Here is a 72,089-nt window from a genome sequence, read left to right on the forward strand (position 1 = left end):
AACGACGACAGCAATGACGATGACGATGACGACGACGGCGGCGATGAAAAGCCAACGGTCAGCAGCAAGAAGCGTCCTCGCCAAGACGATGTCGCGGGGCCATCCAACAAGAACAACAAGAAGAAAGACTAAATTAAGCAGACTGTATATATCTCTGTTTATCCTGTCAATCTCATTGCAGACGGTTAGTAATATGTATTCAACAGAGATCTTCTACATTATCGCCAACAGGTTGGTTTGTTGAACTGTGTGCCTTGACGAGCACACAATTCACAAAAAAAGACCGTATGGGCTGTCTATAATGATCGCACACAATTCTGATTACCGACCTGTTTGCCGGGTATCACACACATCTTATTACGCCGAATCGTTTGTGTTCACCTCACTCATCGCAAACGGTTCCTTGGAGTGAACTGTATGTCGTATATCGCACACACCTTGATCTGGCTGCCCATTTCTGTTGTTCTGTCTCATCACAAACAGTTCGTACAGATCAATCGTATGCCCCTCATCACACACGCAACTAAAATCTGAACCGTGTTTTATGTATCATTCATCGCAAACGTTTTGCATCTTTTTTGACAGTTTTTTTACATCACCATTTGCGATTAATGCATCACATACAGTTTCTTCAAAGGGTCTCTGATCGTAGTGTCGCGTTAGCAGCATCCTGCGGTAGTGCCACATCATCTTTCAGATCGGGGCAAGAATAACGGTGTCGTTTCCGGCTTGTTCCCTCCATGGAGAAGATGATCGAACAATGGCAGAAGGAAGGGTGAAGGCAAATGGAGGGAGGAAGAGCGTGCGACAGCAGTTCCAAATCGAGAGGGAAAGGCGGAGAAGCGGTGGATGGTTGCCACGATACAAGAAGAGGCTAGTGGAGAGCGAACGGTTGCCACAGAGGTCACACACTAACGACAAGGCCGAGTGAACCGCATGTCGTATATCGCACACACCTTGATCTGGCTGACCATTTCTTTTGTGTTGCCTAATCACAAACAGTTCATCCGAGTGAACCGTATGTTGTACATCGCACACACCTTCATCTGGCTGGCCGTTTCTTTTGTGAGCCTAATCACAAAGAGTTCATCCGAGTGAACCGTATGTTGTACATTGCACACACCATCATCTGGCTGCCCATTTATTTTGTGTTTCCTAATCACAAATAGTTCATCTGAGTGAACCGTATGTTGTGCATCGCACACACCTTCATCTGGCTGCCCGTTTCTTTTGTGTTGCCTAATCACAAACAGTTCATCCGAGTGAACCGTATGCTGTGTATCGCACACACCTTCATCTGGCTGCCTGTTTCTTCTGTTCCTCCTCATCGCAAACAGTTAATTGAACTGAACCGTATGCCCTGCATCGCACACGCAACTAAAATCCGAACCGTGTTTGATGCATCCGTCATCGCAAACGTTTTGCACCATTTTGACGGTTTTTTACACCACCGTTTGCGATTATTGCATCGCACATAGTTTCGTCGAAGGGTCTCTGATCGTAGTGTTGCGTTAGCAGCATCCTGCAGTAGTGGAGTGTTATAGCTATAAGTAGAAGTGAGATGTGAAGGCTTCCCAAAGCCCTACAAATAGAAGCCCTCACCTCTAGTTTCTAACCATACTATGTACCCCACTACCTATAGTAGAACTTTGTGTTCTTATCTAAGATCTTGGACTAGATCTTGTGCTCTAGGAGTCTTGGATTAAACTCATAGTACCACATCGGCCTATTTACTTTTCTAAAATGATATCTAGTGTAACATGTTGAAGTAGTTCATTCAACACTTTGTGTTGTACACTTCGTGGAGCAAGGTGGAGTTGCTCCTCCACAGCCTTGTGTTGCTTTAGGTGGTACCAGAGCCTTGTTGATCCACACTTGCTCTTGATTTTCTCTTTGAGAGTGGAGCTACAATAAGAAATGGATCAATTGGAGAAGTGGACGGATGTTGTAGAAAAAAAAAATCAAAGTGTTGCGTGAAGATCTTAGCCGTAGATTAGATCAGCTGGCTGAGATGATAAGAAAATGTGTTCCCCCTACTGCCAATGAATAAAATTCACCGAATGATGAATAAGATGTTCAACAGAGAAGAAGGAGAGGTGATCTTGGAGCTAGACTACCATAACAGCGTGCAGTTCAACGTACTTCAAGAAGGACAATTTATGTTGGAGCTTCTAAAGGTGAAGAATATGCTGATGCCCTTGAGGGACCTGATCTATATTCATATCGGAGAGTACTGCAATCCTATGTTGGAGATATGCCCTAGAGGCAATCATGTATGATGATATTTCCTATGTGTTTATGAATAAAGATAGTCCTTGGACATTACCAATGATGTGTATCAGCAAGTACGTGACTTGTTTGTGGGACTATGCATTGTATGATGAATTCCCTAAAACGTCACTAGTGAAAGGTATGTGTGGATGCGCAGCTAACTAGACTAGCATATGACACGATGGATGGCTCGGTCTCACTGGCCATGTTGCATTGGATGCAAGTCAAATAATATGGACTGGAAAGATCTGGTCGGATTCGACATAGTCGGATCCGAGTCCAAATATGGTCTGAGTCGGACAGACCCGACTATGAGACGCAACGATAGGTCATCTCTGAGTCTCTAGTACAACATATGTTCTATGTCCTAAGACCTGAGTTGGCGCATGTACTCAGGATAGTGATAGACCTGCTCTAGGACGGCCAAACGTTACTCTCTAACTGGGTAGTTATAAAGGTAGGTTTCGGGCTTGTCCAGACCCATGTTGCGAGAAATGATCGAGCAAGATGGGATTTGCCCCTCCGATCTGGAGAGATATACTCTAGGGCCCTCATGTGATTCGACCAAGATAAGCATGGCCATGTGACAAGGATTATGAGATAATCCTATTATTGGTTGGCATCACTGGAACGAGAAAGTGGTCGGGCTAGCACAAGGATGACAAACTCATCTTGAGCCCGACAACATATATTGTGTGGCAAAGGGAACATAAGTGTGACATGTTGTACAGGTTCGCCAACCGGCTTCATTGTCTACTTGGGGGTCAGCACGCCTTGCTAGAGGCCGCTACCAACCGAGCAGGTCAGAGGTGATCCGACCTACGACCAAGCCGGTTTGAGGCTAAGGGGTCGCACACTTAAGGGAAGGAGCATGTGAGGATGGATCCGACTCCACGAGTCAGATGTGATCATACTCGGACTCGGATCCAGCCAAACTGACTTTGGGCTTTAGGGTCCATGCGAGGCCCAAGTGTTGAGCCCGCGATGGATGCCTATATATAGTGGAGGTGCGACACACTTATTCGGTTGATTACTTCGGCGCCATCACTAGGGCTTTGCATGTGTTACAACTAGCCACCTCCACTCGTTGTTGGTTGTGTGATCGGACCTAGCAGTCCGCTGCATGATGTTCCTCCTGCACGCGTGGATGCTGTGAGAGGCAGCGCCCTTGCACCACTCCGGCAAACCTATTCGTGGGATCTGGTCGTCTACGTGGGAGATCGACAGGGAGGAGACGACTCCGGAGACGCGCTGCCCCAACTCTTCTTCCGCTACACGGCATTGGGCATCTAGTGGTAACGATGCATGATCCATCCCTCGTAGCATGTTCCTAGATGTTCTGCGGGTAGGAATTTTAATTTGCGGTCAACTCACCCTACCGTAGAACCCAACGCCCTACATATGCGCGGGGTACATACAAGGTGAGAGTTGAGGTCCCAACTTTTAACAGAAATGTTCATAGTGAAGGGTTGCCTTAATTGGTTTTATGAAGTGGAGACTTTCTTTGAGGTCATGGAGATTCCGGAAGATCATAGAGTTCCTTTGGTCACCTACAAGCTGAAAGGAGGAGTCATTGCATGGTGGCATCGCCTTCAAGAAGAACGCGTGCTGAGAGGAGAATCTCATGTGATAACCTGGCAGCAAATGAAGACTATTTTGAAAGGGAGATTTTTGCCCGTTGACTATGACCACATGCTATTTGTCCAATTTTAAAATTGTGCTCAAGGAAATAGGACTCTTTCCGATTACACAGAGGAGTATCTAAGGCTACATATCCTCATACTGAAGGGTCGTCTAGCAGACATACTAATAGAGTGGAAGAAAAGGCTGCTCCACTAAAGGAAAAACGACACATCCTGAAGAAAACTAGAGGCACGGGTAAGGCAAATGAAGGCCCGGAATGCTATAAATGTGGTTAAGGGGGACACATATCTAGTGGTTGCCCACTTAGGAAATTTGTTAACACGACTGTCCATGATGATGAAGTCGACAAGGAAGAATATGAATTTGAAGATGTAGAGGGATAAGAGGTTTGTCAAGAAGAAGGTGAAGAGGTGGTATGTGTGATTCAACATCTCCAATGTTCTATAGCACAGCTTGATGATGCACAATGAAAGCAAATATTCAGGAGCAAATGCACTGTGAATTGCAAGGTATGCAAATTACTGATTGATAGTTGTGGTTGCGAGAATATTATTTCTCGGGATGTGGTGAACCGTTTAAATCTTGAAAATCATGATCATCCAAATCCCTACACTATTAGGTGGATCAAGAAAGGATTTAATAAGAGGGTCACCAAACAATGCAACATGCCACTTTCTTTGAGCCAACGTTATCGCTCAAATATGTCGTGTGATGTCGTTGACATGAGTGCCAACCATATTCTTCTTGGGAGACCTTGGCAATTTGATGTGGAGATTGCACATAAAGGGCAGGAAAATTCTTAATCTTTCATTTGGAACAAGAGGAAGATCATTATTCTACCAAACAAAACTAATGGTAATACCTCTAAGGAGGAGGGGGAAGTATATTAACTATCTCCCGCACCTCTAATGAGTTTATGGAAGACTTGAAGGAGGCAGATTTGTGTGATGTACTTATCATAAAGGGAGAAGAACACCAGGCTGTCGAAATTTCATCAAAGGTACATGGCTTATTAGCAGAATTTTAGAGCATTCTTGGATAGCCACAAGGCCTTCCACCGATGAGAGGAATTAAACATAGAACTGACTTAATTTCGGGAGCAAGTCTTCCTAATCTTCCACGCTACCAAAATAGCCCAAAATAGCATGATATATTGAAGAAGAAAGTGGGCGAATTGCTGGAAAAAGGACACATTCAAGAAAGCATTAGCCCATGGGTTGTACCAACCTTGCTCAAGCCAAACAAAGATGGATCTTGGTGCATGTGTGTGTACAGTAGGGCCTTCAACGAGATCACTAGAAGGTATAGATTCCCTATCTCCCACTTGGATGACATGTCGAATCAGCTTAGTGGAGAAAGAGTGTTCATAAAGCTAGATTTAAGAAGCGGATGTCATCAATTCGCATTAAAGCACTGATGAATGGAAAATAGATTTCCAAGACAAAGGAAGGGTTGTTTGAATGGCTAGTTATGCCATTTGGACTCTCAAATGCACCAAGTACCTTCATATACTTGATTGATGAATGAAGTCCTTAGGCCCTTCTTATCCCACTTTGTTGTGGTTTATTATGATGACATCTTGATCTATGCAAGAATGAGGATGAACACTTTGATCACATTTGGAAGGTTCTAGGCTTACTACAGGAAAATGAGCTCTACATCAACTTAAATAAATGTGTTTTCCTACAAACGCAACTTCTTTCTTTGGATTTGTCATGGTATGTGAGGGCATTTGTGTTGATGATTCCAAGGTTAAAACAATTCAAGATTGGCCAACTCCGAAGACCATTTATGAGGTATGAAATTTTCATGGACTTGCAACCTTTTATAGGCAATTTGTGAAGAATTTCAACACTATTATGGCACCAATTATCGTGTTTGCAGAAAGGAAAGTTCTAATGGACAACAGCGGCTGAAGTTAGTTTCAACAAGATCAAGCAAAACCTCTCACAAGCTCTTGTCTTGGTGTTACCTGATTTCAACAAGACTTTTGAGTTGGAGCCTGATGCAGATGGAGTAGGAATTGGAGTTGTTCTATCTCAAGAAAGGAAGCACATTGCTTTCTTTAGTGAGAAGTTAAGCAAAACAAGGCAGAAGTGGAGTACATATCAGCAAGAATTGTAGGAAGTTTTCGAGCTTTAATAACTTGGGGAGTCCTTTTCCTACTAGGCAGAAGTGGTCAACAGATTCTCTAAAATGTCTCATTCCATTCCATGTATAAAGATAATGGATGATCATCATGTGGCAAACTTATTCTTTCGAGAAGTAGTCAGACTTCATGGAGTTTTAAGGTCCACCATCTCAGACCATGATAGGAAGTTTATTACTACATTTTGGCTCACTTTGTGGAAGCAAATCACCATTGAATTAAAAAAAATCAGGCACCGCCCATCCACAAACAAATGGACAAACAGAACTGGTGAACAAAGGGAAACCGATATATTGCATTTGTGGAGAAAGAAAGGGACAATGAAATTTGGCTTTATCTCTTACAAAGTTCTCCTACATTAACTTCAAGCATTTATCCACATGAAGGAGTCCTTTTCCATTGTCTGCACTAAAGTTACAGCACATGTGGTGACCTGGTGAAGCTACCATCAATGGGAAACTCAAAATCAGCAAGATATTTGAAGAAATTTGTGGTGCTCTAGAAGCACTAAACCGGAAATATAAACAACTTGTTGACTGCAAAAGGAGTCTGAAATCATTCCATGTTGGTGATAAGGCGATGGTCTACCCAGAAAAAAAGAGGTTGTCTTTACGTGTTAAAGGGAAGCTTAGGCAGCGAAGGCATGTGCCCTTCTCTAGTATGAGGAAAGTAAATGATAATGTTTATGTGATAGACCTTCTAAGCAACATGGGTATATCCACACATTATCAATGTTGCGGACTTGACTCTCTACTGCCCAAAAGAAGCCCTCTATGAAGATAACTCGAGGTCGAGTTTCAAACAATTAGGGGAGAATGATGAGGAAAAGAAAAATAAAATCATATGTCAAATCTATTTAGCTACTTCTAGATACTTCTACTCTAGTCTAGTTTTTTTCCTTAATCTTAAGTAATGTTTTCTAGAGTATTTTAGCTATAAGCAGAAGTGAATTGTAAAGACTTTTCAAAGCCTTATAAATAGTGGTCCTCACCCCTAGTTTATAACCAAACGATGTACCAACTACCTATAAGGTCTTGTACAATGGAAGGTGCTTAGGGGAGGTGCTTAGAGAAATAAACCAGGCTTTTCTAAAGCACCGGTGCTTATTTGTATAGGATAGACGCTTAACTAAGCGTTTCTCCTATAGAAATAGGCACCGGTGCTTCAGAAAAACCCGATTTATTTTTCGAAGCATCTCCCATTGTACAAGGCCTAATAGACCTTAGTGTGTTTGCGTAAGATCTTAAGCTCTATAATTTTGGATTGAACTCCTACCACATCGGCCTATTTCTGCCTCGAGCAATACCTAGCACGACAAGTAGTTCCTTCAACACTTTGCCATACACTTCGTAACAGCAAGGTGTAGTTGCTCCTCCACAACCTTATGCTACTTCGAGAAAGAATTCTGACAAGCAATTCCAAGGCAGCCAAACATATTGGTGATGAAATTCGTAAATGAATTCCACAAGTTCTTACCCAAATGATGGATGCCAAACGAGTTGTGAAGGAAATTGGAGAATGGAGAAAAAAAGGGAGTCATCATCCAATTCGCTCCGATGACCTAGGCATGGTTCAGGGGTAAAAGCAACTTCGTGATTCATGATAATAAAAAAAAAAGCAGCTTCACCATTTTCTTGACACAGGCCATTCAAGGTATCTTTTGGGAGCTTCCCAACACAAGTTACCTATGGTAATTTTATTTCGGTGGTAGCACTTGCATCTTTCTACATACACTAACCTACAGCATATTGAGCATAATGTTGTACAGCTATGACTACTATACAAAGCTGGCGCATTTTATCCATATGGAACGAAATAGACCAAAACAACCCAGTGCTTTAACATGCAGGCTCATCTTTAACTATACAAACTTTTCATATATAAACTTATAGCCAGTAAATATCATCATTAAATGTTGTATTGCTCTATCATTGCATCAGCAGAAGATTATTCACAGTGGCATTCACATTATTCGTTCTCATCAGGTCCTGCAACAAGGTTGAAAAGGAAAAAACATTAGTGCATACTAGCGTCTAGAGAAATTACAACAAGAGGCTAGCAAAAACAGAAACGTACTTCAATAATTAGCTCGTCAGGCATATGGGGTAAAACTTCCCGTACTCTATCTACCATGGTATTAACCCGCGACATGCTTCCATTAATTGTTCCTGCCGTGCCTCGGAACCGCAAGCTAGCAGAAGCCACATCAGGCCTCGAGGAAGATGATGGAACAATTGAAGGGCCTGCCATTGACTCAGGCCACAGATTCCAGGTGGCATCTGCATGCCCATAATTATCAGTCACAGAAGCGAACTGCCTCATCATCATCTGAACTCCACTAAGCCCCACGGATCTCACTGCACTAGAGGAACTGGGGTCATCCACCCCAGGGCTCGACCACGGTGGTGCCCAGCGAGAATCAAGACCCGCACCTCTGCGACAACAAACACAAACACATTAAGGAATCAAATATCAACAACTCTGTAGTCACATAAATTGAATGGAAAACTGCACTTCTGCCATCATTGATGAACCATGTCTTCTGGGTGTTGAGTTAACATGTTAATAAAACAGCTAAGAGTTCTACACCTGAGCATTTTATTTACTTCCTCTGATCCAAAATAAATGTCATGGTTTTAGTTTTGCGTGACACTTATTTTGGATCGGAGGGAGTACAAAACTTATGTTAACTTACTGCTGGTGTTCTAATTTTCGAAGTACTCCCTCCGTCCCAAAATAAGTGACTCAAGTTTATACTAACTTTGTACTAAAGCTAGTATAAAGTTGAGTCACTTATTTTGGGACGGAGGGAGTACATCTATATTCAACTGCACATATGCTAAATCAGAAGTCTTTAAGCAACCAGATTCCAGCAGAACTTCCAATAACCAGTGTCAACTGGCCAGTTACTAAGAAACTGAGATTTTGAAACTAGAACACCATTACTCTTGAGTGCGTGCTAACTTTGAAGAGGGTCGATGCAGGGAATTAAAGAACCACATATTGCACTACTTTACTGAGTTTTGAGGGCTAATTTCGAAATGACGTTATTATATCAGAAATCTATCTAATACTTACGAAAATTAGAGAAGCAATCTGGAGTCTGGTGAAGTGCCACAGATATAGAACATCGTAAGTTTTTATGCATACCTCCAAACACCATCTGAAGGATCCTGCTGTTCAGGAACCCTTTGCTGATTTAATCCCATATTTAGCTGTTCCGAAATTAGCTGAACATTTGCTACCTCTGCTGTTGTTGACCTAGAATGTCCTTGAGCTGAAAGAAAGAGTGGCCTTCGACAAGTTGGACAAGAGTAACCCTCCATTAATCCTTGATCCAACCTACCCATAGCAACAATATGAGTAAAATAAAACAAGGAGCAAATGTCCTACATACATTTGATGGTAAAGACACTTAAGCTTTTAATAATTTACTAAGCAGATCAACAGAGGGGCACTCAAACATGACTTCAGTAATTGATCCTTGAAGATGAAATGTCCATGATTTGTTCGCTATGCACCGGTAAGTAATACTGAGTCCATTAACAAATATAACATGTTCTAACTTTTTGGTGATTTATAGACCCATTTTAGTGTGTTCGTTCACTCATTTCAGTCCGTATGTAGTCCATATTGAAATATCGGAAACATCTTATATTTATGAACGGATGAAGTATCAAATAAGGACATGCATATGGTGTTCATTGACTTGGAGAAGGCCTACAATAAGATGTCGCGGAATGTCATGTGGTGGGCGTTGGAGAAACACATAGTCCTAACAAAGTACATTACCCTCATCAAGGACATGTACGATAATGTTGTGACAAGTGTTCGAACAAATGGTGGCGACACTGATGACTTCTTGATTAAAATAGGACTGCACCAATGGTCAGCTTTGAGCCTTTATCCTTTTGCTTTGGTGATGGATGAGGTCACAAGGGATATACAAGGAGATATCTCATGGTGCATGCTCTTTGCGGATGATGTGGTGCTAGTCGATGATAGTCAGACGGGGTTAACAGAAAGTTAGAGCTATGGAGACAAACCTTGGAATCGAAAGGTTTTATGCTTAGTAAAACTAAAACTGAGTACATGAGGTGTGGTTTCAGTAGTACTAGTACTACTAGGCACAAGGAGGAGGTTAGCCTTGATGGGCAGGTGGTACCTCAGAAGAACAACTTTCGATATTTGGGGCTATGGGGATATCGATGAAGATGTGAATCATCGAATCAAAACTAGATGGATGAAGTGGCGCCAAGCTTCTGGAGTTCTCTGTGACAAGAGAGTGGCACAAAAGCTAAAAGGCAGGTTCTATAGGAGATTCGACCCGCAATGTTGTATGGCACTGAGTGTTGGCCGACTAAAAGGCGACATGTTCAATTGTTAGGTGTAGCCGAGATGTGCATGTTGAGATGGATGTCTGGCCACACAAGGATCGGGTCAGGAATGATGATATACAGGATAGAGTTGGGGTAGCACCGATTGAAGAGAAGCTTGTCCAACATCGTCGGAGATGGTTTGGGAATATTCAGCGTAGGCCTCCAAAAGCTCTAGTGCATAGCGGACGGCTAAAGCGTGCTGATAATGTCAAGAGAGATCAGGGTAGACCAAACTTGACATGGGAGGAGTCTGTAAAGAGATATCTGAAGGACTGGAGTATCACCAAAGAACTAGCCATGGGCAGGGGTGCGTGGTGTTAGTTATATTCTAGCCTATATATTTTCCGCGTTGTATGAGGGGTTTCTTGCATATTTACCACCTATACATGTATATATATTGGCTATTGGCCATTGACCCTCGGGGAATACAAGTTGCATATTTCCTAACATGATAGTAGAGCTAGGTCTTTTTTAGCACGCGCAACTCATGCTTGAATCCTGCCCATCGCTCCGCCGCCATCCTCTCTTGGCTGCTGACGCTGCTGCTCGTTCTTCCCGATGGCTGATCTACCTCCATCGGCCCCGTCTACCAGGTCTTGCCGCGTTCGGACGACGCTTCTACAGGCCTGCGCTACTTGCTCCACCCAACGGCCCATCTACAGGCCAACTTCCAGATCACAGCAGAGCCGCCCACCTCATCTAAGTCAGGCCATTGTTGCAACTCTTCGCTCAGGCCGCCCCTCGGCTGAAGGATGACGCCACCACGCTCCTCACGATTGGTCCCCACTGCCTGATCCCGATCAAACCAAACTGCTACTGGATCCCACCGCCGGCTGCTCCATCCGTCAGCTCGCTCCACTTCACCGCACCCTACAAATCGGGTCATCGTCCTGCCCTCCAGATTGGGTCAACGCTCCGCAGGGCTGCATCCGCGTCTGCGTCGCCCATCCTGCAGGTGCTTCCGCTGGATAAGGTCACGGTCATGACGTCACAGCCGTGACCTGCCACGTTCGCTGGCCTGTTGTGCCCAGCAATCATTGATTGCTGATTTGCTTGCTAGTCATCCCTGCCGGTCACAGGCATTGCTAACTGCATCTTCATCATCGGTTCCAGGGGAAGACCAAAGATCTTGCGCGGTAGGTCCGCCAGAAAAACTCAAGAGAGAAAGAAGTCTCATTAATCTCTTCATGCTCGTTCCAAGTTCAAAGTACCTTTTGGCCAAAGTTTGAATCAAGGCGCCGGCCTCTTCTATTGGGACTGATTCTGCTGATTGTCTTCTAGAAAAAAAATGGTGTCTCCGGCTTGTCCTTCTATGATCTTCGACGGTGCTCCCTGTATTGATCTCGTCTTGCACATGCATCGTCTTTCGATGCTTGGTGCTCGTCCGCCTGTGACGTTGTTCCCTTTGGCGTTTTCTTTAGTTTGTGTTGGTCGCTCTCCTACAACTACTCTCGCGACTTCCGCACATGGTGAACGCCGCTCTACACCCATTCCTCTCGCGACTTTCACCGGTGATTGTCACTCTACACCGACTCCTCTTGCGACTTTCACTGGCTGTGCTGGTGCATATGACTCCACAAACTACACCTCGCACACGTGCCTTCCCATGACGCTTGGGGATTGTCTGCATGCGCCCTTAGACTTTACGGACGGTACTAGTCATGCTTCACCGCCACATCTAGCGGCCACGGGTGGTGGTGGCTGCTCCTCTCCCGGTGCTACTGTGTCGACTACTTTAGTTTTGTACTTCACTGAGGAGATTGCGCGACTTCACGCCCTACTGATTGCCTCTGGCTCTATTGTCGGGTGCATCTACGTCGACCTCTTTCCTTGAGCCCCTCTTTCCTTGAGCCCCTGACTAAGCAGGAAATTGTGTGACTTCAATGCCTGCTAGCTCCATCTTCTGGTTCTCCATCGACAGGTTCTGCTGGTTATGCTATTGACTCTTCTAGCATTGTGAGACCAACATCTATGGATTTTTTTATACTGGAGCATCTTTCATATGACTCATGATCCATCCACTTTGTCCTCTATTCGACCTCTCAATTCTCATGTTCATGTTCTTACTGCGGATGGTACCTCTCGGTCAATGGTCGAGGCATTCTTAGCACTTCATCCTTTCATGTTCCTGATGTTGCTCGTATTCCTCGACTTACCATGCAGCTCATGTTCGATAGTCAGATTGTTGACTCTGGTTGTCGGGTCATTCTCAACTTTGACTCGGTCTCTATTCTAGACCGCCATACTGATGCTCTCCTTGTTGTTGGCCCCCGGCACCGTGACTCCCAGGGCCTCTGGGAGCTTGACTGGCTTCACCTTTTCCTCCGCTTGCTCTCCTTGTTGCTGGCCCCCGGCACCGTGACTCCCAGGGCCTCTGGGAGCTTGACTGGCTTCACCTTCCATCCGCTGCCACTGTCGACAGTCTCTCCCCCTCCGTTGCCTTGTCTACCAGCTCTTTTCAGCAGTGGCATCATCGCCTTGGTCACTTGTGTGGCTCTCGTCTCTCATCCTTGGTTCAACTTGGTCTTCTTGGATCCTCCAGCGGTGTGTCTTTAGACTGCTAGGGTTGTCGGCTTGGTAAACAGGTCGAGTTACCTTATCCTCATAGCGACACTGTATCTCAGCATCCTTTCGACCTTGTTCACTCTCATGTCTGGGGTCCAGTTCCTTTTACCTCGAAAGGGGGTCGTCGCTACTATATTTATCTTTATAGATGATTTCTCTCGCCACACCTGGATATATTTCATGTCTTCTCATAGTGAGGTCTTATCTATCTATATGTGTTTTGCTGCCATGGTTCACACTCAGTTCTCTACGCATGTTTGTGTGTTTCGTGTTGATTCTGTTGGAAAGTATACTCCAAGATGTTGCGTGGAGTTCTTGCTAAGTAGGGTACTCTTGCTCAGTTTGCTTGTCCTGGTGCTCATGGTTGGAATGGCATGGCTGAGCACAGGCATCATCACCTTCTTGAGACGGCTCGTGCGATGATGATCGTCGCCTCTCTTCCGCCTCACTTTTGGGTCGAGGCTGTCTCCACTTCCACCTATCTCGTCAACCTTCAGTCGTCCACTGCTCTGCAAGGTGGCGTTCCTTTCGAGCGTCTCTTTGGTTGTCCCCCCGCATCCATCTTCCTTGACATTTTCAGTAGAGGATATATCCTCCCTCACTTTTCCTGACACACCTATCACTCCTGTCGAGCCCTTGCTCGTCCGTCCTATTGCCCCTGCTTCTCCGATTGTTGCAGATCCAACGCCACCATCTCCCATGGTCTCCTCGCCTGGCTTGTCACCGGATTCTGCACCTTCGTCCCCGATATCTTCTCTGTCACCTTCGCCTATCTCGATGAATCCTCCTCGTATTCTTCCATATTTTCCTTAGTATTATACTTGTCGTCCGCGTAATGTGGATACATCTACTGAAGTGTCATCTTTCTCGTCTCATCCTACTTATGGCTTGCATCCTCGCACCGCTTCGCCTATTGATCGCCTTGGTTTTCCACGCGTTGGTGCTGCTGTTCTTGAGCCGACTTCTTATCGTCAAGTTGTTATTCATGCCAAATGGCAATTTGCGATGGCAGTGGAGCTTGTTGCTCTTGAGCGCACCGGCACGTGGGATCTTGTTTCTCTTCCTCCCGGTATTCGTCCCATGATTTGTAAGTGGGATCTTAGTGAACAGTTTCTTATGTCTGATCTTGGCCCTCTGCTACTTTCTTGGGATCAAGGTCTCTTCTACCTCTGATGGCTTTTCTATTTCCCAAGAAAAGTATATCCAGGATCTTCTTGCTCATGCTGCTCTTACTGATGAGCGCACTGTTGAGACTCCCATGGAGCTCAATGTTCACCTCTGTGATACTACTGATGACCCCTTGCCTGATCTGTCACGTTATTGTCAACTTGTTGGGAGTCTTGTCTATTTTGCTGGGAGTCTTGTCTATCTAGCTGTCACTCGTCCGGATATCTCCTATCCGGTCCATATTCTGAGTCAGTTTGTCTCCGCTCCCACTTCGGTTCACTATAGTCACCTCCTTCGTGTTCTTCCATATCTTCAAGGCATGATCTTTCACCGCCTGTTCTTTCCTCGCTCCGGTTCCTTACAGCTTCGGGCCTATTTGAATGCTACGTGGGCTAGTGATCCCTCGGATCGTCGTTTACTTTCTGCTTACTGTGTTCTTCTTGGTGGTTCAATCATTGCCTGGAAGACGAAGTAGAGTGCAGTTTCGCGTTGTGCAAAGGTTGAGTTACGAGTTATGGCTCTTTCGACGGCAGAGGTGACTTGGTTACAGTGGTTACTTCAGGACTTTGGTGTTTCTGTCACTACACCTACTCTGCTCTTGTCTAACAGGTGCTATTAGCATGAGCTCACCAAGCATATTGGTTCTATGTGTGCGCTGGTGCGTAGGATCAAGTTATTGCTCTTGAGTATGTGCCCTGCGAGTTACAGTTGGCAGATTTCTTTATGAAGACCCAGACTAGAGCGCAGCATGGCTTCTATCTCTCCAAACTGAGTGTTGTTTATCCACCATGAGTTTGAGGGGGGGTGTTAGAGTTATATTCTACTCCCTCCGTTTCTAAATATAAGTCTTTTTAGAGATTTCAATACAAACTACATACGGATGTATATAGACATATTTTAGAGTATAGATTCACTCATCTTGCTCCGTATGTAGTCCCTCATTGGAATCTTTAAAAAGACTTACATTTAGGAACGGAGGGAGTAGCCTATATATTTTCCCTGTTGTATGAGGGGTTTCCTGCATGTTTACCACCTGTACATGTATACATATTGGCCATTGGCCCTCAGGGAATACAAGTTGCATATTTCCTAACACATGGAAGCTAGCTATCCATATGCCAGAACCATGAGTTGGTTGCGAGATCTTATGGGTTTCAGCTCTAGCCTACCCCAACTTGTTTGGGACTAAAGGCTTTGTTGTTGTTGCTGACGAAGTATCAAATAAACTCCTTTACGGATTCCATTATAGAAAGTTCCAGTTGACAGCAAAATCAGGAATTCAGGACACTAGTCTCATAGTTTAGTTCGGAATTCAAGTAACTAAATGACATGGACATATGGAAGAGTACACTGATAACTACAGCCTTTAACTCAAAAGATTTTTTACTAGCAATCAAGCATCAATTGGCAACACACTAAAAGCAATTAAGGGCATACCAAGATCGCAAGCAAGGTAGATGAAATAGATGGTCGCAAGGCAACTTTTTAGCTCGAGCCATTGGTCCCTGTGAGTTGCAGCAAAAAATTCAGATACACAAGTAGTCAAGGACGACAGAGTTTCTGAAGATCTAGAAAACTGTTACCCGGCAGATGGCACACTCATCATCATATGTGCAGATCTCATCGTATTTAGCATCTGGGAGTGCTCCATCGAGCGAACGGAGTGCCTTTCTTAACTTAATGTAGGTCTTAATCCTCTTCAAAAATGAAACTACAAGAGCCTGCATATGATAAAAGACACATCAGTACATATTAAATAACTTCCATGAAAGTAACACAGTTTATCAACAGTTGCCAATAGGTGATGTCTGCCTTACACGCAAGTTCAACAGGAGGACTGCGTCGACCAGGTGAAACGCCATACCACGGAGCCAAAAGATCATCGAATAATGACCAAGTGACATCAACAAGCTTATCAGGTCAATGACAAAACCAAAATTCCTTATAAGTTGGCCTCTCCATTCAGAAAATGAACCTGCAGATGTGAAGCATGATTACATCCTGGTAGCAAAGTCAAAAGAGTTCAAGAAAAGTTTGCACAGGAGCTTAGTAAGTCTTGCTCCTGAAACATAGTCCCAACAGAAGATAAAGCGCAGCCTACAGATACACCAAAGCAATAAGTAGTGACATGTGTGACTGAAAATGATGTTTGTGTAACTCCCTGGTCAAGAAGAGTCATTCTGGCCATACTTGCACTCCCTCCGTCCAGAATACTTGTCGGAGAAATGGATGTATCTAGACGTATTCTAGTTCTAGATACATCCATTTTTATCCATTTCTCCGACAAGTATTTCTAGACGGAGGGAGTACAATCTAATGAAATTATAATGTTTATGAACTAATTTCTTAGACAAATGTACACACACTATTTTAATGGCCAAGATAAATATTCACAAAGATGTTACTGGTCAAAGTTAAATAGTTTGACTGTAAGCATGGATATCACTTTTGTAACCAGATGTCCTGCTTGTGTGCCTCAATATTACTATCATTGAGATGGTAAACACAAAAACTGTACATGCACAACATAAGAGTTATATATCAACAATGAGTTTAGCTGAGGAGCTTATCACCTGCTGCTTGTTTATAAGTTTTTTGGAAATCAAGATAGTCCACACCACTGTCCATCAGATGTCGCTGCCAAATGTCAAACAACTGAAATCCATGCACCATGATAGACTGCCAAGAAGGAGAGCTATTTCAGAGAAGTCATCAAGAGATTCAGAAGTAATGACTATGCACGGGTAAACATTCATTTTTTTTTCTAGTTAACAACTTAATATTCATAATGGCAGTGCAGCAAAAAATATAAGTAAACTGGAAGTCAATGAGTCACAAATACCCCTCACAATATTGGTTCAAATTACCTGCAGTGACTCAAAGGCAATACTAAGTGGCTCAAATAACATAAGCCAAAATAACGTAGAATTGCATGAACTGCAGAACCCTACACAAAGCTTCATCCTGGAGAAGTTAGATAAAAATAACTAGTGAGTTCTCTGAACAGAAACAGCACCATACTTCTGTTATGAACAGAGCTTGTTGTATTGCACAACCCGAAGCACCTAATACATATATAAGTAAAAGGACTGAAGGAGACATCCTTACTCTAGACCAATAGAAAAAGACCATAACCCACATACCAACCCCCTCCCCCTCTTCTTAAATGTCAAACATATGCAGTAGCATTGCATTTGGAAAAGTAAGATACTAAAGACAGATAAACAGCTGCAGTCCAAGTCTTCATAGCGCCATCAAACCTGTCAAATCAAACCAGAGAGAGAGGCACAGCAGCAAAGAGCATAGCACATGAGGAAAGCAAAACTGCAATGCGGCATCACAAGGGCCTCTACAATAAAGGACCATGCAGCAAATGGAAAGAGGCCATGCTCATCCAATATAAAGAATGGACCAGGACCAGAAAAAACGGAGGCTGAATGACCAAGGCTTTTGTGTACTCGTATGGCATGGACCAACACGACAGAGTGATGGACATGGATGGATGTAACATAAGCAATACACTGAAGAGACTGACTCAAGAAGGGATACTAGCTAGAAGTAGCAGCAGCCAGCAAGCACTCAGCCAAAACAGCAAGAACAGCACACCATCGGCCAGCACAATAGCACTCGGCCCAACACCACCAGTCCAACAACAGCACCGAACCAGCACCAAACTAGTAACCCATGGACTAAGTAATGTGGCACCCGCCCACAAAGCCATCATGAATGAAGCTGAACGGAGCATAAGTCTGCGGCAAGGAATCTGCAGCTGCATATCCATTCATGGAATGGCAGAGGTAGTCAGGCAATAATAGAGGAGGTCAGCGGCGCTGAATGAAGACTTGCACTGCAGAGAGGATCAGCATGTCAGATCCAGAGCTCGCCTGAACCTGAAACTACTGTCAACGTTGCCTTCCGTTTTGTCAGTTATTGGACAGCCAAGATGATTGCAGGGCCCATTTACCTGAAACTATTCAGTTTCACCTGTTGTCACTAGTTATTGTTACCGTTTCACTTGTCGAGTAACTAGCTCAGCAGTATATAAGCGTGGGGCGTGCGCTGTGTTAGCCATTCATTGATCATTATCCTGTAAGGACAAAATTACAGTATAGCAATACAAGTCGGGGTCTCTCTCTTCCGAGGCGAACCCTAGACACAATTTCACTTTCGTGTTCCATTTCTCATGATTTCACCAATCTGAGTAAAATAGGGATCTGCCAAATCGTATTCAGAGCTAGGTTAATCCTTGGAGGTGTCTTGGCAGAACACGATCACCTATGGGGCCAATTGGCCCCTTGTGGTTCGGCAAGGGGGAGGGGCACGTTGCACAAAGAGCGGAGACCGTAAGGCAGCACGGCAATGGTGACGTGGTGGTTTTTACCCAGGTTCGGGCCGCTGCTAAGCGTAAAACCCTACTCCTGCTTTGGTGGATTGGATGGAGGACCGTGACGAACACGCAGCGCTCCAGCCCGGCAAGGTCGCCTCGGGGAGAGCAGCTACGCGCGTAAGAGTGTACAAGGGTCCGAATCCTATTTTAGGTCGCCATGGCCCTCCTTTTATAGGCTAAGGGGTTACCACAGTGACAAATCAGTCATTATACACTGATTAGATAGCAAATAGTGCTATCATATCTAACTCTGCAGACAGGACAAGGCGCATTAAATGCACCGCTTAGTGTCACGTCGTGGATGTAGCCTGGCAAGCCTTGCCGCGTCATTTTAGCTGTCTCTGGCCTTGTCTGCCTGACACGCCTCTGGACGGGTGTCATGCAGGGTGAATCTTCTCCCCAAATGGCTGCCACGTGCCAAATGACAGCCACTTAATCACTTGGGGGCTCGACACCGCACTGATAAGTGACTTGCGTCGTTGTGCGATGGAGCGGTGGTGCCTTGGCGGGGCGGTCCGCCCTCGACGTCCCCGGCTTTTTAGCTTCAGGGTACTCAACTTACCAAATCATGATGTTATTGTAGGATGTGATTGGCTGGCACAGTACAGTCCCATCTCTGCGGATTTTGCAAACAACAAACTACTTCTGAACAAACCTGACAGTGGTATGATTGCAGTGGACATTTGCACCCCAGCAGAGAAACTGGAATTAATTGGAGCTCAACAGTTGAACAAATGGTTGGATCAGGTAATCTCTGGCATGATAACTCAGATGCTACTCCTTCAAAGCCATACAGAGTTCCCAACACTCAAAAAGATGAGATGGAACAACAGGTTCACAAATTACTAGCAAACAAATTAATAAGAGCTAGTCAGAGCCCTTATGCCTCGCCAGCTATAATGGTAAAGACACAACTTGGAGGCTATGCATAGATTACAGAAAAGTCAATTCTCAAAGTATGATGGGGCAAAAAAAATCCAAACTCGATCTCAGATCAGGGTACCATCAAGTGAGAATGTATGAACCTGACATTGAGATAACTGCCTTCAGAAACTATTTTGGATATTTTGAGTGTTTTGTCGATAATGTCAAGAGAGGTCGAGGTAGACCGAACTTGACATGGGAGAAGTCCGTAAAGAGGGATCTGAAGGACTGGAGTATCGACAGAGAACTAGCCATGGACAAGGGTGCATGGAAGCTTGCTATCCATGTGCCAGAACCATGAGTTGGTTGTGAGATCTTATGGGTTCACCTCTAGCCTACCCCAACTTGTTTGGGACTGAAGGCTTTGTTGCTGTTGTTGTTGTTGTAGTCATGCCATTGGCCTTATCTGATAAACCAACAACCTTCCAGGCTCTCATGAATGAGGATTTTGGCCCTTATCTAAGGAAATTTATTTTGGTCTTCTTTGATGATGTCTTAATTTACAGCAATGATATGAAGTTTCATTTGCAACATTTGGAAATAGTACTAACACTATTCATGAAGCACTCTTTAGCTGCAAAGCTCAGTAACTGTGTGTTTGCTGTTCCACAAGTGGAGTATCTTGGGCATATCATTTCTGGTGAAGCAGTATCTACATGTCCTAAAAAGATCAGTGCAATTATTGACTGACAAACACCTACCAATGTGACACAATTAAGATTTTTGGGGCTCACTGGTAATAGAAGGTTTATCCAGAACTACGGGATTATCTGTAGACCTCTCCATGAACTTTTAAAAAAGGGAAACTTCAACCGGATTGTTGTATAGCAAGAGGCTTTTGAAAAACTGAAACTGGTCATGACATCAGCACCTGTGTTGGCATTACCAAATTTGCACAACCTTTTGTACTTGAAACTGATGCCTTGGGCACAGGACTGGGAGCAGTAATCATGCAAAATGGAAAACCAATTGCATATTATAGCTCTACCCTCTGCCCAGGAAACTGTTATGGCCGGTTTAGCTAGGCCCACCGGGCAATCTTAGCCCACAAGTTATCTTAGGTTAATTCTTCTGCAAGTTATCTAGGTTATAAATATAGGCTGTAAGACTCTTTTTGGAATTAAGCAATAAGAAGATTATTATCTCTATTGCCCGGCTCCCAGAGGAGCCGGAACCCTAGCCGCCTTTAACCCTAGCCGCCGCCGCCATCTCCCTCCTCTTCCGCGACGGCGCTCAACCGCCGGCGCGGCCGCTCATCGCCTCGCCCAGCTCCCTCCTTCCCCTACTGCTTACGCCCCAGGCCTGGTAGGGTACAAGTTCCTACCAGAAACGCTGCCATGTCAGCTTGTGAAAAAGAAGCTCTTGGAACTATAGAAGCTCTAAAGAGATGGAGACACTACTTGTGGAGCAATAAACTGATAATCAGGACAGATCAACAAAACCTACAGTATATCACAGAGCAAAGGATTACGTAAGGTATCCAGCACAAGCTCATGCTCAAACTTCTGGAATTTGACTTCACTATGAAGTACTCCCTTCGTCCCAAAATAAGTGTCTCAACTTTGTACTAACTTTAGTGCAAAGTTGTAAATGTTGAGACACTTATATTGGGACAGAGGGAGTACAAAAAAGGAAAAGAAAAAACATCGTAGCTGATGCACTGTCCAGAATGTGCAATTCCATTTTCTCTATTCTGTTGTTACACCTTTTAGAGCAACTCCTCATTTCCCCTGCTACTGATACTAATGCTTATTCTCTACATGCTGGTGTTTTGAGATATAAAGGGAGAATTGTCATTGGCAATGATTTAGCACTACAAATAAGGCTCGTACAAGCTCTCCATTCTTCTGCTGTTGGGGTACATTCAGGAACGAGAGCAACATATCTTATTGCTTTATGCCCGGTCTCTAAGAGATCAAAATCTGAGCACCGTCACTACCCAAGGCTTTTAGATCCCTTACCTGTTCCTGATATGGCATGGACCTACAGTACAACGGATTTTGTAGAGGGGCTGCCAACATCCCAGGAAAAGTGGTTATAATGTTGGTGGTGGATAGATTAAGCAAATATGCCCATTTCATTGCTTTATGCCTTTATCCCACCCCCATACTGCTCATACTGTTGCACGAGCATTTCTGGATACAATCATCAAATTACATGGCCCTCCCAAGTTGACAAAGATAGGATCTTCACCAGCAATTTTTTGAAAGGACCTGTTTAACTCAATGGATATCCAACTAAGGTGCAGTACAGCTTATCATGCAGAGTCTGATGGTCAGACAGAACGTGTTAACCAATGTGTGGAAAACTACTTGCGTTGCATGGCTATGAATAAACCGAAGAAGTGGGCTGCTTGGTTGCCATTAGCTGAGTATTGGTATAACTCATGTTTTCATACCAGCACAAAGTTCTGCCCATTTCAGGCCTTGTATGGGTTCCCCCACCTCTGATATCTGAAATCTCTATCCCTGGGCCTATGGATGAGGAAACAACTGTGTTCCTTCAGACTAAACAAGAGACGTTGGCCCAGCTTAAGGATAACTTGCATAAAGCTCAGAATCGCATGAAGAAATATGCTAATTTAAAAAGGGTTGAGCGCCAATTGAAAGAAGGTGATACGGTCTACCTTAAAATGGAACCCTACCGCATGGCAGCATTTGGGTTGCGTGGCACCATTATACTACAGAGCAAGTTCTATGGCCTTATTAAGATACTCAAGCAAGTGGGCAAACTGGCCTATAAACTCCTGTTACCTGAAGGTGTGCAGATTCATCCGATTTTCTATGTTAGTCAGCTGAAACAGCACTTGGGACAAAAAGTGGTGCCTAGTCAAGATCTTCCCTTAATCAATTAAGTCGGATCAATTAAATATGCTCCAGCAGCAGTACTGGAAACCCGGCAAATACCACGAGATAATCTGCCGGTGGTTCAATGGCTTGTTCAATGGGAAAATCTTCCTCCAGGTGCAGGTTCTCGGGAAGATGCAGATTTCATCAAACACACCTTTCCAGCTTTCTTTCGCTCTACAGTACAAGCCTGGTTAGCGGCTGATCCAAGCGATGGCTGCAAGCCTGCAACAAGTAGCAGAAGCAGCACACTGCGGCCAACACAAGCTGCAGCAGAGGGACCAGTGCTGAGGGTGAAGCCAGTGGAGATGAAAAGAGGAGGCTGGCCAGCGAGCTAATGAAGTGGAAGATTGGATCAGCAACGGATAGGCCTTGCTGGAAAAGCAAGGCCAACAACAAGAATACCACATTGGTAGCCAGCAATGCCGGATAAGATTGGCGGGCTAAAAATCAGCACCAGCGACAGACTGGGGACCAGCGGCGACAAGATAAGGTGGTTCCCAAATCCGGCGTGGGCGCAGGTCGGCTCGACTTGAACAGGCGCCAAGCTGAGAATGAGGGATCTCAGGGATAAGGAAACCGGTGAGGCGGATGTGGCATGGAGACATCAGCCAGTTGCTACTACACAGCTACAATGGGTATGGCAGTGGGTTTGGGGTGTCAAGTCCGCCCCCTGGAGTGGAGCTCGCTCTCCAGGGACAGCTCATCGAAGAGACGAAGACGATGAGCTGCAGTGGCGACAAATGGCACTCTAGGTTTAGCTCTAATACATTGTTACGAACTGGGTTTGCTGTATTGAACAGCCAAAGGGTACAAATATATAGTACAAGGACTCAAGGACAGCCCTAGACCGACAGGGCAACACCATAATACCTTAACAAATTGGGTAAATTCATCCCCAAAAGATACTTAGATAAATTGCTATGAAGCTTGATCCATGCTGACTAACCAGGGAATATTACCATAGTAGATCAGTCGAAAGAACCAGCAACAGCGCAGAATATACACGGAGATATTTCAATGGAGTTGCTGAGGGTGACACATTGAGGCACTCAAGACGTTCTCTGGCCAATGATTGAAACATCTGGATATGACATTTATTTCAGTTAATACGATGGGTAGAATCTCAACAAGTAGATGTAATTGCACACAGTACCTTCAGTGAACAAAGAAGGACTAGCCAAGTTGACCAAAGGATTATTTGTTGAGAATTAGGAGGCACAACCAATGGGAGAAAAGTTCCCTGCAACACAAGAGAAGTCCTTGTAATTTTATTCACATTGTAGACTGCCACATGCACATAAATAACTAAAGGACGGAGTAAATTGCACATAATACAAAGTAGAGTACCACTTGTGTCCCTTTCTTTATACCACCAGGCTTCGGAAGAATAGACACTTGACAGCATTTTGGGACAAACGATATTACACTTTGCACTAGGTTCCATTACCCTCCGTTGCCACGTCCATTTCACCGCATGAGGGTTCCACAAGGCAGTGTAATGGGTTCTAAAGACCCCGCATCGCACTTGTCCCTTCTACCTCCTTTCATCATCTCCACATCGCACCCCAAATCCATACATAACCCATCAGCACACCACCTCACCACCAAGTCCTTGTGGCACTGTGCAAACATTTTCTACCCTCCACATTCTCCTCCTCTAGTCACTTTGCCCCACCACCTCTATATGCCCTTCTCTGAAAAATCGCTGCACCCCAGCTCCAAATTTTCCACGGTCCTGCAAACTAGTCCAAAAAGCAGCAACACACGGGAAGGCCTCTCGCTCACGCGCACAATGTACACAAAGTAGAGGCCTAGAGGGTTTGAACCTAGCAATTCAGCATACAAGACCAATCCTGTAGATGGCAACTTACGTATCAGGACAATTCCACACAGATGGCACAAAGGTATAATAAAGTTTTCTCCAAAAGCAGATTTTTGTCAAGATTCTCTGAGAAAATGATAATGGCTATCCACCCTAAAGCACACCTTGAATCTAATTCATCAACTTGCAACTTATCATTACAATGGTATATGTAGCTGTTATATAGTGCAATAAAAGGGCAGCCCGGTGCATGTAGCTCCCGCTTGCGCAGGGTCCGGGGAAGGGTCCGACCACTTTGGGTCTATTGTACGCAGCCTTTTCCTACATTTCTGCAAGAGGCTGTTTCCAGGACTTGAACCCGTGACCTCATGATCACAAGGCAGCAGCTTTACTACTGCGCCAAGGCTCCCCTTCTGTTATATAGTACAATCAACCGACAAATTTCTCATGCCTAGAATAAAAGGGAAAGAAAGACTCAGGGCCTGTTTAGATTACTACCAAAGTCGACCCTACCAAAAAATTGGCTTGCATGTGTAATTTGGTAACTGTTTGGATCTACGCCAAAAAATTGGCTCGCCCAGCATGCCAGCGCCCGTACGTGTAGTTCTCACCAACGTGTGGGCAAGACGAGGGAGGCTGTGACTCTGGTTGTTATGGTGGGCCTGCTCCGTGCATGCAGTTAGGATAAGTCAAATTTTTAGCTGTAACCAATCAGCGGCGCTTTTAATTCAAAGATATGCAGGCCTGTGCATGATTAGCAACTGCATACAAACAGGAATTCCATCCAAAGATATACCAACATGAAGTACACACAGCATGCCGTGTCATTCTTTTGGCGATTTTCTTCACAGTGACTGCATCTAACAACAACAACAACAACAAAGCCTTTAGTCCCAAACAAGTTGGGGTAGGCTAGAGGTGAAACCCATAAGATCTCGCAACCAACTCATGGCTCTGGCACATGGATAGCAAGCTTCCACGCACCCCTGTCCATAGCTAGCTCTTTGTCGATACTCCAATCCTTCAGGTCTCTCTTAACGGACTCCTCCCATGTCAAAATCGGTCGACCCCGCCCTCTCTTGACATTCTCCGCACGCTTTAGCCGTCCGCTATGCACTGGAGCTTCTGGAGGCCTGCGATGAATATGCCCAAACCATCTCAAACGATGTTGGACAAGCTTCTCCTCAATTGGTGCTACCCCAACTCTATCTCGTATATCATCATTCCGGACTCGATCCTTCCTCGTGTGGCCACACATCCATCTCAACATACGCATCTCCGCCACACCTAACTGTTGAACATGTCGCCTTTTAGTCGGCCAACACTCCGCGCCATACAACATTGCGGGTCGAACCGCCGTCCTGTAGAACTTGCCTTTTAGCTTTTGTGGCACTCTCTTGTCACAGAGAATGCCAGAAGCTTGGCGCCACTTCATCCATCCGGCTTTGATTCGATGGTTCACATCTTCATCAATACCCCCATCCTCCTGCAACATTGACCCCAAATACCGAAAGGTGTCCTTCCGAGGTACCACCTGGCCATCAAGGCTAACCTCCTCCTCCTCACAGCTAGTAGTACTGAAACCGCACATCATGTACTCGGTTTTAGTTCTACTAAGCCTAAACCCTTTCGATTCCAAGGTTTGTCTCCATAACTCTAACTTCCTATTTACCCCCGTCCGACTATCGTCAACTAGCACCACATCATCCGCAAAGAGCATACACCATGGGATATCTCCTTGTATACCCCTTGTGACCTCATCCATCACCAATGCAAAAAGATAAGGGCTCAAAGCTGACCCTGATGCAGTCCTATCTTAATCGGGAAGTCATCGGTGTCGACATCACTTGTTCGAACACTTGTCACAACATTATTGTACATGTCCTTGATGAGGGTAATGTACTTTGCTGGGACTTTGTGTTTCTCCAAGGCCCACCACATGACATTCCGCGGTATCTTATCATAGGCCTTCTCCAAGTCAATGAACACCATATGCAAGTCCTTCTTATGCTCCCTATATCTCTCCATAAGTTGTCGTACCAAGAAAATGGCTTCCATGGTCGACCTCCCAGGCATGAAACCAAACTGATTTTTGGTCACGCTTGTCATTCTTCTTAAGCGGTGCTCAATGACTCTCTCCCATAGCTTCATTGTATGGCTCATCAGCTTAATTCCACGGTAATTAGTACAACTCTGAACATCCCCCTTGTTCTTGAAGATTGGTACTAATATACTCCGTCTCCATTCTTCTGGCATCTTGTTTGCCCGAAAAATGAGGTTGAAAAGCTTGGTTAGCCATACTATCGCTATGTCCCCGAGACCTTTCCACACCTCAATGGGGATACAATCAGGGCCCATCGCCTTGCCTCCTTTCATCCTTTTTAAAGCCTCCTTCACCTCAGACTCCTGGATGCGCCGCACAAAACGCATGCTGGTCTCATCAAAGGAGTCATTCAGTTCAATGGTAGAACTCTCATTCTCCCCATTGAACAGCTTGTCGAAGTACTCCCCTCCTTCGTCCTTCACCAAGAGTTGGCCTGCTCCGTCCTTGATGCATTTGACTTGGCCAATATCCCTCGTCTTCCTCTCCCGGATCTTAGCCATCTTATAGATGTCCCTTTCACCTTCCTTCGTGCCTAACCGTTGGTAGAGGTCCTCATATGCCCGACCCCTTGCTTCACCAACAGCTCGCTTTGCGGCCTTCTTCGCCATCTTGTACTTCTCTATGTTGTCTGCACTCCTATCCAGGTATAGGCGTCTGAAGCAATCTTTCTTCTCTTTAAGCGCCTTCTGGACATCATCATTCCACCACCAGGTATCCTTATCTTCGCTTCTCCTTCCCCTGGACACTCCAAACTCCTCCGAGGCCACCTTACGAGTGCAAGTCGCCATCTTCATCCACACATTGTCCGCATCCCCTCCTTCCTCCCAAGGGCCCTCCTTAAATACCCTCTCCTTGAACACCTGAGCTACCTCCCCCTTGAGCTTCCACCACTTCGTTCTAGCGACCTTGGCACGCTTATCCCGCTGGACACGAATCCGAAAGCGGAAGTCAGCAACCACCAGCTTATGCTGGGGTACAACACTCTCCCCAGGTATCACCTTACAGTCTAGGCACGCACGCCTATCTTCTCTTCTCGAGAGGATGAAATCAATCTGGCTAGAGTGTTGGCCACTACTAAAAGTCATCAGATGTGATTCTCTCTTTCTAAAGAGGGTGTTAGCTACAATCATGTTGTAGGCTAGAGCAAAGCTTAAGACATCTTCTCCTTCTTGATTCCTGATGCCATAGCCAAAGCCCCCATGCGCCCCTTCAAAACCTGTGTTAGATGTACCCACGTGGCCATTGAGGTCTCCTCCTATGAAGAGCTTCTCACCAATCGGTACACTCCTAACCATGTCTTCCAAGCCTTCCCAGAACTCCCTCTTGGTGTTCTCATTGTGGCCTACTTGCGGGGCATATGCGCTGATAACATTGAGAACCAAGTCCTCAGCTACCAGCTTGACCAGGATAATCCGGTCCCCACGTCTCCTGACGTCTACCACTCCATACTTGAGGCTCTTGTTGATCAAGATGCCTACGCCATTTCTGTTTGCAGCCGTCCCCGTGTACCACAGCTTGAAGCCGGTATCCTCCACCTCCTTCGCCTTCTGTCCTCTCCATTTGGTTTCTTGGACGCAAAGGATATCAACACCTCTCCTCACTGCTGCATCAACTAGCTCCCGAAGCTTTCCTGTCAGAGACCCTACGTTCCAGCTACCTAAGCGAATCCTCCTAGGCTCGGCTAGCTTCCTTACCCTTCGCACTCGTCGAGTCAAATGCGAAGACCCTTGCTCATTTTCCACTACATCCGGGCGCCGATGTAGCGCGCCACTAAGGATGCGACGACCCGATCCTCGCTCACTTGCCACCGTATCCGGATCAAGATACGGCGCGCCACTTGGGGGGTGACGGCCCGGCCCTTGCCCATTTTCCACCACACCCGGGTTCCGATGTGGCGCGTCGCTGAGAGGGTTACGCCCCAACGAAAATCTTTTGGGTTTCATCTCCATAAGAGTGGCTGAGTTTTTACGTTGGCTCGCCAAGCCTATCACAACCCTCCTCCTTTACCCGGGCTTGGGACCGGCTATGTTGAGACAACAACAGTGACTGCATCTAAGTTTTTAGAAAAACTGCATCTAAGTATTGATATGTATTTCTTCTCAATTTTAGATAATAGATAAATTAAATATTTTTGGAACTAGTATAATAATCATGTTGGTTGGTCACAAACCAAACAAAACAACGGTCTCATTTGCCAAAATTGTGGAGGATATAACGGTCACAATCCAAACAACAACAACTGCCAAAATTTTGAGGGGGGTAGTTGGGGTTGGGGATCAAACCAAACATACCCTCAATCTGGAAAACAACCTTTCTTTGATAGACAAGTCTTTCACATCTTGGAACTTCTTTTATTTCCAAAAATAGTAAACGGATGCACGAAATTACTTGTTGTGCTGTGTTATATTTTGTTACATCTAGTTGGTGATCCCCGTGCAAGCCTTTGCGCGCTGCAAAGCCCTAGTGATCCTCATGAGCAAAACCTCCATAAATCCTTGTGGTCATGGACTACCGAAGCAATAGTATTGATTATCCTCTGGTTGTAACTGAACAGAACTCCTTGGACTCGCCAATTGATTATCCTCTGATTGTAACTGAACAGAACTCATCAGACTCTTCCAACTTTTTTTTTGGAAAGGGAAGTCATAAGGGAGTCCCCTACAACGGGTTTTTCAATAAGAACCCAAACTCCTGTCCGTGAGGACTTGAACCTGGGTGGCTGGGTTGTACATTCACTACCCCATCCAAGTGAGTTAAGCTCACTTTAGACTCTTCCAACGTGGCATCCATCTTGTACTCAGTTGACAATTCAAGTGGCTCTTGACTTCCTGGGACAAATCAGAAAAGACTTTTTTGTTGCACGCAAACTGGACACCATCCCATACACTTCCCTCCAATCTAAATCAACCATGTGATTACTCAAGTACAGGCCTTGCAAACATTTCCTTTTGTCTTACCAGAAAAACAGCCGACCGATAATTCTATTTCTACCTCATGTGTTGGTTCATGCACATACATAATTTGGCTTTGTGTGTGCGCACAACTTAGCAGCAGCTAGGGCTCTGGCCTTCTCTTCATTGACGTTCCAATTGTAAAACTGAAAAATGTGTAGAAAGTAAATTTTCTGACTTTTACTCCCTCTGTCCCATAATATAAGAGTGTTTCTTATATTATGGGACGGAGGGAGTACTTTTTTGACATCTTGAATCAGAACTGCATTAGAGCATCTCCAACAGGCGCCCAACGCGCCGCGCGGTAAAAACGGATTTGGCGCGCGCCCATCGCCTGGTTTGGCGCGGCGCGCAGCGTTTGCTCCAGCAGCCGCGCTGAAAAGCCGCGCGCACGCAGCTCCAGCAGGCGCGGTAAAATGCAGCGCGCGCTCATTCTACAATATTTTTTAAATTAAAATTACATAGATATAAAAAAGATACGAAGATATTTTACATCGGTGCAACTACTACGGCATAGATAGATAGATAGTTCGACATACATAGATAGATAGATACTACTACGGCATAGATAGATAGATAGATAGAAACTACTACGGCATACATAGATAGAAAACTACTCCAAGTCGCTATCACCACCATCATCACTCTCGTCGGTGTCGTCCGAGGTTGAGAGCCATATGTCGTCCCAACGTTCATCGTCCGACGTTGAGAGCCATATGTCGTCCCAACGTTCATCGTCCGAGGTGAAGAATGACCTCCCACCTGCGGAGACGATGTCGCACTGCTCGTTCGCCACTGCCTTCCGCTGACACCGGTCCGCCCGCTCCAAGCGGCGCCTTGCCGTCCTCTCCGCCCAGTAGGCACGCTCGGCGTCGACGTCCTTTGGGTGGCGACGGCGCCACTCCGCCATGGCTCGCTCGTCCTCTTCGGCGACGAGGAGACGGCGCTGCCGCCGAGAGTGGTCGGCACGGTCCATGTCCGTGATGAGACGCGGCGGAGGGGCGAGGCGCTGCGCCTCCTCGCGCGTGAAGACGTCCCGGAAATTCATCTGCGACCGGGGCCTCTCCAAGCGCCACGCCGCCGCGTCGTACACGCGGGCCGCCTCGCGCGCGCTCCGGAACGTCCCGAGGCCGAGCCGGACGTCGCCGGACCGTATCTCGGCGGAGTACCAGCCGTTGGGGCGCTCGCGGACGCCGCGAAAGCCCGAAGCACCCCGGCGGCGCGGCGGCATGGTGGCGCGGTGGTGGCGCAGAAAGCGGCGAAGCGGCGAGGTTGCGAGGAGGAGGGCGCGTGGCTGTTCTGTGCGCGTGGCGAAGCGCGGGACTTTATAGGCGCGCGTGAAGCGGCGCGCCAAATCTACCGCACCGCGTGCCGCTTTCTCCCCCGCGCGCGGTAACTTCCCGCCACCGCTGGAGCGCGCGGAACCAACCGGCGCGCGCGAAAAACTGCTTTTACCGCGCGGGCGCGCGTTTTGCCGCGCCTGTTGGAGATGCTCTTAGTATCGCTAGAAGTAGCCATGGCTGTATTAGCTTCTAGGCGGCACTGAATTACTCCCTCCGTCTCATAATGTAAGACGCTTTTTGACACTAGTGTAGTGTCAAAAAACGTCTTACATTATGGGAAGGAGGGAGTAGTATTTTGCTAGTAGTCATGGCTGTCACAGCTACTTGGTGGCATTAAGAAGGGAGTATCCACCTGCAGTGAGCCAATCTGAAAGGACAGAGCATGAGAGAAGGGACAGGAGACCTAGAAGACAAACCACACACCCACTAGTATCCATCCAGCCCCAAGTGCAGGTTCTTAGAGGTCACAACTATTAAGGAGTATAAGTATTGGTCTAGGTCTCCTTACATGTTAGTATTAGTCTAGATTTCCTTACCTGTACTCCAAGTTCATTGTAATATATATTCGCCCGTCGGGCTACGCAATACAGATAAGTTACTCCTCTAGCATGGTATCATGAACCCAGGTTTATGTGCTGGACACCGGAACTGGTCCATGTCTCTCCTGATCGAGTCCTCTCCCTCTCGGTCTCCATCTTATCGAATATCAGTCTCCACTTCTATCGAAAACTCTAATTGATTTTTCCCGTCATTCCTCCTTGATAGATTGATCTGGTCTCACTTCCCGATTGATTCATTTGGTCTCGCTTTCAATCTCGTAGCCAAGATCCATCCTGTGGCCACATCTCAAATGCGGCCACATTTGGGCTGCCACCTCTCGCCAACCGCCTGCATGTCATCTCACTCGGCCGACGTCCAGATTAAGGCCCCCGTGGGAACCTCTCGCTCGAGTCCTCCTTGTCTAGCAGTTCCCCGACAAAGCCTTTCTGGTCCTTTTTTATACAATCTTTGTGGCCTTTCTGGTCCTAGTTGTTTTTCTATAGGATTTATGTGGTCTCCTTTCGCATTGCTGTTAATCTATGCCAATTCTCTTGCTGCCGAGTTTATAAGTAAAATCACTTCAACAAACTGAAAGGGCCAGGCTTTCCTATGATGTATGTGTATTATTATTGGAAATGCATGAGGGCACAAGAGTATTATATGTCAGCTGCAAGTCATAGACATGTGCGATATTGCATTTAATTTCATTTCAAAAAAGTAAGCTCATTATCCAGATGCTTGAAGCTCACTGGGGCCTTAGATTGAAGATTCATCTTATCAACCATAGACTTGTTCAGAGGACTAGAGGTTTAAGCAGGCCAAATTTGTCAGCAATATTTGGGAGCAGTAAAAACACATGAATAGTTCAATGGAAGGACATGTAATAACGAGAGAGAGAGAGAGAGAGAGAGAGAGAGAGAGAGAGAGAGTATTACCTTGTAGATTACATAGTTAATGATGTGTTCCAACACTTTTCTAGTCTCTGTAGAAGTTAACCGAACAAAAAATAATGTCTGCATAGGAGAAAAGATATGTAAGTCTCAGACTGTTGTATTAGAGAAATAAGAAAGATGAGTATGTTGAATTTACAACCGAGCTACAGCACCCGAGGATATTTTATATTACTGGAGATTACTACTCCCTCCGATCCATATTAATTGTCGCTGATTTAGTACAAAGATCTAATATGCTTTCAGCTTAATTAATTAAAGGCGCCAAGAGAAGGTAGATATGGCCAGATAGCAACAGTTGCTACTTTCAAAGAATGATGATGGTCTGTTCATTTATCTTTCCTACTTCTTGGAGCACTGGGTGGCCATCGCCATAGTATGTACCATCATTTTATTTTGTTCTGTAATAGATCTAAACTTGATTTCTCCTTTAAAACTGAACTTTAAGGGAAATAGCCAAGCTGTTTACGTTGTACACTAGAGTTTCCCAGCATAGAACATGCCTTGGTTGATCTTTATGATTGAGATTCAAGATTATAACCCTGTTTTAAGATGTCTCATATTGCACAGTGTGAATATGAAGAAACTCAGTTACAACTCAGTCAGGCAGACATAAATTCCAAGTGGATAACTTCATAGAAAAATAATTAGTAATATCATTAAGATTGGGTTATTCAATAGTTTCATTGGGATTCCACCGTCATAAGCCCGCCACTACTGTTTGTTTAGCCAAGAAACCTAGCGATGTAAATAACTAAAACTCAGCAAATGCAAAATACATATGGGCTTGGCATCTAAGACCGTATATTTTAATAGAACGATTTCACTAGTATTATGAGCATAGCACAAAGTGAAATGCATTTAGTATCGTCAGCTTACATGACGACTAAACAACTCACAAACAAATGAACCTTGAGGACAGGCTCAACTAAGCATATCACAGCATCAACCCAGCTCTTGCAAGACCAGCACTTGGACTGGAGAAAAAACTTACCACACATTTCCCAGTCCCAACTATCAACATCAATCCATTGGTAAATGAAATGAGGACGAGTGACAAGCCTTTCTAAACAAAATGTACGCCCAACAAAATTGCAGCTCGAGGACCATAACATCAGGAATATGACGCAGGTTGCTAACGCAATTAGCCACCAGAAACGCAACCTACCATAATGAGCTCGGTCGATTGCCTACAACGCAGCGATGGAACCCAGTATCCGTGGCGGCATTAATCGAGCCCGGAAAACCATCCCCGAATTGATAAACAATCCTACGCTGAGCCGATTAACCAATCACCTTGAGAGCTAGGAGGAGGACGAGGAGGACGTGCGCCGCCAGATTCGCTAAGAGCGCGACGGTCACGTGCGATCGCAACGAGGTCTCGAGCCAGTCCCCGCCGCCGACATCCCCGTCCCGTGGGGCGTCGAGGAAGGACGCCGCCCACCACTGCAGCGCGGCGGCACTGGCCGCCGTGGATGCGGCGGCGACGTATAGGCAGTTCACGGCCATGCGTCGCGCTGGCGCATCGGCGTGTGGAGCCAAATCCTAACCTGGGCGAGAGCCTACTTGGTTTGGCGCGGGGGAATCGGAGCTTGCTTGGGGCTGGGGAGAATCTGACGCCGGCTTTATTCGCGCGGGGACGGAGGAGGGGAGGGGAGACGACCACCAGACGAGAGCGACGCGAGGCCGGGACGGGAAGGCGATGAGAAGGGGAGGAGGGCGGGGGAGGAGCAAAATTATTGGTAGGTCGGAAGCAATGAATAGATTAGCTTGGATTAGATTAATTTGCGCTTTGTTTGACAGAAACTGTATGCGTTTTAGCTCATTTCAAGTCTAGTGTATTAGAGCACATTTCAGGTGTTGTATTTGCGTCTCTTCTAGACCAAAAACCCATCTTCAGCGAGGTTGCGGTTTCAGTTACCGGAAAGTAGGATCGGATCGCACGAGGCGATCAGGAGGTGACGAGGCCCTTGCGCGCCGCCGGTGACACCTCCGGTTCCCCCTCTCTCCATCGGCCGCTCCGGCGGCGGGAGGGAGGGGAACCTCGAGTCTGTTCGCTAGGTGGGTGTGTGGTAGGGTTAGGGTTGAGGGAGACGTGTTGAAAATATGACATAGAGGCAATAATAAATTAGTTATTATTATATTTCCTTGTTCATGATAATCGTTTATTATCCATGCTAGAATTGTATTGATAGGAAACTCAGATACATGTATGGATACATAGACAACACCATGTCCCTAGTAAGCCTCTAGTTGACTAGCTCGTTGATCAATAGATGGTTACGGTTTTCAGACCATGGACATTGGATGTCATTGATAACGGGATCACATCATTAGAAGAATGATGTGATGGACAAAGACCCAATCCTAAGCCTAGCACAAGATCATGTAGTTCGTATGCTAAAGCTTTTCTAATGTCAAGTATCATTTCCTTAGACCATGAGATTGTGCAACTCCCGGATACCGTAGGAGTGCTTTGGATGTGCCAAACGTCACAACGTAACTGGGTGGCTATAAAGGTACACTACAGGTATCTCCGAAAGTGTCTGTTGGGTTGGCACGAATCGAGACTGGGATTTGTCACTCCGTGTAAACGGAGAGGTATCTCTGGGCCCACTCGGTAGGACATCATCATAATGTGCACAATGTGATTAAGGAGTTGATCACGGGATGATGTGTTACGAAACGAGTAAAGAGACTTGCCGGTAACGAGATTGAACAAGGTATCGGGATACCGACGATCGAATCTCGGGCAAGTATCGTACCGCTAGACAAAGGGAATTGTATACAGGATTGATTAAGTCTTTGACATCGTGGTTCATCCGATGAGATCATCGTGGAACATGTGGGAGCCAACATGGGTATCCAGATCCCGCTGTTGGTTATTGACCGGAGAGTCATCTCGGTCATGTCTGCATGTCTCCCGAACCCATAGGGTCTACACACTTAAGGTTCGGTGACGCTAGGGTTATAGAGATATAAGTATGCGGTAACCCGAAAGTTGTTCGGAGTCCCGGATGAGATCCCGGACGTCACGAGGAGTTCCGGAATGGTCTGGAGGTAAAGATATATATATATAGGAAGTGCTATTTCGGCCATCGGGACAAGTTTCGGGGTCACCGGTATTGTACCGGGACCACCGGAAGGGTCCCGGGGGTCCACCGGGTGGGGCCACCTGCCCCGGGGGGCCACATGGGCTGTAGGGGGTGCGCCTTGGCCTGTATGGGCCAAGGGCACCAGCCCCAAGAGGCCCATGCGCCAAGAGATGAGGGAAGGAAGAGTCCTAAAGGGGGAAGGCACCTCCTAGGTGCCTTGGGGAGGTGGGACTCCTCCCTGGCCGCACCCTTCCTTGGAGGAAGGGCCAAGGCTGCGCCCCCTCCCCCCTCTCCCTTGGCCCTATATATAGTGGGGGGAAGGGAGGGCAACCATACCTAAGCCCTGGCGCCTCCCTCTCCCTCCCATGACACATCTCCCTCCTCCCGCAGCGCTTGGCGAAGCCCTGTTGGAATCCCGCTACTTTCACCACCACGATGTCGTGCTGCTGGATCTTCATCAACCTCTCCTCCCCCCTTGATGGATCAAGAAGGAGAAGACGTCACTGCTCCGTACGTGTGTTGAACGTGGAGGTGCCGTTCGTTCGGCGCTAGGATCATCGGTGATTTGGATCACGACGAGTACGACTCCATCAACCCCGTTCTCTTGAACGCTTCCGCGCGCGATCTACAAGGGTATGTAGATCCACTCCTCCCTTGTTGCTAGATGACTCCATAGATTGATCTTGGTGACACGTAGGAAAATTTTGAATTATTGCTACGTTCCCCAACAGTGGCATCATGAGCCAGGTTTATGCGTAGTTTCTATGCACGAGTAGAACACAAAGTAGTTGTGGACGTTGATTTTGTTCAATATGCTTACCGTTACTAGTCCAATCTTGATTCAGTGGCATTGTGGGATGAAGCGGCCCGGACCGACCTTACACGTACTCTTACGTGAGACTGGTTCCACCGACTGACATGCACTAGTTGCATAAGGTGGCTAGCGGGTGTCTGTCTCTCCCACTTTAGTCGGATCGGATTCGATGAAAAGGGTCCTTATGAAGGGTAAATAACAATTGGCATATCACGTTGTGGTCTTTGCGTAGGTAAGAAACGTTCTTGCTAGAAACCCATAGCAGCCACGTAAAACATGCAAACAACAATTAGAGGACGTCTAACTTATTTTTGCAGGGGATGCTATGTGATGTGATATGACCAAAGGATGTGATGAATGATATATGTGATGTATGGATGATCATGTTCTTGTAATAGGAATCACGACTTGCATGTCGATGAGTATGACAACCGGCAGGAGCCATATGAGTTGTCTTAATTTATTTATGACCTGCGTGTCAACATAAACGTCATGTAATTACTTTACTTTATTGCTAACCGTTAGCTGTAGAAGTAGAAGTAATAGTTGGCGAGACAACTTCATGAAGACACGATGATGGAGATCATGATGATGGAGATCATGGTGTCATGCCGGTGACGATGATGATCATGGAGCCCCGAAGATGGAGATCAAAAGGAGCAATATGATATTGGCCATATCATGTCACTATTTGATTGCATGTGATGTTTATCATGTTTATACATCTTATTTGCTTAGAACGGCGGTAGTAAATAAGATGATCCCTCATTAAAATTTCAAGAAAGTGTTCCCCCTAACTGTGCACCGCTGTGAAAGTTCGTCGTTTCGAAGCACCACATGATGATCGGGTGTATAGATTCTTATGTTCGAATATAACAGGTGTTGACGAGCCTAGCATGTACAGACATGGCCTCGGAACACATGCGAAACACTTAGGTTAACTTGACGAGCCTAGCATGTACAGACATGGCCTCGGAACACAAGAGACCGAAAGGTCGAGCATGAGTCGTATGGTAGATACGATCAACATGAAGATGTTCACCGATGTTGACTAGTCCATCTCACGTGATGATCGGACACGGCCTAGTTGACTCGGATCATGTAATCACTTAGATGACTGGAGGGATGTCTATCTGAGTGGGAGTTCATAAGATGAACTTAATTATCCTAAACATAGTCAAAAGGTCTTCGTAAATTATGTCGTAGCTCGCGCTTCAGTTCTACTGTTTAGATATGTTCCTAGAGAAAAATTAGTTGAAAGTTGATAGTAGCAATTATGCGGACTAGGTCCGTAAACTGAGGATTGTCCTCATTGCTTCATAGAAGGCTTATGTCCTTAATGCACCGCTCAGTGTGCTGAACCTCGAACGTCGTCTGTGGATGTTGCGAACATCTGACATACACGTTTTGATGACTACATGATAGTTTTGTGCGTAATGCTAAATGGTTTAGAATTGAGGCACCAAAGACGTTTTTGAAACATCGCAGAACATATGAGATGTTCCAAGGACTGAAATTGGGATTTCAGGCTCGTGCCCACGTCAAGAGGTATAAGACCTCCGACGATTTTTCTTAGCCTGCAAACTAAGGGAGAAAAGCTCAATTGTTGAGCTTGTGCTCAGATTGTCTGAGTACAACAATCGCTTGAATCGAGTGGGAGTTGATCTTCCAGATGAAATAGTGATGGTTCTCCGAAGTCATTACCACCAAGCTGCTTGAGCTTCGTGATGAATTATAATATATCAGGGACATATATGATGATCCTTGAGATATTCGCGATGATTGACACCACAAAAGTAGAGATCAAGAAGGAGCATCAATTGTTGATGGTTTGTGAACCCACTAGTTTCAAGAAGGGCAAGGGCAAAAAGGGATGCTTCATGAAACGGCAAATCAGCTGCTGCTCTAGTGAAGAAACCCAAGGTTGAACCCAAACCCGAGACTAAGTGCTTCTGTAATAAGGGGAACAGCCACTGGAGCAGAATTACCCTAGATACTTGGTAGATGAGAAGGCTGTCGATAGAAGTATATTGGATATACATTATGTTAATGTGTACTTTACTAGTACTCCTAATAGCACCAGGGTATTAGATACCGGTTCGGTTACTAAGTGTTAGTAACTCGAAACAAAAGCTACGGAATAAACGGAGACTAGCTAAAGGTGAGATGACGATATGTGTTGGAAGTATTTCCAAGGATGATCAAATATCATACGCTCCCTCTACCATCGAGATTGGTGTTTGCATTGAGCATAGACATGATTGGATTATGTCTATCGCAATACGGTTATTCATTTAAGGAGAATAATGGTTACTCTGTTTATTTGAATAATACCTTCAATGGTCTTACACCTAAAATGAATGGTTTATTGAATCTCGATCGTAGTGATACACATGTTCATGCCAAAAGATAGTAATGATAGTACCACCTACTTGTGGCACTGCCACGTAAGTCATATCGGTATAAAACGCATGAAGAAGCTCCATGTTGATGGATCTTTGGGCTCACTCGTTTTTGAAAAGTTTGAGACATGCGAACCATGTCTGTTGGTGTATATGCATGAAGAAACTCCATGCAAATGGACCATTTTGACTCACTTGATTTTGAATCACTTGGGACATGCAAATCATACCACATGGGCAAGATGACTGAAAGCCTCATTTTCAGTAAAATGGAACTAGAAAGCAACTTGTTGGAAGTAATACATTTTGATGTGTGCAGTCCAATGAGTGCTGAGGCATGTAGTGGATATCGTTATGTTCTTACTTCACAGATGATTTGAGTAGATGTTGAGTATATTTACTTGATGAATCACGAGTCTGAATTATTGAAAGGTTCAAGTAATTTCAGGGTGAAGTTGAAAGATCGTCGTGACAAGAGGATAAAATATCTATGATATGATCATAGAGATGAATATCTGAATTACGAGTTTAGCACAGAATTAAGACATTGTGGAAATTGTTTCACAACTAATACAGCCTGGAACACCATAGTGTGATGGTGTGTCCGAACATCATAACTGCACCCTATTGGATATGATGCATGCCATGATGTCTCTTATCGAATTACCACGATAGTTTATGGGTTAGGCATTAAAGACAACCACATTCACTTTAAATAAGGCACCACGTAATTCCGATGAGATGACACCGTATGAACTATGGTTTAGAGAAACCTAAGCTATCGTTTCTTAAAAGTTTGGGGCTGCGACGCTTATGTGAAAAAGTTTCAGGCTGATAAGCTCGAACCCAAAGCGGATAAATGCATCTTCATAGGACACCCAAAACAGTTGGGTATACCTCCTATCTCAGATCCGAAAGCAATAAGGGATTGTTTCTACAATCGGGTCCTTTCTCTAGGAAAAGTTTCTCTCGAAAGAATTGAGTGGGAGGATGGTGGAGACTTGATGAGGTTATTGAACCTTCACTTCAACTAGTGTGTGGCAGGGCACAGGAAGTTGTTCCTGTGGCACCTACACCAATTGAAGTGGAAGCTTATGATAGTGATCATGAGACTTCAGATCAAGTCACTACCAAACCTCGTGGGATGACAAGGATGCATACTACTTCAGACTGGTACGTAATCCTATCTTGGAAGTCATGTTGCTAGACAACAATGAACCTACGAGCCATGGAGAAGCGATGGTGGGCCCGGATTCCGATAAATGGCTCGAGGCCATAAAATCCGAGATAGGATCCATGTATGAAAACAAAGTGTAGACTTTGGAAGAACTACTTGATGGTCGTAAGGCTGTTAGGTACATATGGATTTTAAAAGGAAGACAGACAATGATGGTAAGTATCACCATTAAGAAAGCTCGACTTGTCGTTAAGATGTTTTCCGACAAGTTCAAGGAGTTGACTACGATGAGACTTTCTCACTCGTAGCGATGCTAAGAGTCTGTTGGAATTATATTAGTGATTACTGCATTATTTATGAAATCTTGCAGATAGGATGTCAAAACATTGTTTCCTCGACGATTTTCTTGAGGAAAGGTTGTATGTGATACAACCGGAAGGTTTTGTCAATCCTGAAAGATGCTAATAAGTATGCAAAGCTCCAGCAATCCTTCTAAGGACTAGAGTAAGCATCTCGGAGTTGGAATGTATGCTTTGATGAGATGATCAAAGATTTTGGGTGTATACAAAGTTTATGAGAAACTTGTATTTCCAAAGAAGTGAGTGGGAGCACTATAGAATTTCTGATGAGTATATGTTGTTGACATATTATGGATCAGAAATGATGTAGAATTTCTAGAAAGCATATAGGGTTATTTGGAAAGTGTTTTTCAATGGAAAGCCTGGATTAAGCTACTTGAACATTGAGCATCAAGATCTATAAGGATAGATCAAAACGCTTAATGGTACTTTCAAATGAGCACATACCTTGACATGATCTTGAAGGTGTTCAAGATGGATCAGTCAAAGAAGGAGTTCTTGCCTGAGTTGTAATGTATGAAGTTAAGACTTAAAGCTCGACCACGGCAGAAGAAAGAGAAAGGACGAATGTCGTCCCCTATGCTTAAGACATAGGCTCTACAGTATGCTATGCTGTGTACCGCACCTGAAATGTTCCTTGCCATGAGTCAGTCAAGGGGTACAAGAGTGATCTAAGAATGGATCACAGGACAGCAGTCAAAGTTATCCTTAGTAACTAGTGGACTAAGGAATTTTCTCGGTTATGGAGGTGATAAAGAGTTCGACGTAAAGAGTTACGTCGATGCAAGCTTAACACCTATCTGGATAGCTCTGAGTGTAGAGATACCGGATACGTATAATGGAGCAACAATTTAGTATAGCTCCGAGTAGAACAGTTATTTGAAATGGCTCCAAATATAGCGTAGTAGCTGCATCTACAAGATGACATAGAGATTTGCGAAGTACATACGGATCTGAAAGATTCAGACCCGTTGACTATAACATCTCTCACAAGCATAACATGTTCAAACCCAGAACTCATTGAGTGTTAATCGCATGGTAATGTGAACTAGATTATTGACTCTAGTAAACTCTTTGGGTGTTAGTCACATGGGGATGTGACCTTGAGTGTTAATCACATATCGATGTGAACTGGATTATTGACTCTAGTGCAAGTGGGAGACTGTTGGAAATATGCCCTAGAGGCAATAATAAATTAGTTATTATTATATTTCCTTGTTCATTATAATCGTTTATTATCCATGCTAGAATTGTATTGATAGGAAACTCAGATACATGCGTGGATACATAGACAACACCATGTCCCTAGTAAGCCTCTAGTTGACTAGCTCGTTGATCAATAGATGGTTACGGTTTCCTGACCATGGACATTGGATGTCATTGATAACGGGATCACATCATTAGGAGAATGATGTGATGGACAAAAACCCAATCCTAAGCCTAGCACAAGATCATGTAGTTCGTATGCTAAAGCTTTTCTAATGTCAAGTATCATTTCCTTAGACCATGAGATTGTGCAACTCCCGGATACCGTAGGAGTGCTTTGGGTGTGCCAAACGTCACAATGTAACTGGGTGGCTATAAAGGTACACTACAGGTATCTCCGAAAGTGTCTGTTGGGTTGGCACGAATCGAGATTGGGATTTGTCACTCCGTGTAAACGGAGAGGTATCTCTGGGCCCACTCGGTAGGACATCATCATAATGTGCACAATGTGATCAAGGAGTTGATCACGGGATGATGTGTTACGAAACGAGTAAAGAGACTTGCCGGTAACGAGATTGAACAAGGTATCGGGATACCGACGATCGAATCTCGGGCAAGTATCGTACCGCTAGACAAAGGGAATTGTATACGGGATTGATTAAGTCCTTGACATCGTGGTTCATCCGATGAGATCATCGTGGAACATGTGGGAGCCAACATGGGTATCCAGATCCCGTTGTTGGTTATTGACCGGAGAGTCATCTCGGTCATATCTGCATGTCTCCCGAACCCGTAGGGTCTACACACTTAAGGTTCGGTGACGCTAGGGTTATAGAGATATAAGTATGCGGTAACCCGGAAGTTGTTCGGAGTCCCGTATGAGATCCCGGACGTCACGAGGAGTTCCGGAATGGTCCAGAGGTAAAGAATTATATATAGGAAGTGCTATTTCGGCCATCGGGACAAGTTTCGGGGTCACCGATATTGTACCGGGACCACCGGGTGGGGCCACCTGCCCCGGGGGGCCACATGGGCTGTAGGGGGTGCGCCTTGGCCTGTATGGGCCAAGGGCACCAGCCCCAATAGGCCCATGCGCCAAGAGATGAGGGAAGGAAGAGTCCTAAAGGGGGAAGGCACCTCATAGGTGCCTTGAGGAGGTGGGACTCCTCCCTGGCCGCACCCTTCCTTGGAGGAAGGGCCAAGGCTGCGCCCCCCTCTCCCTTGGCCCTATATATAGTGGGGGGAAGGGAGGGCAACCATACCTAAGCCCTGGCGCCTCCCTCTCCCTCCCATGACACATCTCCCTCCTCCCGCAGCGCTTGGCGAAGCCCTGTTGGAATCCCGCTACTTCCACCACCACGCCGTCGTGCTGCTGGATCTCCATCAACCTGTCCTCCCCCCTTGCTGGATCAAGAAGGAGGAGACGTCGCTGCTCCGTACGTGTGTTGAACGCGGAGGTGCCGTCCGTTCGGCGCTAGGATCATCGGTGATTTGGATCACGACGAGTACGACTCCATCAACCCCGTTCTCTTGAACGCTTCCGCGCGCGATCTACAAGGGTATGTAGATCCACTCCTCCCTCGTTGCTAGACGACTCCATAGATTGATCTTGGTGACACGTAGGAAAATTTTGAATTATTGCTACGTTCCCCAACAAGACGCTGCCGAGTCCGTTGCGGTGGTGTCGCGTCGGAATAAGTTTCTTCGGGCTTCGTTCGCGGTCAGGCGAGGCTTTTGCCTTCGTCTAGGAGCCAGCGGAGTTGGGGATCCCCGGGTCTCGTCGAGGTCGTGGGCTTTGGTGGATGGAGGTCCATCGGCACTGGCCGTTTGGGTCCTCAGATGGGCGATGGATTCAGGGAGACAAAGACCCTTCTTCTTCCTTGTTGGTATGATTTGTTGTTGCTGTTCTTCTCCTTCCTCTGTGCTGATGCTGGTGGGAGATCCTGCTTTGTCCGGGCGGATGGCCCGGCCGCGGTGCTGGACCGGTCGGATGACTCGGGTTCTCTTTCTTCCGGAAGGGACACTTCTCGCGATACTCAAAGCCAAAGATGGCGACATCTGTTGCAGGTGTGTTGGATTGATGCCCATGCCCTCTCAGCGCTGGTGTCAAGAAAGGAGGAAGCAGCGTGGCGACAATTGTACCGTGGTCGAAGATGATGACCTGTTTGCAACTGGTTGCATATCCTTCTGCTGCAGGGGTCTTCTCTCAAGATTCAGGGATGATGACACAGGGCTCCGGAGATCTTCTTGTGTTATGGTTGTCTTAGGGTATTCTAAGTGTTCATGGTCCTTTGTTTTTGTGTTTCAGTGTGCTTGTAAGGATCATCTACTCTGTACTGATTCATGATTTGAATGAATAATTTCTCAAAAAAAAAACCATCTTGAGCACATGAGGCAGATGAAAAAAAATTACGCCACCTTCTTCAAGAGATGTAAAATACAACAACTGGAGATGCAAATTTGCATCTTTACCTTCAGGAGATGTAAAAGCAGGCGGATGCATGCCAACCGCCCAGCTGCCTTGATTTTCATTCCGCCCAGGCGGCAGGCTGACTCCGAGAACTCTGCCGCCTCCTCCGCCACTTGCTGGACGGTGATGAGTTGGATGAGATTTACCATATAATCGAGTTAGTTTTGTTAGGGTTTGATCCCTAGTATCCACTATGTTCTAGGATTGATGTTGCTATGACTTTGATATGCCTAATGCTTGTCACTAGGGCCCAAGTGTCATGATTTCAGATATGAACCTATTATGTTTTCATGAATATATTTGTGTTCTTAATCCTATCTTGCAAGTCAATAGTCACCTACTACGTGTTATGATCCGGCAACTCCGGAGTGACAATAGTCGGGACCAGGTGATGACTGTAGTTTGAGGAGTTCATGTATTCACTAAGTGCTAATGCTTTGGTTTGGTACTCTATTAAAAGAAGGTCTTAATATCACTTAGTTTTCAATAGGACCCCACTGCCACAGGAGGATAGGACAAAAGATGTCATGCAAGTTATTTTTCCATAAGCATGTATGACTATATTTGGAATACATGCCTACATTGTATTGATGAATTGAAGCTAGTTCTGTGTCACCCTATGTTATAACCGTTGCATGATGAATGCCATTCTACATAATTATCCATCATTAATCCATTGCCTACGAGCTTTGCATATATTGATATTTGTTGCGTTACTTTTCGGCTGCTACTGTCACAACTGCTACGAAACTACTACTGTTACTTTTGCCACCGTTACCGTTATTTCCATACTACTTTGCTACTAAATAATTTGCTGCAGATAATAAGTCTTTCAAATGTGGTTGAATTGACAACTCAACTACTAATGCTTGAGAATATTCTTTGACTCCCCTTGTGTCAAATCAATAAATTTGGGTTGAATACTCTACCCTGAAAACTGTTGCGATCCCCTATACTTGTGGGTTATCAAGACCTTTTTCTGGCGCTGTTGCCGGGGAGCATAGCTCTATTCTTTGAGTCACTTGGGATTTATATCTGTTGATCACTATGAGGAACTTGAAAGATCAAAGAATCAAGATTTTTCCCTCAACTACAAGGGGAGGTAAGGAACTGCCATCTAGCTCTGCTCTTGATTCTCTTTTATTTTGAGTAACTTGCGACACCTACACCTGCTATTGATTCTGATATGTCGCATGTTATTGATGATGCCACTTCTGCTATGCATGATGCTTATGATGATACTACTTTTGTGCTTGATAATAATGTGCCACTTGATGAATTTCTTGATGAACAACTTGTTAGGGTTAGAGAGAATGAAATTACTAAAAGTGATGATATTATTGAAAATGATGATTATGATTCTCCCCCTAGATATGAATTGCTTGTTGTTCCTAAGGGTTATGTTGTGGATGAAGAAACTGTTAGAGACTTCTTTGCTTGCAATGACAGAGAAGGTCTAAAGAAATTTTTAGCTAAGCCAAAAGAAAAATCCTTGAATGCTAGAATGAAATATGATCCCGCTTTTGCTACTTCACCTATCTTTGTTACTGATAAATATTATGAATTCTCTATCGATCCTGAGTTAATTACTTTGGTTGAATTTGATCATTTCTATGGTTATGAATCTGAAACTATTGTGGCACATCTTACTAAATTGAATGATATAGCCACCTATTTACTCATGAGGAAAAATTCGTTATTACTATATTCTTAAACTATTTCCTTTCTCATTAAAGGGTGATACTAAGATATGGTTTAATTCTCTTGCTCCTGGTTGTGTGCATAGTTCCCAGGATATGATTTATCACTTCTCTGCAAAATATTTCCCCACTCATAAGAAACAAGCTGCTTTAAAGGAAATATTTAATTTTGTGCAAATTGAAGAAGTCCCACAAGCTTGGGGAAGGCTTCTCCGATTACTTAATGCTTTGCCTAGTCATCCTCTCAAGAAAAATGAAATACTTGATATCTTTTATAATGGACTAACTGATGCTTCCAGAGACCACCTGGATAGTTGTGTTGGTTGCGTTTTTAAGGAAAGAACTGCTGAGCAAGCTGAATTGCTATTGAATAATATGTTGAGTAATGAAAATGATTGGACACTTCCTGAACCAACTCTGAAGCCAACTCCGAAGAAAAGGGGTATTCTATTTCTCAGTCCTGAAGATATGCAAGACGCAAAGAAATCTATGAAAGAAAAAGGTATTAAAGCTGAAGATGTTAAGAATCTACCACCTATTGAAGAAATATATGGTCTTAATAACCCGACACAAGTAGTAGAGGTAAACTCTCCATAGATTTGATGAAGGTGATATTCCTCATAATAAGTATGCTAGTCAATGCTTGGATGAATTTCATAATTTTATTGTTAAACAAGAAAATTTCAATGCTTATGTTAGTAGACAATTGAAACGTAATGCTTACATGCTTGACCACTTGGGTGATTATATGAGTAGAACTGTTAGTGATCTTAAGCTTATTAGTAAACATGCTTCCATGGTTACAACTCAAGTAGAACAAGTACTTAAAGCTCAAGATGATTTGCTTAATGAGTTGAATAGCAAAAATAATGATAATGTTGTTAGGGTTATGACTAGAGGTGGTAAAATGACCCAGGAACCTTTGTATCCTGAGGGCCATCCTAAGAGAGTTAAACAAGATTCTTAGAGAACTAATACTGATGCACCTAGTCCTATTAATAAAAAGAAAAAGAAAACTGATAGGACTTTGCATGTTAGTGAACCTGCTACAAATACACATGAGAATCCCAATGATATTTCTATTTCTGATGCCGAGACACAATCTGGTGATGAACATGAACCTAGTGATAATGTTAATAAAGATGTTCATGTTGATGCTCAACCTAGTAATGATAATGATGTGGAGATTGAACATGCTGTTCATCTTGATAACCCACAATCAAAGAATCAACATTATGATAAGAGAGATTTTGTTGCTAGAAAACATGGTAAAGAAAGAGAACCATGGGTTCAGAAGCCCATGCCCTTTCCTCCTAAGGCATCCAAGAAAAAAGATGATGAGGATTTTGAGTGCTTTGCTGAAATGATTAGACCTATCTTTTTGCGTATGCGTTTGACTGATATGCTTAAAATGCCTCCTTATGCTAAGTATATGAAAGATATTGTTACAAATAAAAGAAAGATGTCGGAAGCTGAAATTTCCACCATGATTGCTAATTATACTTTTAAGGGTGGAATACCAAAGAAACTAGGAGATCCGGGGGTACCAACCATACCATGCTCCATTAAAAGAAACTATGTTAAAACTGCTTTATGTGATCTTGGAGCCGGTGTTAGTGTTATGCCTTTCTATTTATATCGTAGACTTGAATTGAATAAGTTGACACCCACTGAAATTTCTTTGCAAATGGCTGATAAATCAACTGCTATACCCATCAGTATTTGTGAGGATGTGCCTGTTGTGGTTGCAAATGTTACTATCTTAATGGACATTGTTATTATTGATATTCCCGAGGACGATAGTATGTCGATTATTCTTGGTAGACCATTTTTAAATACTGCATGGGTTGTTATTGATTGCAACAAAGACAATGTCACTTTTCATGTTAATGGTAATGAGCATACGATACACTTTCCGAATAAACAACCTCAAGTTCATAGTATCAATTCTATTGGAAAAAAAAATCAACTATTACTATCGGAGGTTTTGAATTCCCTCTTCCTACTGTCAAAAAGATGATATTCTTATTGTTGGGAAAATGCATATCCCCGTTGAGGTAACCTAGTGTTATTCGAAAGTTCTCCAGTTTCATGTCATTCGGAAGAAGCTTGTTAATAAGACTTGATCAACCTTGTTAATGGATTCCTTTTGATGAGCATGAGATGGATGAATTTAGAAGCACAAACTCTCTGTACCCATCTTTTACTTTCTGTTATTTAGATTAAATAAAGCAAAAATAGTATTTTCTGTCTATTTTCTGAATTAACCATGCAATAAAAAATGTCCCAAAAATAAAATTTCTCTAAATGCCCTGAAAATTGGATATGATTTTTTATAGAATGCTTTAGAATTTCTGGTGCAAATAACACACCAGGGGGCCTCACCAGCTGGCCACAAGGGTGCAGGGCGCGCCCCCTGACCTTATGGGCCCCACGTGGCCCCCTCCATTTATTCTAGCACCCATCCACTCCTTCCTCCAGAAAAAAATCATTCCATTGCTCAAACTCGTGTTCTTGCTCATCTTGCTACAATTTTCGATCTCCTTGCTCAAAGCTCCATTCACAAAACTGCTTTGGGGGTTGTTCTTCGTTATGTGACTCCTCAGTCCAATTAGTTTTTGTTCTAGTGCTTTATTTATTGAAAAAAATGATGTTGTGGTGACCCTGTTCTTGAGCTTGCATGCCAAATTTATATGGTCCAAAGTAGTTTTGATGCGTGATATAGCCTCTGGACACTTGAGGGAGTAGTTGCTATCAATTTTGTTCAGTTTGGTTCACCTTTATTTTGAGTCACTAAAAATTTCAAAAAAATACAAAGGAAGAAAATGTTGAGGAGATTGTTGAGAGGCTCCTCGAGCCGGGGTTCGAAGGAAAAAGAAAATGAGGAGAAGGAAAAGCACAAATATATTCTTCCTCGCGCCGCGGAAATTTGGCTGTGCGAATGGCCACGTGATGCATTCTTACAAATGGCCGGGATTTATGATGGTTTCTAATATTTGGCTGAGAATGCAGGCATCACCGACTTCCTACGCGACCAGTGTAATCAGTGTCTCCTACTCACTAATACTTTCGTGCAAAATTTTCATTTTCATGCTAGGGGATCACCACCCACGGTAGATTTTCACTTATATGATGAGTACAAAGAAATGACGCTTTATGACTTTTGTGAGGTTTGTAAATTACTTTATGAAGGTAGCATCGAGGAACCACGTCCTAGTGATGTGGAAGGCCTTATTCATGAAATTACCGTAGGGGAAGGCAGAGGAGTGTCGGGTGATGTCTACTACACAACCTTCTTCTTGTAGACGTTGTTGGGCCTCCAAGTGCAGAGGTTTGTAGGACAGTAGCAAATTTCCCTCAAGTGGATGACCTAAGGTTTATCAATCCGTGGGAGGCGTAGGATGAAAATGGTCTCTCTCAAACAACCCTGCAACCAAATAACAAAGAGTCTCTTGTGTCCCCAACACACCCACTACAATGGTAAATTGTATAGGTGCACTAGTTCGGCGAAGAGATGGTGATACAAGTATAATATGGATGGTAGATATAGGTTTTTGTAATCTGAAAATATAAAAACAGCAAGGTAACTAATGATAAAAGTGAGCACAAATGGTATTGCAATGCGTTGAAACAAGGCCTAGGGTTCATACTTCCACCAGTGCAAGTTCTCTCAACAATAATAACATAATTGTATCATATAACAATTCCTCAACATGCAACAAAGAGTCACTCCAAAGTCACTAATAGCGGAGAACAAACAGAGAGATTATTGTAGGGTACGAAACCACCTCAAAGTTATCCTTTCTAATCGATCTATTCAAGAGTCCGTAGTAAAATAACACAAAGTTATTCTTTCTGTTCAATCTATCCTAGAGTTTGTACCCTAATGTCATCTAGATACTCTAATGTCACCTCAAGTATCCGTGGGTATGATTATACGATATGCATCACACAATCTCAGATTCATCTATTCTACCAACACAAAGAACTTCAAAGAGTGCCCCAAAGTTTCTACCGGAGAGTCAAGACTGTGACGCTCGGATAATCAAGCTACAGTAAAACTCTGCTAATGGTGCCACGTCACCTCGGTTACTGTTGATAAACTCGAGTTAGTTCAAAACCGATTCAAATTCAAATTCAAAATCAAGCAAACAATAAAAGTTTTCAAATATTAAAACTAAAATGTTCGGAGTGAACCAAATATTGCACAGGTAATTATGGAGGATAAACCACACCTTTATAAAATATTTCAATACTATAAGATGAATAAAACAATAGCGAAAACTATTATTTAAATACTTTTAAATATCAAATAATTACAAAAAATATTTTAGTTTGGGTAACAAGTTAATGTGGCAGTGAAATAATTGGTAACATCAATTTAGGTGCCACTTTGGTATATTGTTAACGCTAGAATAAGCAGCAGCTAAAAGGAACAGAAAAGTAATAAGAAAAATAAGAAAAAGAGAAAAACCAAAACAAACAAAAGAAAACAAAGGGCCCCAATCCCCACCTGGGCCTCGGCCACCCGATTGGCCCAGCCCAACTTCCCCCTTTTTCTTCAACCTCTGTTCATTAGAGGCTGGGTGGCCGACGTGCACCCATCCACGCCGCGGATCGGCCACGTGCCGGCAATCCGCCGCATCCCCGTCATCTACAAGGCACCCCGAGCCCCCCGGCGAACCCTAGCGCCATTCATTCCCTCCCCGCGCCGCTTCTCTTCTCTCCCACGCGAATTCGAGCGTAGCCGTCGCCATGGATTTGCTGCTGGCATAGCCACCGTGCTCCCCTCAGCACTCCACCTTGTCCAGAAGATGTAGGCCATCATCCTCGACCTCGACATGGACTGCCTCGAGCCGGAACGCCAAGATGACGCCGCATCCGTCGATCCCCTCCGTCGGCAACCGCCACAGCTTGTCTTCGATTCGCCCGTCTCCGAGCAGCTCCGGCATCCTCGAGCCCTCCACGAACTTCTACGTGAGCTCCACTTCCTCCCCTACATCTTCTTAAGCACGAGCCTGAGCTCTAACAAGCCCCTGCCACCTCCAGTAGCTCGTTGCCGCCGGTAACGGTGCAGCCGCAGCCACAACAGCCGCCGCTCGCGTCCGAACTCACGATCATGCTCGACGCAACCACAGCGACCCAACGCCGCAAACCGCTTGCATTGTTGTGCCCAGCATCGCCGTTCACCATCACGCCCGGCTCCGGCTGCCGGCGTCGAGTCGCTCGGCCCCGACCACGCCGTCCACGTCCACACCCATGGCCGCGCGCGCCCCTGCCGCTTGCATGCGAGCCCCTGTGGCCGCCTCCTGCTCGTCCAACCCCCCTCGCTCCCGCGGCTGCTGCTGTCTTGCACCGCAGCCGCGTCCGCCGCTGCCGCACCACCTGGTGCCTCCCGCTTGCGTCTGTGCCGCACGCCTCCTCCCTCGTCGCTGCTAGCCACGCACGCCCGCGGTCGATGTTCCCCGCGCCCGCCTCCGGCTGCAGCTCCCCTTGCTGCTGTTCGCCGCCGCCACCACCTACTGCTCGTGGCCCCGCCATGCTCGCCTAGCGCCTCCACCGCTGCTTGCCGTTGTCGGTGCCCCACCCTGTCCGCGCGCGCGTGTCGCCTGCGCCCGACCACCACCGCCTCTGTCCCGCGGCACCTGGCCGCGCTCGCCAGGGCCGCCGCCGTTCAGGGCCGCCTCCTACCACTATCGAGCGAGGCCACCGGCGCCTTGTGCCCGTGCGAGCCCAGCTGGCCCCTCTGTTGACTTGGAGGGGATAACCCCCAGTAATTTAGCACTAACCCCCCTATGAGTATGACTAGTGGGGCCCGTCCCCTGTTAGAATAAAAAAAGGGAATCTCAAAGTAACTGAATATAATTAAAAATTAATTAACTTAATTAATATTGCTTAGTTAACTAATTAACAAACTAACTATTTTAATCAGTCAATGACAGGGGGCCCCACCCCCTGTTGACCAGTCAAACTTTGACTGGTCAACTGGGTCCCCCTGGCCCACATGTCAGCCTCTGTGTACATTCTGTGTACACAAAGCTGGGTACCCGTAGCATTTTAACATTATTTTTGAATTAAAATAAATTCCAAAAATGTTATAAAACTTTGAAAAATCATATAAAATAAACCGTAGCTCGGATGAAAAAGTTTTCTACATGAAAGTTGCTCAGAACGACGAGACGAATCTGGATACGCAGTCCGTTCGTCCGCCACGCATCCCTAGCATAGTGAACACGCAACTTTCCCCCTCCGATTCATTTGTCCGAAAACGCGAAACACCGGGGATATTTTCCCGGATGTTTCCCCTTTCACCGGTACCACCTCATACCACGTTAGGGCACACCTAGCATCACGATTTGTCTTGTCATGCATCTGTTTGCTTAATGTTTATTGTTTCTTCCCCCTCTTTTCTCGCTAGACATCGAGACTGCCGGCGCCCCCCAGTTCGACTACGATGTTGACGACCCCTCTCTCTTGCCAGAGCAACCAGGCAAGCCCCCCCTTGATCACCAGATATCGCCTATTCTTCTCTATACTGCTTGCATTAGATTAGTGTAGCATGTTAATGCTTTCAGTTAATCCTATACTGCTGCATAGCCTGTCCTTGCTACTACTATTGATACCTTTACCTGCTATCCTACTGCTTAGTATAGGATGCTAGTGTTCCATCAGTGGCCCTACACTCTTGTCCGTCTGCCATGCTATACTACTGGGCCGTGATCACTTCGGGAGGTGATCACGGGCATATACTATATACTTTACACTATTACATTACCCGTGGTACTGTTCGGAGATGGGGGTTGAAGGGACAGGTGGCTCCATCCCGGTAGAGGTGGGCCTGAGTTCCTGACGGCCCCCGACTGTTACCTTGTGGCGGAGCGACAGGGCAGGTTGAGACCACCTAGGAGAGAGGTGGGCCTGGCCCTGGTCGGCGTCTGCGGTTACTTCAAAATAACACGTTTAACGAGATCTTGGTATTTGATCTGAGTCTGGCTACTGGCCTATACGCACTAACCATCTACGCGGGGACAATTATGGGCACTCGACGTCGTGGTATCAGCCGAAGCCTTAGTAACGTCAGCGGCTGAGCAGCGCGCGCCGGATTGGACTGGAACGCCTGCTAGGCTAGGTCTGCTTCCGGCCGCCCTCGCAACATGCAGGTGTGCAATGGGCGATGGGCCCAGACCCCTGCGCCATAGGATTTAGACCTGCGTGCTGACCTCTCTGTTGTGCCTAGGTAGGGCTGCGATGTGTTGATCTTTCGAGGCCGGGCATGACCCAGAAAAGTGTGTCCGGACAAAGGGGATCGAGCGTGTTGGGTTATGTGGTGCACCCCTGCAGGGAAGTTAATCTATTCGAATAGCCGTGATCTTCGGTAATAGGACAACTTGGAGTTGTACCTTGACCTTATGACAACTAGAACCGGATACTTAATAAAACACACCCTTCCAAGTGCCAGATACAACCCGGTGGTCGCTCTCTAACAGGCGACGAGGGGAGGATCATCGATTAGGATTATGCTACACGATGCTACTTGGTGAACTTACCATCTACTCTCTTCTCCTGCTGTAAGATGGAGGTTACTAGAAGCGTAGTCTTTGATTGGACTAGCTATCCCCCTCTTATTCTGGCATTCTGCAGTTCAGTCCACATATGATACCCTTATTCCATTTGATACCATTGCATACATATGTAGTGTAGCTCCTTGCTTGCGAGTACTTTGGATGAGTACTCACGGTTGCTTTGCTCCCTCTTTTCCCCCTTTCTATACCCGATTGCTGCGACCAGATGATGGAGCCCAGGAGCCAGACACCACCGTCGATGACGACTCCTACTACTCGGGAGGTGCCTACTACTACGTGCAGCCCGCTGACGACGACCAGGAGTAGTTTAGGAGGATCCCAGGCAGGAGGCCTGCGCCTCTTTCGATCTGTATCCCAGTTTGTGCTAGCCTTCTTAAGGCAAACTTGTTTAACTTATGTCTGTACTCAGATATTGTTGCTTCCGCTGACTCGTCTATGATCGAGCTCTTGTATTCGAGCCCTCGAGGCCCCTGGCTTGTAATATGATGCTTGTATGACTTATTTTATTTGTAGAGTTGTGTTGTGATATCTTCCCGTGAGTCCCTGATCTTGATCGTACACGTTTGCGTGTATGATTAGTGTATGATTAAATCGGGGGCGTCACAAGTTGGTATCAGAGCCGACTGCCTGTAGGAATCCCCCTTCCACACTCCTTGGCCGAAGTTGAGTCTAGACATTACAAAAACTTTTAGTAACATGGTTGTGTGCCTTACAAGCCCACGTCGCCATCTGGGTGGTATTAGGGTCTTTTACTCCTCGATCTCTACTCTGGGACTCTGAACTCCCTTCTACTCGGGTTAAACGGATTTACTAAATCCGACTCTAGGTTCTCGTAACTATTTCTCCTGGAGAGCCCCTCACTTCAGATGATCGCCTGATGCACTAGAAGAATCCGAAGTTACTCTACGATGTCCTCTCGAGTCTTTGTGACATCGCATTTGCGATTTCCTTCCACCGTCAACCCCTATGAAAAATGCATACACTTGCCATTCATACAATCATTCCCCATTGATCTTGTTATTACAAGATGTACCTAAATACTCTCTGTTGTTCCGAGAATCCTTTGAGCTTAGTGCCTTGCTGTACTTTGTCACCTGAATACCCCTACGGATAATTGTCGCACTTACCGAGTATCCACTCATCCCCAGTTGATTCAGGTATTTCACAAAAGTCTTCATAATACCGTTCGTTCTTCTGAAAATCCTCAACAACCTAATGCTCTTGAAATTCTTGCTTGCTAGCATTATGATTAATCCAATAGGTCTGGTAATCTTATTGGCATCCTTTGTCATTATCATTTAGCGTATATTGATTCGACATGTTGCGGATGCTTGCAATCCTCAGGATTTATCCTTCCGGCTCAGACATCATTTTAAACATGAGCTGGTTCTCGACCAATCGGATTGCCATTGATTGTACCCCTAAGCTTACGCAACTTATCCATCCTTAATTAGAGTGTTTGCTTCTAATCCCTTGGTCGGAAATCATAATTCTTTTGCATTTAAGCTTTGAATTAGTCAGTTGTTTCTATAGTCTAATCTCCTTGCATTGTTCTTCCTCTGGTTGAGTACCGATGCTCACATCAGATCCTTTGAGGACCACCGGATCCTTTGTTGGATTTTATCCGATAGCGTCCTTCATATTCAATCCCTTTGGAAGTTCTTTCTCCGTTGGTAAATCCTATCCTCTGATTGACCAACCATGCTCTGCTTTCGAGCTTGTGGTATTTACTATTGAAGCTTGTGGTATATGTTTCCACGATACCCTGACGGGTTAAACCTATGCCTTCCTTAATATGTGTGAACTCGAAAGTTTTCACGAGTCATACTCTTCTAGTGTTTTGCTAGATAAAATCTCAACACTACAACTTCTTCGAAAGTGAGAGGTGAATGGAAGGTTATACATTGAAGAAGTGGGAGTCGACCTTGAACTTTGTGTTCATGCCCATGGACATGATGTAGATCCTACCAGAGAAGCTTCTTGTAATAATAACTATTTTGTTGATATAATATCATCTGGTATATGTGAACTGATCCTATGCAATCGTGGTTTCGACCACATTTTCTCTTTGATCCCATTTCTCAGACAAGTTAAAGCACTTGTTTTTTGCAAGTCAATACACCAGTCCAACCTCTACCTTTATCTACAGTCGAGTATTACCCTCTGGTATCTCGAGTATATCTAAGAACTGTGTTGCATCTTATGAGTTCTTCATCAGGTGCTACCTTCTCACTGATTCCAATTTTTCACGGGCTCTGAGTTATTAAACACTCAAAGACACTGATAACTCACCGAAGTCCGCACCGCGATTAAACAAATCTTGGTAACCTTCATGACTTACGAGTTTGAACTCGATCATGTCATTCCTAGCCTGCTTGGCTATATCCTTGTCATGCCGATTTTAACTGTGCTACCTGGTCCTTCTTCCCAGAGCACAATTTTCGATGATGAGCTAAGCTTACGTCGAGTTTCCTCATCATATCATTTCTCCTTAAACCACAAGCTTGGTTTCGAGTTTGTGCCGTACCCGTTGTTCCAATAACCTTTCGCTTCATCATTCTCTTGACTTGATGTCATCACCGATGGATTACATCTTCATGAAATCTCTCAACAATTGTGTCGTGATCATCATCAGCATTCTGAGCTCTTCTAGGATATCAATCGAAGTCATGGTGAGAAATACCATCCTTGCCCCTCGATGAATTGTGTTATCATCGACAACTTTATTGCCTTCCCTCCAACACAAACTTGTTCGTGTTCTGTGTTATACCTTGAGTTCCTTGCTATCCAACATTTGTTCTTCTTTACCTTGGAATATTACCATCTTTTATATCCAGGATGTCGTGCCTAGCCCACCTAGCCGGGGGACCTATTGTTATAGTTTCCTTTCGGCAAGGTTAGTCATTCTTCCGTGAGGAAATTGTAAGACTTATTCTATAAGTTGTTCCTGATGGAAATTGACAGTGTGTTCGGTCATGGGATTACTTACTTGGGCAGCGGGGCGGTTGCAGCTTAGGCCCACGTCCTCGGTGGTGTCCGGACACTCTATTTGGGGTCCGAAGAATGATTTGTACATCTCCTCGTGCGTCATGCCGAAGAAATGCTGAATAGCGCATGGTCCTTCCGGGTTGAATTCCCACATAAGAAGGGGTCGGCGTTTGCAAGGCTGGACTCGATGAACCAGCATAACTTGCATAACCATAACCAGACTGAAATCTCCCTCGAAGAGATCTCAGATACGGCTCTGCAGTATTGGCATGTCCTTGGCTGGACCCCAACTCAGTCCCCTGCTGATCCATGACATCAGTTGTGGTGGGGGGCCCGAGCGAAAGGCGGGGGCAGCTACCCATTTGGCACTTCAGGGAGCTGTGATGTAGAACCACTCCCGCTGCCACAATCCGGACACCTCTGGAAAGGAACCCTTTAGCCATGGAGCGTCAGCAATTTTGCTTATTAAAGCACCTCCGCACGCTGCGTATTGCCCCTCGACCATCTTCGGCTTCACATCGAATGTCTTGAGCCACAGGCCGAAGTGAGTGGTAATGCAGAGGAAGGCCTCACATACAACGATAAAAGACGAGATGTGAAGAAGGAAATCCGGGGCCAGATCGTGAAAATCCAGCCCGTAATAGAACATAAGACCCCTAACAAAGGGATCCAGAGTGAGGCCTAGTCCTCGTAGGAAGTGGGAGACGAACACGACACTCTCATTGGGTTCGGGAGTAGGGACTACCTGCCCTCGGGCAGGCAGCCTATGCGAAATTTCGGCTGTCAGATATCTGGCCTCCCTCAACTTCTTGATGTCGTCCTTTGTGACGGAGGAAGGCATCCACCAGCCTTGAAGGCTGGATCCGAACATGATTGAAGGTCTGAAGCGCCTGACCTGAGCTTTGGGTGTTAGAACTCGACGCGGGGGAAGGATTCGATTGAGCGCGGGAGGGGAAAAAGAAAAAGCCCTGTCCCTTTATAAAGAGGGTGAATATCAGGCGTCCCCCTCATTGTCGTTTGAGACTTACCTAAGATCTAGGAGTCATACCAACAGGCACGGTTGGGTTACCCACGTTTGTATTGATGAGAATCCCGTGATAAGGGGAACACGATCTCTGCTTTGACAAGATGTGTCAAGAAAAACGGTTCAAATAATGACCGGGCCGTGGCGTGATGTCATGTTGTCAGAACATGTCAGCAGCTTAGATTTGTGGAAATATTATTCTCTCTACGGTGGTGTGTGAAACTTATTTTGCAGGGTCGGACACTATCCTTGTATTCAAACTCTTCCGTGGTCTACTCGGAGGAGGAACCCGCCTTGCAATGCCGAAGACAACACTGCACGCCGGACTCATCGTCATTGAAGCCTGGTTCAGGGGCTACTGAGGGAGTCCTGGATTAGGGGGTCTCCAGACGGCCGGACTGTTGGACTATGAAGATACAAGATTGAAGACTTCGTCCCGTGTCCGGATGGGACTCTACTTGGCGTGGAAGGCAAGCTAGGCAATACGGATATGGATATCTCCTCCTTTGTAACCGACCTTGTGTAACCCTAGCCCCCTCCGGTGTCTATATAAACCGGAGGGTTTTAGTCCGTAGAGGAAGATACAATCATACCATAGGCTAGCTTCTAGGGTTTAGCCTCTCTGATCTCGTGGTAGATCTACTCTTGTAATACTCATATCATCAAGAACAATCAAGCAGGACGTAGGGTTTTACCTCTACCAAGAGGGCCCAAACCTGGGTAAAACATCGTATCCGCCTCCTGTTACCATCCGCCTTAGACACACAGTTCGGGACCCCCTACCCGAGATCCGCCGGTTTTGACACCGACAACGCACCAAGCAAAACACATATCATGTGGCGAATAAAAATATAGCTCCAAGTAAAGTTACCGATGGACGAAGGCGAAAGAGGGGATGCCTTCTGGGGCATCCCCAAGCTTAGGATTTTGGTTATCCTTGGATTTTACCTTGGGGTGCCTTGGGCATCCCCAAGCTTAGGCTCTTGCCATTCCTTGTTCCATAATCAATCAAATCCTTACCCAAAACTTGAAAACTTCACAACACAAAACTTAAAAGGAAAATCTCGTGAGCTCTGTTAGTAAAAGAAAACAAACCACCACTTCAAGGTACTATAATGAACTCATTATTTATTTATATTGGTGTTAAACCTATTGTATTCCAACTTTTATATGGTTTATAAACTCTATTACTAGCCATAGATTCATCAAAAAAAGCAAACAACACACGAAAAACAGAATCTGTCAAAAACAGAACAATCTATAGTAACCTGTAGGTTTCGAATACTTATGGAACCCCAAAAATTCTAAAATAAATTGCTGGACGTTAGGAATTTATCTATTAATCATCTGCAAAAAGAATTAACTAAATAGAACTCTCCAATAAAAATGGCAGCAAACTCATGAGCGCTAAAGTTTCTGTTTTTTACAGCAAGATCGCAAAGACTTTCCCCGAGTCTTCCCAAAGGTTCTACTTGGCACAAACACTAATTAAAAGCATAAAAACACATCTAAACAGAGGCTAGATGGATTATTTATTACTAAACAGAAACAAAAAGCAAGAAACAAAAATAAAATTGTGTTGCCTCCCATTGAGCGCTATCGTTTAATGCCCCTAGCTAGGCATAAAAGCAATGATAGATCTAGGTATTATCATCTTTGGTATGCAATCCATAAGTGGCTCTCATAATAGATTCATAAGGTAATTTAATTTTCTTTCTAGGAAAGTGTCCCATGCCCTTCCTTAACGGAAATTGGAATCTAATATTCCCTTCCTTCATATCAATAATTGCACCAATCGTTCTAAGGAAAGGTCTACCAAGAATAATAGGACATGTAGGATTGCAATCTATACCAAGGACAATGAAATCTATGGGCACATAATTCCTATTTGCAACAATAAGAACATTTAATTCTTCCCATAGGTTTCTTAATGGTGGAATCCGCAAGATGCAAGTTTAAAGAACAATCATCAAATTCACGGAAACCTAGCAAATCACACAAAGTTTTAGGAATCGTGGAAACACTAGCACCCAAATCACATAAAGCAAAGCATTCATGATCTTTAATCTTAATTTTAATAGTAGGTTCCCACTGCTCATGAAGTTTTCTAGGGATAGAAACTTCCAATTCAAGTTTTTCTTCATAAGATTGCATTAAAGCATCAACGATATCTTTAGTAAAAGCTTTATTTTGACTATAAGCATGCGGAGAATTTAGCACGGATTGCAACAAGGAAATACAATCTATTAAAGAACAATTATCATAATTAAATTCCTTGAAATCCAAGATAGTGGGTTCATTGCTATTTAAAGTTTTGACCTCTCCAATCCCACTTTTACCAGTTTTTGCATCAAGATCTAAAAACTCCGAATCATGGGGACGCCTTCTAACTAAAGTTGACTAATCTCTAGTCCCATCATTATAAAGATTCATATTGCAAATCAAAGATTTAATAGGGGACACATCAATAACTTGAAACGTGCCCGTCTCTTCGAGGTCTCCATCAGGAATCTGCAGCCTCTTGATCACAACAGGCGAGATCAAGTTCAGACCGGCCCCGCCATCGACTAGCATTTTTGTCATCTTGAGGTTGCCTATTGTTGGCGAAACCAACAACGGTAAACACCGGACCACAGTTGTGCGATCAGGGTGGTCCTCGGTGTAAAAAATGATTGGCGTGCTGGACCACTTCAGGGGCCTTTGAGCATCGAATGATGGTTCCACTGCTGTGATCTCACGCACCCACTGCTTGAGCTGGCAGTGAGAGGTGTGCAGCGAGGCGCCACCGTCGATGCACATGGCCTCCATAGCTTTCTGAAACTCATGCTTGCTGGACTCGTCGTCATCGTCATGACCATCGTCTTCCTGCTTCTTGTCACGGCCCCGGGCGGGCCTCTCTTGCTGGTTATCCTTGCTGCAGCGACCTCCTTGGCCACCATGCTTCTTGCCGGATCCTTCGGTACCATCCTGACCCTTCTCCTTGCCCCGCCTCTCATACTCAGCTTTTTGCTTCTCAGCAAGCAACTCAACTTGTCGGCAATTCCGGAGGTCGTGGCCCTTGGTGCGGTGGATCTTGCAGTACTGCTTGTTGGAGCCTCCTGGCTTGTCAGCAGCCGCCAAGGCCCGGCAAGCGGCGCACCCAGCAATTTCCTTGTCGAGGTCGTCTGCCTTGGCCTTCTTGGCAGCACCGGTGTCCTCGGATCCCTCGACGGCAAGCACAGTCTTGCCCTTGCGCTTCCTATTGCGGCGTCGGCCCTTCTTCGTCGGGGTGGCTGTGTCTTCGTCTGTGGAGTCGGTTTCTGCACCGGCGTCCTCACCATGGTACTTCCTCCCCTCTTCAGCTCGAGCGCACCTATCAGCCAGAACATAAAGTTCGGCCACATCTTTGACCTTGTTCATCGCCAGCTCTTCACGCATCTTGCGGTTGCGCACATTATGATGGAATGCGCTGATCACGGCGGCGAGATGAACATCTGGGATGTTGTACTGCACCCGACTGAACCTCTATATGTACTTGCGCAGGTTTTCACCTTCCTTCTAGGGGATGATATGAAAATCGCTTGCCTGGCCATGAGCTTGGTGGCCTCTAGTGAAGGCGCCAACGAACTCATGACACAAATCCGACCAAGAAGAAATGGAATCTGTCGGCAAGTGCATCAACCATGACATGGCATTGGGTTTAAGCGCCAACGGGAAGTAATTGGCAAGCACCTTGTCGTCGCGAGCACCAGTAGCTTGCATCGCGATCGTGTAGATGCTGAGGAACTCCGACGGGTGGGTCTTGCCGCTGTACTTCTCGCCAACGTGGGGCTTGCACGTGTGGTGGGAGGGCCACTAGAACTGTCGTAGCTCACGGGTAAAGGCTGGGCAACCCACCTTGTAGGGTAGGCCACCCGAGCCTCCCAGTGCTGGGTGGTCCATAGTGGGCCCCGCCCACCTACCTGACTAGTGGTGTGCTTCGCGCCGGCGCTCGATGGTGGTTCGAGCGTCTTCATGGGCTCGCTCCTAAAGAACTTGGCACTGATCGCGGTGGGTCCATGGGTCGGACGATGCTATGGAAATATTATCACAAACATCATCACGACGGACCGACACCCGCGGTAGCTGGCGTGCGGAGGGGAGTGCATCGTGGCCGCAGCACCTCCGGCCCTTCCACCACTGGCATGTGGTGGCTCGACGGAGCACCGGCCTAAGTGCCCAGCTGGTCGTGGCTCATCTTTGTTGGCAGCGCCGACGAGGCTTCGGATGGTGGCTCTCCACTCGTCGAGCTTTTTCGCAGCAGGAGGAGAGTCGAGGAGCAACTGCGCGCGTGCCAAAGCTTCTGCTGGCGTGGGTGGTGGCGAAAGCTGCATGGATCATGACGCGCTCCGACTTCTAACCACGTTAGAAGGAGCTCTATCACGACCTCGTGGCTGTGCACCATTTTCGCCAACGCCTCGGGGTGCATACTGGCCTTCTATGTCCCGCGAATGAGGTGCAGGACTCTTCCCATGGCGGCGCCTGGGGTCACCGGCGTGGTGACGCTGCTCGTCACGCACAACCTAGGAAGAGCGCGTCGTGGGCGCCGGTGTAGGCGTCTTGGAAGTCGCCGCGCCACCCATGGGTGGCACGACGCTGCCCTTGGAGGGCCCCACGCCGCCTGCGGGGGGCCGGCTCTGTCTTTGGATTTGGCGGCGTGCGGCCCGTCATCTCACGCACGAACAACGCCGCTCGCTAGCCTTTGACTGCCAAAGCAATGCGGGTGTTCGCAGGCCGCGCCTCGGCCTCCGTCCGCGCTCGCCCCACCACTTGCCCGCATGGGTACGAGCCGTTCGGGTCCCGATGAACCGATCACCGTGATCATCTTCTTCTTGGGAGCCATGGTGATGAAGAACTGCTAAACTAACTGCTAGACCAGATTTTCACAATTGCGCCCCCTACCTGGCGCGCCAGAGATGTCGGTGGGAACGCTACCTATGGGATCACTGGGATCCCTTCTACGGTTGGCGGGCGCGGAGTTGTGCAAAGAGCGGGTCTAGTAGCCAGCACAAAGGTCGTTTACCCAGGTTCGGGCCGCAAGGATTCGTAATACCCTAGTCCTGCTTTGGTGTATATTTGAGTGTTCTTGAGCTTCCGAACTAGCTGCGGTGCGTGCGCAGTCCAAAAGATCTGAATCCTTCTCTAGTACGCCTCGGGCCTCCTTTTATAGTAAAAAAGGGGTCGCCATAGTGGCACACAAGAGGTGGAAAGGTAAACAGTGTACAAGCTTATCCCTGTCATTACGGGACAAGGTGCATTAAATGCGCTCCTTAGGTGTCCCATTACTTTATTGGGGACGGTAACGAGGCCTGTCCCATCCGTCGCCGTTCCGCCTCGCTACGACGCGCGTCTAGGCCAATGAGGCATGCAGCGCCACACAAGCTGGCAGGCTGCTGAGATGGCGTGGTGGTAGGGTCTTCACGAGGATCTGCATGCACCACGCAGGTGCTTGCTGAGTTGGCCCGGAGGCCGCGCGTCGCCACGCGGGTGCTTGCCCAGCTGGTTGGGCTGGCAGCTGTATGGGAATGGCGGTGGGGTCTTGGCAGACGTGGGCCTGACTGTGGCCCCACAGGTGTCCTCGACAAGGGTGTTTCTGGGGCCCCGGCAAGGGTCTTGCCGTGGCATCACAGTCTTCCCCGACAAGGATCTTGCCCGGGGTCTCGTGGATATCCTCGGTAAGGATCTTGCCGAGGATCATCGTCTTCTGGTCCTCATCCGATCTTGTGTGCCTGTGATCTTCTCAAAGATCTGCATGCCACCATGGAGATGCCTCCCGAGCCTTGGTTCCAATGTGGTTGGTGGTGTTGGAACCCTTGGGCTCAAGGGTGGCGTGCTCCATTGGCATTGGGCAAGTTGCCCCGGCAAGGCTCTTGCCGGGGCTGCGGAGGCCGCCCCGGCAAGGGTCTTGCCGGGGGAGTCCACCTCACCCTCTTGCTCTTTGTGTCTCTGGTCTTGGCGTTGTTCTGGTTGTCTTGGCGCCTCGGGATTCCCTCTTCTGCCCTACTTAGTGTGGTCACGGGCGTGGCTCTGACTGCCCGTGCACAAGTAAAGGGGTATAAAAAGGGCCCCTACTTTTGTACACGGACATGTGTGACAATGAAAGTGCCATAAAGATTTCTCTTAACCCGGTGCAACACTTCAAGACGAAGCATATTGAGATTCGGTATCACTTCATCCGGGATCATATTAGGCGAGGGGAGATCGAGCTCAACTACGTCAACACTCATGATAACCTTGCATGTATCTTCACGAAGCCTTTGGATGAAGCAAGATTTCGCGAGTTAAGGTATGAGCTAAATATCATTGATTCGAGCAATGTTGCTTGAACTCTTGCACACCCCACCATACTCAACTTGTTATCTTGTTTAGGTGTAGGCATGGACATAGGGGGAGTGTTGTTCTCTCAATGAACTCTCCCTCCCCCTCCATTATGCATAAATTGATCAACTCTTTCACATTAGCCATTCTAGATGGTACTTGTGCTTCAAAGACGAGTTTCGGTCATGGGCCCAAGGATAATTCTTCGCGGTGCCATACTAATTAACTCAAACATAGGTGGATCCGGCCATCGCTCTTTCTTTGGAGAGGCTGTGTCTCACGGTTGGTGCTTGTTGTCTTTTGCCTTTCCTTCTTCGTGTGGAGCTTGTGTTTGAGTTGCCTCGTGATTTAGCTCGTTGGTGTGTCCGTTCACTTGAAGGTTGCATTGCAAAGGAAGTTTTCCTCTCTTGTTTGTGAAACGTGCATTTTCTTGGGTCCACGGTACTACCATGGCCTGCCACGGTACTACCGCATGGGACTGTGCACGGTACTACCGCAACCAGCACGGCAGTAATTTTTTACTGCCGCTGGAAGAGCGGCACTACCGCCTTGTGTGCGGTACTACCACGATGACCCGCGGTACTACCACGCAGTCGCGAGCGCGTGGGGGTTAAGAGCGGGCAGGGGGAGTTCCAAGTCCCCCATACCCATTCAACTCATCTTCCCCACGTCGTCTCTCTCTCTCTCTCCTTCCCAAGAACGGCGTCGGAGAACCTCGTCGGATCTCCATCTCCTACCGCTCTTCTCGCATTCCGTCTGGTGGGATCATTCCCCACCACACCCTCTTGCCACGGAACAAGGTTTCTCCCCAAATCCCTCTCTCTTTGTCTCGTTGTTTTGTCTCTAGGTTTTTGGAGAGATGCATGTTGTTCTTGAGATTTTAGGCCAAATCTTTGCAAGAGTAGGATGTAGGAGAGTAGTAATGTGTAGATATGCTATTTGGTATGTTGCTACTTGGTAGTTTTGATCAACTGTAGTACCGCTCCATTGTCACGGATGTTCTCAGATCGGTTTTTTGTCTCGGATCTGACCCCGAGCAGTACTACTGCAACTCCCGTGCGGTACTACCGCTCCGGCCGTGTTCACCTCATACAGTACTACCGCTCCTCAGGAGCGCTACTACCACGCGAGGCGCGGAAGTAAAATTTTACTTCCGCTCTAGGCACGGTACTACCGTGCCATCCTGGCATGGTACTACCGCGGCTAGAGCAGCAGTAAAATTTTAGTTCCACACAATGGTGCGGTACTACCGTTGAAGTCGAACCTTCCCTGTAGCAACTACCCAATGTTATTTCTACTTGTTTAATTTGTTTTGCTGTGGTCTTTGCATTGACCCTTCTCGTTTCTCTTGCGTGTTCGTGTGTTGTGTGTCATAGGTGGTGGCTCCGGTTCCAATGTCCATCGTTCGAACCCCATCCACGACACGGGCTCGAAGTGCCTGCGCAATCAAGATGAGGCTCCAGAGGGCTCCAGTGCCCCTCAACGCAGAACCAAGTCAACCGCAGCCAAGACCAAGGAGCCGACAATGGGCATGGATGAGAGGCCACTAGCTGAGTTTGTCTCTCGAAGGAAGATCAACCTGATGCGTCTCCGTCATATCTACTTTTCCAAACACTTTTGCCCTTGTTTTGGACTCTAACTTGCATGATTTGAATGGAACTAACCCGGACTGACGTTGTTTTCAGCACAATTGCCATGGTGTTATTTTTGTGCAGAAATAAAAGTTCTTGAAATGACCTGAAAATCTACGGAGATTATTTTTGGAATATATAAAAAATACTGGCGAAAAGATCCACGTCAGGGGGCCCACACCCTGTCCACGAGGGTGGGGGGCGCGCCTACCCCCCTGGGCGCTCCCCCTGCCTCGTGGGCCCCCTAACGCTCCACCAACCTCAACTCCAACTCCATATATTCGTGTTCGGGGAGAAAAAAATCAGAGAGAAGGATTCATTGCGTTTTACGATACAGAGCCGCCGCCAAGACCTAAACTCTCTCGGGAGGGCTGATCTGGAGTCCGTTCGGGGCTCCGAAGAGGGGAATTCGTCGCCATCGTCACCATCAACCTTCCTCCATCACCAATTTCATGATGCTCACCGCCGTGCGTGAGTAATTCCATCGTAGGCTTGCTGGATGGTGATGGGTTGGATGAGATTTATCATGTAATCGAGTTAGTTTTGTTAGGGTTTGATCCCTAGTATCCACTATGTTCTGAGATTGATGTTGCTATGACTTTGCCATGCTTAATGCTTGTCACTAGGGCCCGAGTGCCATGATTCCAGATCTGAACCTATTATGTTTTCATGAATATATGTGAGTTCTTGATCCTATCTTGCAAGTATATAATCACCTATTATGTGTTATGATCCGTTAACCCCGAAGTGACAATAATCGGGATACTTACTGGTGATGACCGTAGTTTGAGGAGTTCATGTATTCACTATGTGTTAATGCTTTGGTCCGATACTCTATTAAAAGGAGGCCTTGATATCCCTTAGTTTCCAATAGGACCCCGCTTCCATGGGAGGGTAGGACAAAAGATGTCATGCAAGTTCTTTTCCATAAGCGCGTATGACTATATTCGGAGTACATGCCTACATTACATTGATGAACTGGAGCTAGTTCTGAGTCACCCTATGTTATAACTGTTGCATGATTGATCGCATCCGACATAATTATCCATCGCTGATCCATTGCCTACGAGCTTTTCACATATTGTTCTTCGCTTATTTACTTTTCCATTGCTACTGTTACAATCACTATAAAACTAAAAATATTACTTTTGCTACCGTTGCCACTACTATTATATTACTTTGCTACTAAACACTTTGCTGCAGATATTAAGTTTCCAGGTGTGGTTGAATTGACAACTCAGCTACTAATACTTGAGAATATTCTTTGGCTCCCCTTGTGTCGAATCAATAAATTTGGGTTGAATACTCTACCCTCGAAAACTATTGTGATCCCCTATACTTGTGGGTTATCAAGACTATTTTCTGGCGCCGTTACCGGGGAGCATAGCTCTATTCTTTGAGTCACTTGGGATTTATATCTGCTAATCACTATGAAGAACTTGAAAATCAAAGAACCAAGATTTTTCCCTCAACTACGAGGGGAGGTAAGGAACTGCCATCTAGCTCTGCACTTGATTCACCTTCTGTTTTGAGTAAACTTGCGACACCTACACCTGCTATTCATTCTGATATGTCGCATGTTATTGATGATGCCACTTCTGCTTTGCATGATACTTATGATGAAACTACTTCTATGCTTGATAATACTACGCCACTAGGCGAATTTCTTGATGAACAACTGGCTAGGGTTAGAGAGAATGAAATTATTGAAACTGGTAATATTGATGAAAGTGATGATGAAGATTCTCCCCCTAGATATGAATTGCCTGTTGTGCCTGAGGTTTATGTTGTGGATGAAGAAACTGCCAGAGACTTCTTAGCTTGCAATGATAGGTCTGATCTTAAGAAATTATTAGCTAAGCTTAAAGAAAAGTCTTTGAATGCTAGAATGAAATATGACCCTGCTTTCGCTACTTCACCTATCTTTATTACTAATAAGGATTATGATTTCTCTGTCGATCCTGAGTTAATTACTTTGGTTGAATCTGATCCTTTTTATGGCTATGAATCTGAAACTGTTGTGGCACATCTTACTAAATTAAATGATATAGCCACCCTGTTTACTCATGGTGAGACAACTCGCTATTACTTTATCCTTAAGTTGTTTCCGTTCTCATTTAAGGGTGATGCTAAAACATGGTTTAATTCTCTTGATCCTGGTTGTGTGCGTAGTCCCCAGGATATGATTTATTACTTCTCTACTAAATATTTCCCCGCTCATAAGAAACAAGCTGCCTTAAGGGAAATATATAATTTTGTGCAAATTGAAGAAGAGAGTCTCCCACAAGCTTGGGGGAGGCTTCTCCGATTACTTAATGCTTTGCCTGATCATCCTCTCAAGAAAAATGGAATACTTGATATGTTTTATATTGGACTAACCGATGCTTCCAGAGACTACCTGGATAGTTGTGCTGGTTGTGTTTTCAGGGAAAGAACTGTTGATCAAGCTGAATTGCTATTGAATAATATGTTGACAAATGAAAGTAATTGGACACTTCGTGAACCAACTCCTAAGCCAACTCTGAAGAAAAGGGGTATTCTATTTCTCAGTCCTGAAGATATGCAAGAGGCAAAGAAATCTATGAAAGAAAAAGGTATTAAAGCTGAAGATGTTAAGAATTTACCACCTATTGAAGAAATACATGGTCTTGATAACCCTACATAGGTAGTAAAGGTAAATTCTCTCTATAGATTTCATAAATGTGAAATCCCATTTACTAAGTTAGCTAGCCAATGCTCGGATGAGTTTGATAACTTTATGGTTAAACAAGAAGACTTCAATGCTTATGTTGGTAGACAATTGAAACGCAATGCTGATATGCTTGAACACTTGAGAGATTATATGGCTAGTGTTAAAGGTGAACTTAAACTTATTAGTACACATGCTTATATGGTTACCACTCAAGTAGAACAAGTACTTAAGGCTCAGAATGATTTGCTCAATGAATTAAATAATAAGAGAAATGATAATGCTGTTAGAGTTATGACTAGGGGGGGTAAGATGACTCAGGAACCTTTGTACCCTGAGGGCCACCCTAAGAGAATTGAGCAGGATTCCCAGAGAACTAATGTAGATGCACCTAGTCCTTCTAAAAGGAAGAAAAAGAAAAATGACAGGACTTTGCATGCTTCTAGTGAACCTGTTGTTGACACACCTGAGAATCCCAATGATATTTCTATTTCTGATGCTAAAACACAATCTGGTAATGAACATGAACCTAGTGATAATGTTAATGATAATGTTCATGTTGATGCTCAACCTAGCAATGATAATGATGTAGAAATTGAACCTGCTGTTGATCTTGATAACCTACAATCAAAGAATCACCGTTATGATAAGAGAGACTTTGTTGCTAGGAAGCACGGTAAAGAAAGAGAACCATGGGTTCAGAAACCCATGCCTTTTCCTCCTAAACCATCCAAGAAAAAGGATGATGAGGATTTTGAGCGCTTTGCTGAAATGATTAGACCTATCTTTTTGCGTATGCGTTTGACTGATATACTTAAAATGAACCCTTATGCTAAATACATGAAAGACATTGTTACAAATAAAAGAAAGATACCGGAGGCTGAAATTTCCACCATGCTTGCTAATTACACTTTTAAGGGTGGAATACCAAAGAAACTAGGAGATCCCGGAGTACCATCTATACCATGCTCTATTAAAAGAAATTATGTTAAAACTGCTTTATGTGATCTTGGAGCCGGTGTTAGTGTTATGCCTCTCTCTTTATATCATAGACTTGATTTGAATAAGTTGACGCCTACTGAAATATCTTTGCAAATGGCCGATAAATCAAATGCTATACCTGTCGGTAATTGTGAGGATGTGCCCGTTGTGGTTGCAAACATTACTATTTTAACGGACTTTGTTATTCTTGATATTCCCGAGGACGATAGTATGTCGATTATCCTTGGTAGACCATTTTTGAATACTGCAGGGGTTGTTATTGATTGCAACAAAGGTAATGTCACTTTTCATGTTAATGGTAATGAGCATACGGTACACTTTCCGAGGAAACAACCTCAAGTCCACAGTATCAAATCTGTTGGAAAAATTTCAATAATCATTTTTGGAGGTTTTGAATTTCCTCTTCCTACTGTCAAGAAGAAATATGATGTTCTTATTGTTGGGGATGTGCATATCCCCGTTGAGGTAACCTAGTGTTATTCGAAAATTCTCCAGTTTAATGTTATTCGGAAAGAGTTTGTTAACAAGACTTGATCAACCTTGTTAGTGGATTCCTTTTGATGAGCATGAGATGGATGAATTTAGAAAACACAATTCTCTCTACCCTCTTTTTACTTTCTGTTATTTATATTAAATAAAGCAAAAATAGTATTTTTTTTCTATTTTTTGAATTATCCTTACAATAAAAATAACCCTGAAAATAAAAGTTCTCCAAATGCCCTGAAAATGAAATATGATTTTTCTAGAATATTTGAGGATTTTAGGCACTAAGAGCACAGCAGGGGGAGCAGCCACATGCCCACGAGGGTGGAGGGCGCGCCCACCCCCTGGGCGCGCCCCCTGCCTCGTGGACCCCACATGGGTCCCCTCCACTTATCCTTGCACCCACACACTTCGTCTTGCTCCAGAAAAAATCACTAGCTAGCTCAAACCCGAGTTCTTGCTCATCTTGCTACCATTTTCGATCTCCTTGCTCAAAGCTCCATTTACAAAACTGCTTTTGGGGATTGTTCTTCGGTATGTGACTCATCCAATGGTCCAATTAGTTTTTATTCTAGTGCTTTATTTATTGCAAATTTTTGCTGCTTAGGTGACCCTGTTCTTGAGCTTGCATGTCAAATTTATGTGGTCAAAAGTAGTTTTAATGCATGATATAGCCTCTAGGCACTTGTAGGAGTAGTTGCTATCAATTTTGTTGAGTTTGGTTCACTTTTATTTTGAGTAACTAAAAATTTTAGAATTTTTTCAGAGGAAGAAATATGTTTAGGAAAATGTACCAAGGTGGTTCCTCAAGGAAGCAAGGACCCAGGCCCGCAATACGCGAGCCGGACAATGAACTACCAAGGGATCCTCAAGTGCAGCCTTGTGAATGGCCGTCCGAAGATTTTATGGTTCAAGCAGGAATCAAGGAAGAATTTGACACATATGTGCGTAACGCTGATCTTGAGAGCTTCGAGGCAGATAAGTGCCATCAGTACCTCTATTTAACTGATTCATTTGTGAGAAGGTTTAAATTTACATCATCACTCAGTTCTCAAACTGTCCTGTTTGATCTTTATGATAAATCTTATACCATGGACTTAGAAGATTTTAATACTGCTTGTAAACTCCCGCAGTGGGGTAGTGCTAGTGAGCCTCGCAAATCTGAATATAAAGACTTTCTTGCTAGTATAATTGTGGGGGAATTTAGTGAGATCATGCAAGCTACCATAGGGAGCATTCAATTTCCTGTCATACATTATTTTGCTCTCTTTATAGGTAGATGCATTAACGGTAAGGACGAGGCATGTCACATGTGCGTTCCCGATCTTAGTGTTCTCAAGAGTGCTGTATTAGGAGATAGACAATATAACTTGGGGGCCATTGTTGCATGTAGGTTGCATAATAATAGTATTAATGGAGATTTCTTCGGTGGAATTTATGCAACCCGTTTAGCTGATTTTCTTGAGATACCCATACGCGGAGATGATATTGAGTTGCCTCCTACTTATTTAGATTGTAATGCCATGGTACGTCATCAGTTCGTTGAGAGGAGCGATCAGTCCCTCCAGTACCGACTAATCTTTGACAGACGACGCACCTATCACGTCGCTCTCCCTGCTCCTACTTTCTTTGACTTTCAGGCAAAAAGGAGATATGTTATAACCAAGGAGGAGGCAAACGAGTACGAGAGGAGGACAGAGGCTGTAACGCCCATGATGCGGCTATATCTCCCAGTGTCGAAGCACGACTTAGAGGCATAACCGCATTGTAAGCAATGTCGCAAGTGGGGTAATCTTCACACAACCCATGTACTGAATAAGAAAAGAGGTACATAGTTGGCTTACAATTGCCACATCACACAATAGCATAAATATAACATTACATTCATCCAGATACAATCAAGGTCCGACTACGGAACCAAAATAAAGACAACCCCAAATGCATAATGTCCTCGATCGCCCCAACTAGGCTCCACTACTGATCGTCTGGAAAGGAAACGTAGTATCATCCTGAGTCCTCACCGAACTCCCACTTGAGCTCAGTCGAATCTCCTGGAATGGTATCATTGGTCCCTGCATCTGGTTTTGAAGGAATTTGTGAGTCACGGGGACTCAGCAATCTCACAGCCTCGCCATCAAGACTATTTAAGCTTTAGGTAGGGTAAAAGGTATGAGGTGGAGCTGCAGCAAGCACTAACATATATGGTGGCTAACATACACAAATGAGAGCGAGAAGAGAAGGCAAGGCATGGCCGAGAAACTATGATCAAGAAGTGATCCTAGAACAACCTACGATCAAGCACAACACGAGACCGTGTTCTCTTCCCGGACTCCGCCGAAAAGAGACCATCACGGTCACACACTCTGTTGATTCATTTTAATTGAGTATAGTTTCAGGTTTTCTACAACCGGACATTAACAAATTCCCATCTGCCCATAACCGCGGGGCACGGCTTTCGAAAGTTCAAATCCCTACAGGGGTGTCCCAACTTAGCCCATCACAAGCTCTCACGGTCAACGAAGGATATTCCTTCTCCCAAGACAATCTGATCAGACTCGGAATCCTGGTTACAAGACATCTCGACAATGGTAAAACTAAACCAGCAAAGCCACCCGAATGTGCCGACAAATCCCGATAGGAGCTGCACATATCTCGTTCTTAGGGCACACCGGATTGTCCAAGGTTCCGGTAGGCCAGCCCAGAGTTGCCCCTGGTGGCCACCGACAGCTGATAGGTTGGACCAACACTCAGAGGAGCACTGGCCCGAGGGTTTAAAATAAAGATGACCCCTGAGTCCTCGAAACCCAAGGGAAAAAGGCTAGGTGGCAAATGGTAAAACCAATGTTGGGCCTTGCTGGAGGAGTTTTATTCAAGGCGAACTGTCAAGATGTTCCCATTATAACCCAACCGTGTAAGGAATGCAAAAATCAAGGAACATAACACCGGTATGACGGAAACTAGGGCGGCAAGAGTGGAACAAAACACCAGGCATAAGGCCGAGCCTTCCACCCTTTACCAAGTATATAGATGCATTAAAATAGACTAGATATAATAGTGATGTCCCAAATAATAAACATGTTCCAAC

General features: G+C 45.4%; 1 protein-coding gene across 1 annotated transcript; it reads right to left on the reverse strand.

The window, feature by feature from the left end:
• Positions 1-7,670: 7,670 nt before the first annotated feature.
• LOC119354388 (E3 ubiquitin protein ligase RIN2-like) lies at positions 7,671-33,773 on the reverse strand. Its single transcript, XM_037621121.1, has 12 exons — positions 33,342-33,773; positions 32,031-32,108; positions 23,489-23,575; positions 23,295-23,416; positions 17,043-17,139; positions 16,749-16,854; positions 15,993-16,150; positions 15,759-15,896; positions 15,613-15,680; positions 9,215-9,406; positions 8,141-8,498; positions 7,671-8,052 (listed from the first exon to the last, which is right to left on the reverse strand). The coding sequence occupies exons 1-12, from the start codon at positions 33,552-33,554 to the stop codon at positions 7,993-7,995; spliced, it is 1,677 nt and encodes a 558-aa protein (XP_037477018.1). The 5' UTR covers positions 33,555-33,773; the 3' UTR covers positions 7,671-7,992.
• Positions 33,774-72,089: the final 38,316 nt, after the last annotated feature.

Source organism: Triticum dicoccoides, chromosome 2A (assembly GCF_002162155.2).
Source record: "Triticum dicoccoides isolate Atlit2015 ecotype Zavitan chromosome 2A, WEW_v2.0, whole genome shotgun sequence".
Classification (NCBI taxonomy): domain Eukaryota; kingdom Viridiplantae; phylum Streptophyta; class Magnoliopsida; order Poales; family Poaceae; genus Triticum; species Triticum dicoccoides.

What these genes read in the sequence shown, in the direction of transcription:
- LOC119354388 (XM_037621121.1), bottom strand. Translation starts at nt 33,554, where the DNA reads ATGGCCGTGAACTGCCTATACGTCGCCGCCGCATCCACGGCGGCCAGT. An exon ending in AACTTATAAACAAGCAGCAG is followed by an intron (nt 16,151 to 16,748) that starts GTGATAAGCTCC and finishes TCACATCTGCAG; the next exon opens with GTTCATTTTCTGAATGGAGA. An exon ending in TCCTCCTGTTGAACTTGCGT is followed by an intron (nt 15,897 to 15,992) that starts GTAAGGCAGACA and finishes TATCATATGCAG; the next exon opens with GCTCTTGTAGTTTCATTTTT.